Source organism: Miscanthus floridulus, chromosome 16 (assembly GCF_019320115.1).
Source record: "Miscanthus floridulus cultivar M001 chromosome 16, ASM1932011v1, whole genome shotgun sequence".
NCBI lineage: Eukaryota > Viridiplantae > Streptophyta > Magnoliopsida > Poales > Poaceae > Miscanthus > Miscanthus floridulus.
The window spans coordinates 117,334,889-117,404,621 of record NC_089595.1 but is presented as its reverse complement, the minus strand read 5'-3'; the positions used below and the strand labels follow the sequence as shown (position 1 = coordinate 117,404,621).

Sequence of the window (69,733 nt, the reverse complement as noted above, 5' to 3'; positions counted from 1 at the left end):
GTTAAGTGATGACCGAATGCGCTGCTGCGAAGTGACCGGACGTTGGACCTCAGCGTCCGGTCGTTTCCAGTAAGGTTCCATTCACGCAAAATCACGATCGGACGCGTCTGGTCATGCTCGACCGGACTCACCTAGCATTTGGTCACTCAATGCCTCCAATGTGCGCCACATGTCAGCGTATGTCAGCATTGACCAGATGCACCTTGCCAGCGTCCGATCACTCTTTGCGCCAACGTCTGGTCACAAGACCGAGATGCGTGCTCACTAATGCTACTAACCGGATGTAGGACCCTAGTGTCCGATCACTACGTCACCAGCGTCTGGTCACTCTGTGAACCCCTGTCTTTTCTATATAGGGCGCCGGTGGCACCGTCGAACTGTCCGCACTCTACGGGCAGACACTCTGCCGGTGAAATTTCTAACCCTTGCTCAAATGTGCCAACCACCAAGTGTATCACCTTGTGCACATGTGTTAGCATATTTTCACAAATACTTTCAAGGGTGTTAGCTCTCCACTAGATCCTAAATGCATATGCAATGAGTTAGAGCATCTAGTGGCACTTTGATAACTGCATTTAAATACGAGTTTCACCCCTTTTAATAGTACGGCTATCAATCCTAAATGTGATCACACTCACTAAGTGTCTCGATCACTTAAAACAAAATAGCTCCTACTATTTATACCTTTGCCTTGAGCCTTTTGTTTTTCTCTTTCTTCTTTTCCAAGTTCAAGCATTTGATCATCACCATGCTATCACCATCGTCATGATCTTTGCCATTGCTTCACCACTTGGAGTAGTGCTACCTATGTCATAATCACTTTGATAAACTAGGTTAGCACTTAGGGTTTTATCAATTAACCAAAACTAAACTAGAGCTTTCACCAGTGCAGGTCAGAAGGTTAGAGAGCACGAGTAGAGGCCTTCCTTGGGCATGAGGTTGGCGAGCAAGGGGCTCGCACTTCTAGAGTTCTAATCTCCTGGCTCCGATGAAAGTTCGCACAGTGCCCTGAGGAGGCAGATGAGGAGACAGTTGGGTACTACTGTAGGGCATGGATCCTACACCTATTTGTCTATGTTCTTTTCTCTGATGCCACGGGTGACACTACGTCGTGGATGTAGGTACAATACCTCAGTGACTAGGACTAGGCAGGTTAGTACAGCTGGGGCTCTGTAGTGTTGGGTTTTCTTTACCGGCAGCTTTGTGAGACGTGTCATTGGACTTTGTCCACAGCGTCACTTGGTGGATGCGTGTACCTACTACAGTTGTGGATGTGGGTTCATCTACCAGTTGGCCATCCTGAGGTTTTGGTTCGCCGTGAGTGGTTCCCAGGTCAACCTCCATGTCGACAGCCAACGTGGGCGTACCTTTAGGACCAGGTTAGGGTTCCGCACGTGAGGTTATAGCGGGCATACATTGAGTTCATGAACGAGTTAGACATGCTCACGGCGTCTAGTGTAAGTAAATTTTATTTTCCATACTGGTTTGAAATGGTTTAGTATAGCATCTAACATCTTGTATGGACATGTTCTAGGTGTCGTGGGAGCCGTACGATGGAGAGGGGGCACTTCCTTTTCAGTTGAGCAACCTGTGTGGGTGCGACGACGACTTCTATAGGATGAGATGCCCTCTAATCTATTTCTATACTGTCGAGTTCTACTTGCCAGATAGAGTTGCATGCCAATTTAGAGTAAGACTGCTTTGGCCAACGGCTCCATTCTTGACTGGCGTTGACTTATATAAGTAAGTGTTTTGCTATTTTAGTTGTCTCGTGATGGTCCATTTTTATTAATATGGTGGCATGTACATGGATTCAAGTAATGATGACATACATGCAGGTTGGATCGTCAGAAGAACAGAAAGATTTTTGACTAGGAGAAGCACCACCAGTACTATATTGAGCAATGAGAGCTGTTGCACGACAACATGGACGAGAACAACGAGCCACACATGAACCGTGAGTTCAGGCACTACCAAGCTTGGTACCAACGTGCGACACATTGTAGGCTGAGGCTACAATGGATAGAAGATGACTATGCCTACATCGAGTCCTCCGACGATGAAGACACGGCGTACGACCAATCTACTCGTGCAGGAAGGCAGGTGGAGGCAGGACCAATCTTGGACAGAGTGGTAAGTCAATTGCCTTATTTTTCTAAGTTAAGTTGCATACCAATACATTATGCGTTAGAGGTATCTATTTTAGTTAGTGGCACCTTCGAGCCGTAGCATGCTTATAATACGTTAGATTCTTGTACAAAAGAAAACAAAACATGTTGCTATCTGTTGACAAGTATTATTATTGAGAACTGTTGTAACTGTGGATGCTCCTGAAACAAGGAAAACTCTTGCGAATTTTTTTACGTAAATCATTAATTATACTACACTGCTAAAAAGGCACAAATATAGTACATAGATTAAATGTAAATTCATTAGAACATGTATAGTCCAATCATATCGTACAGACGCTTTGTAGATGAATCTTGGCTTTTCAGTAACAGTGAACGAATCTAGGCTTTTCAGATAATGAAAATAGACTTTTTAGTTACAAGGATGAGAAGTACGATGACAACAGCGATTTATCACTTCACTTACATAGTACACCTATAGGATCTAGGCTTTTCAGTAACAGTGGATGAATCTAGGCTTTTTAGACAATGGTCCTGTTCGCTTCTCTTATAATCTGTACTTTTCATCTTGTTTTTTCAGCCGAAACAATATTTTTCTCTCACAACAAATCAGTCGGAACAGTATTTCGGCTTGTTTTTTCAGCGAAGCGAACGAGGCCAATGAAAATAGACTTTTTAGTTACAAGGACGAGGAGTACAGTGACAGCAGCAATTTATCACTTCACTTACATAGTACACTTATAACATCTAGGCTTTTCAATGATTTGTCATGTCAACGATGAATAGACTTTTTAGAAAACGAATCTAGGTTTTTCAGTGTCCATTGAAATAGGCTCTTCAGTGAAACTAATTAGGCTTCTTGTGACCGGTTATAACACATTGAAATGGCAACTAAACTTGCCTCTACCTATACATACGCAATGCTGGATGCATTGCTACTTACTACCCAACTAGTATTTTCTTTCGTTGCAGTACCAATGTCTAAAGGGTCGTCCAGAGGGAGAGGAAAGTGGAAGGGAACTACCATTATGTGGGAGGGTTCTCTTGGTCCTGATTTCTTTAAGGAAGCTCTTTATGAGAGGTTTCTAGTTGAGAGCAAAAATGATTTCACCAAAGAGGCACCACTGAGAGGATACGGTGAATGGAAAGAAGAGTGGCCAAAATACATGCATGGTGAGGACTGCCTAGTGTAGATGTTCACTGAGGGAATAGATGGAGGTCGTCGTTTCTTCAAATGTCCGTGAACATGGGTAATTGCTATTATTATTTGTTTCTTCAATATGTTCCTCTTCTATACAACTTATATGACATACTTATTGTAGTCTTCCTTGGCCAAAGAAAACTATGGGTTCACTAGGTGGGTCGATCCTCGACCTATTTATCCGTATGCGGAGTATATCTACTACCTGCAGGACCATATCTTCGATTTAGAAAGGGAAGTTAACAGCGGTTACGAGGATGATGAATAGGATGACAACAACAATGGTGTCGATTCATAGGAGGCACTCTACAATGATCCATATTACACCTGCCCTAACCACAAGAACAAGGGGCCTCCGTCGTCACCCCCGCCACCACCAACACAAACAATGGGAGGCTACTGTAGAGAAGGTGCAACACAATTTGCTATGTGGCCACACTACTAGGACGACCCTATCTTATTCACATAGCATATCCATGTGTTTGTTGTTTGGTTTAATTACCTAAGGCATGTTAGGTTTAGTTAAAGGAACTCTATACCCTAGTTCGGTACATGTTCTCACATGCCATTTCATGTTTCATGTGTTTTGTGTGTTGAATTATATAATGCCCTACTTTGTTAGGTTTTGTTTGCAGCACGTGATCACATTTCACTACGTCCATAATATTATACTGAATATTATGACCACAAATAATGAAAACAACTACATAATAAAAAGTCTAATACTATGCTATATTAAACAACACAATAATACTAGAAGTATATGTCGACAGTAGATAATATTGTTCATGAATAAACCATAGAACTAAGTCATGGAGACTACTGAGTGCAACGAGGCTACTTTCTCTTCCTCAGGGCATCGAGATTCTTCTCCATCGCTGCTTTCGCTCGACGTATACTCTCAAGCTTCTTCTCTCTCTCTCTCCTCCCTGTACGCAGCAATACGCCTCCTTTCCTCCTCTTCCTTGTGCTTCTTTTTTGCAGCCTCCTCTCCGCGTCTCTTCTCCATCATCTCCTTGTCCACTGCCTCCCACCGCAACAGTTCTACATTCATTCCTTGTCTTTAGGCTTAATCTCAGTGTCGATCCACTGCTCAAAATCACAGAGCGGTGGAGGGGTCTGTAAAAAAATACAATTGTTACAAAAACAAAAAAATCATGCAAGATGTAATATGACACAAACATCAATTTCTCACCATCTTGTTAATACGGCGCTGACGAAGTGTAGGCTCAAACGTAAAATTAGAACGCATCCAATACCTATGCCTATACGTGTCCTCTTCATTGGACTTGGCTACCTTATAAGGATCGCCGCACAAGCACATGGGCACTGGAACACCACTAGGCAGAGGCAATGGGTCGAAGGCATTTCCGGTCATCCGGCCATAACTACAATTCAACCAATTTCGTTTTAAGAACCAAAAGCAATTAACATTAAACCCTAAACCTAGGATTTTCCATTTGATGCACAACAATGAACCCATAATATAACAACATGCGCTGAGGTTACCTTGGTTTGCTGGCTTTTCTACGCCTTGGTATCATACTGTTGTATAATACAAATATTAAAAATTGCATGAAACCCTAAGTAATGACGATTCTTAGGTTAAAAAATCCAACTAACATATACTGAATTGATGCAAAAAAAAACTAGGAAGGAAGCAAGGATACCTTACTCTCGAAGATCTATGGATCAAATCAAAGTTTTCAAGGTCCAGTATATCGATTCGTGAGGTAGGACGAAGTGGGGAGTGAAAAAATCCGAGAGGGAGGAGAAATAAGAGGAACAAGGTTCGGACAGGAAGGTTGAGGGCGGCTTAAACACCACCTTGGCGCCATAGATATTGGCGCCAAACTCGGCGCCAGAATCTACGGCGCCAAGCTCGATGCCAGAATCTACGGCGTCAAGCAGCCTGCCAAGTCACCGCCACGTCTGCGTCAAGCCTAAGACCTAGGCGCCAGAATCTATAGCGCGGAAACGTGTAAGCTCGGCGCCACCAACGATGGCGCCGAGCAAGAGTCCAGATTTTAAAATCATACCTCCAAGGATATATTTGTGATTTTTTTTAAAAATGCTAAAAATAAAAAAGTAACCCCCTGCATACACATATTGTGCTCGTACAGTCGTACGGCATATATATCAGCACTTTAGTCTTTATTAGGAATGCACTAATAATGCCACGATATAAATAGAGCACGTTCCATCAAGATCGATGGCGCACAAATCAGGTCAGGTGTCATCAAGTGTCAAACAAGACTTGGCACCTAAGGTAAGGCACTACTAGCCCCAGCTGCTAGCTGGAGGCCTCCCAGCAAATTGAAGACGGCTAGTAATGGAATTAATTTGTCAACTAAACTTTGTAACTATAAATATCACTTTAGCCTTGCATTGCCATTAGTCAAATTTAACTAAATTTGACCAAATTCCATGAGAAAAAAATATTTACATCTTCTGGGTCAAATAGATGCTCTAATTTGAAGTCATGGATGTCAGAGTATTTTGCTGTAAACTTAGATAAAATTAGACGAGCTTATTAACTTATGACAAAACTATTAAACTATACTATTTTTTGAAAAGAGAGTTGGTCATTAGCTTGCTCGTCAAATAAAACTGTGTTTTGCCCTGGACCTGAATTGCCCGAGTAAAGCAGACGTGATTTCGACGAGAGTTATAAACACAATCTTGAAAGAGAAAAATAGTACTAACAAAATAGTCTAGCCGAATTTGAAGGGAAAAAGGTTAGCAGAAGCCACGTGGAGTTGACACCTCTCAAGTCTCAAGCAAGAGCAAAGTGATTAGCGCGGGCCTGACGAGCCCACTAAATCCAATACACTTGATTCGCGTCGTCCCACGTGTACACACGTAACATTCTTTTATATATAATCATGATGTCGTTATAGACATGAAAGAAAACCAAACATAACCCCCTATCCCAGATAAATATAACCAACTTCTAAAATTATCCTAAGCCGAACTATCTTGGGCTAAAGTGCTAAATCAACTTTATAGTGAAGAATGTATAACACTATTTATGACACCAAATAAGTAGGTTATGAAAAAAATTATAATGTATCTAGTGACACTAATTTGATGGCATAAATACCGATGCTTTTATATAAATTTTATTAGATTTAAAATATTTTAACTTAGGGCAATTCTAAAAAAATATTTTACTTTGGGACAGAGAAAGTATATACAAGGGGTCACTTGGTATAGGTTAACTGACGAGTATTTGTGCACATGTACCCTGTTGGCAATATTAGCTATAAGTTATTATCTAGCTAACTATTAACTTAGTTTAATATTAGCTAACAATTAGCTAAACTATTAGCTGGATCCGTTTGAATCCAAATGAACTAACTATCGGCAGCTTACTATTAGCTGCTTGGAGCCAAATAGGGTCTAACAATTATCGCAATTAGCCATATATTTGCAAAGAAGGGTGGAGCATTGCAACGTGCCTTGCTGTTGTGTTCGTTAAGTGCCATCATGTCATGTGACACCTTAATGGCTTTAGTCACATATTGGAAAGAGGACACTTGTCGACTTCTCATAACGTGAGCTGTCCTGTTCATAAATAAATTCCAAAGAAACCCAAACAAGGATCGGAGGCAAATAGCCGGAGGTGAACAGGTCAGACGTGGGACCCGGGTGTCATCCTCCGTTACTACTACGCTATGCCTACGCAGTTTCGGGACCAGATGTCCAGATGCAACGGGACGCTGCAGGAGCGGGACCGGGCCGCGCCCATCGTCTGACTACTGAGCCCGACCCACGTCAGCCCGGGAGCTAGCTAGCCGTTGGGCCTTGCCGTCATTTTGACCATGAAGCACGTAGCTAGGGCCAGTTTAGTTCCAAAAATTTTGCAAAATTTTTCATAATTCCCGTCACATCGAATCTTTGGACGCATGCATAAAGCATTAAATATAAATAAAAAATAAAACTAATTACACAGTTTAGACGAAATCCACGAGACGAATCTTTTAAGCCTAATTAAACTATGATTGGACACTAATTGCCAAATAACAACGAAAATGCTACAGTGATCATTTTGCAAAATTTTTTGCATCTAAACAAGGCCTAGATTTGGGCTGTGGTGTCCGTTTGAGTTTGACCTCATGCGTTCTCGGCCATGCTCTGCTCTGCTCTCCTTGCGTGCACACCGCTACCCAACACGAGGGGCCGCGCTGTCTCCATGACCTGTGGGCCACGGCTGCCGTCCCGTGCCCGTCGCCCGGATCATGTCTTGTGTTGGAAGGTGTGTGCGCGTGAGCTGTGTACGTGTGTGCGATGCCCAAGCCTTTCCCCTAGCCTGTGTCCCACGCCTACACCTCCCGTAACGGGAATTATGCTCCGCGCACTAAGACCGCGGTAAAACGAGTAAACTCCATTGTTTACTCACCACAAAACGGATGTGCTACTATGATTTGTTCAGACCGACTAACTAACTCCTTTGGGGGTAATTCCATATATGCGAACACCATTCGAGGTGCAATTTTAACCTATAATAATTACCATTAACCTATATCAATCAGGGCATGTTTGCTTTTGCTCTCACATAACATTGCTTGGTGTTCGGACTTCGGAGTGTTCCCAGTTGTCTGATTTTGGAAGCCTGGAGCTGGAATCGGTGCATGGTGTGTGTGCTGTCTAGAGGCTTCGAAGCAAACAAAGTATTATTACAGGTAAGATCACACCCTACGTGGCATTGACTAGCTTTGGTTGTACAAATTAAAAAAAAAAACTTCCCCACCCACGTGGTAGTGCGGATGGTTCGTCCCCCGTTACATTGAGGCCCCGTTTAGTTCCAAAAATTTTTGACTTTTGGCTACTGCAGCACTTTCGTTTTTATTTGGCAAAAATTATCCAATTATGGACTAATTAGGCTTAAAAGATTCGTCTCACGATTTCTCGGCTAACTGTGCAATTAGTTTTTTTTCGTCTACATTTAGTACTCCATGCATGTGCCGTAAGATTTGATGTGACGGGTACTATGCAAAAAATTTTGGTTTTTGGCTTCAACTAAACGGGGCCTGAATCGTAATTTGTTTCCCTTTTCATGCATCGCTTCTTTTACTCTATGCATTTTAACCTTTTCACGTAGCTGTTGTATGAAAAGAGACAAACAAGGTAGATCAACCACCTGTGGATCATGTACCTATCGATACCGTTCGAGAAAAATCTCTAAGATATGTCTCCATTAAATTTTTGTCGTTTATGTATATGTGATCATATTAAACTGCCCGGTCTATGACCTTATATGTGTTAAATGTCTACATATACATCGTGTGTCTACATATATATCGTGCTTCCCTTGCACCGACACCCCTTGTTAGGGTGTTCCCGACAAGGGGTGACATCGCCAGCGGCCAGCCTGTGCCGGACAATGGATTTCACGCATGAAAGGTAAATAGTAATATTTTTTCTATAATAGGCGTCATGGACCCCCTCTTATATCTTATATATAAAAGCCTCGTTCGGCTTACCTTATATCCGGCTTGTTCATCTTCTTTTTTCAGCCGGAACAGTATTTTTCTCTCACAACATTTCAGCCAGAACAATATTTTTCAGCCACTTTCAGCCAAGTTTCAGCAAGCCGAACGGGACCAGTATAGCTGGTACTACCGTCAAATATAGGTCACCCAAGCGTGCAGGGTGCCTCCAGCAGATACGCCGTCTGGCCATCACGAGTCGTCCCCTGTCTTTTTACAGCTGTTTTTGTTCCGTTTCCTCATGCCTTTTTTTTTTTTCCAATAAGGGCCTATTTGTTTAGCAGGGAAACATCCCCTGGATCCATTCCTACTGGAAATACTTTACTAATCTATACTAGTTTTGGTTGAATTTCGCCCGACCGAACGAGCCCTAAGAGTGTTCAGCTGTCATTATATAATTATATATAAGCCGGCTTATAAGCTAGTGTTTTCCCTCCCCACGAATCAGTCGTACCCATCAGCACGGGGGCTTTACGAGCAGCGCCGAACATAGCCGAATCAGTCATCAGTGTAGTGTGCAAACTTTATTATTGTGTGCTTGCTTGCTTCCCTTGCACTGTCGGCCCTTTTCTCCACCTCCCCGATCCATCTATTCATCCATTACCCAGCAAGCAAGCATTGCCTCCCCTCTCCCCCGGAGCGGAGAGCCGGCCGGCCGGCCTCCCATGGCTACCTCCTCCCGCTCCGCACCGCGCTGACGTGACGCCGCCGAGGGACCGAGGAGCGAAGACCTCCAGCTGGAGGAAGAGGAATCGGAAGAGGAAGGAGCGGCCGCGCGCCCTTCGCCCCGTCTTGCGTCGTCGGGGGGCCCGGCCCTTCGCCGGCGACGACGAGCACCCACCACGTACGCCCGCCACCTCCCCCTCCCCTTCATGCCGCACTCCAAACCCTAATGTAAGCTATTTCTGTTCGGATCCGATCCGCTCCCCAGTTACCGTATATCATACTCGCGATTTTTTTTTTTTTTTTTTTTTTTTTTTTTTTTTTTTTTTTTTTTTGCAAATTCTTCTCCCGCCTCTGGTTCTCTATCTTAGTTACTATGATGACGGTACCGACGCGACGCTTCTTCTGTGTAGGTTGCTGAGGAGCAGAGATGTCGACGACTGGCGAAATCCTGCGGGCGGAGCTATCTTCCAGGACACCGCCGTTTGGCCTGAGGCTATGGATTGTGATTGGCATCTGCATCTGGGTGGCGATCCTGTTCATCCTAGGCTTCATGTGCTTCTGGTCCATATACCGGAGGAAGCCCAGCAAGTCGTCCTTCGACAGCACCAATACCATCCCAGTGTCCCAGATTCCGGACGTGTCCAAGGAGATTGCGGTGGACGAGGTGCGTGAGCACGCTGCTGTGCAGAGCTTCCATGTGCACGAGAGCCGCTCGCTGGCAGTGACAGTGCAGGAGAAGCACTGCGAGAAGGATTCCGGGAAAATGCTGGGCCACCTGGTCAGGAGCAAGTCGAGCGACGCGGATAATCTGAGCCAGTGCAGCTCGGCGTACCAGTGCGAGAGGGCTGCGAGCTCGTACTCTGGTGATGAAGGCAACTCGGGCAATGCTATTGCTAGGAGGCAGTACTCTCAGTATCCGACTGTCTCCGCGTCTCCGTTGGTTGGTCTCCCCGAGTTTTCGCATCTCGGATGGGGCCATTGGTTTACTCTCAGGGATTTGGAACGTGCGACGAATCGGTTCTCCAAGGAGAATGTCATTGGAGAAGGTGGATACGGGATAGTTTACCGGGGTCGACTCATTAATGGGAGTGATGTTGCAATTAAAAAGCTTCTTAATAACATGTAAGAAGCTCTGATGATTGTTTTTACCTTAACTTTCGTATAGAACCTGAAATGGTCTCAGCATTTTGATAGTGTTTGGTATGTCACTGTAGGGGTCAGGCAGAAAAGGAGTTCAGGGTTGAAGTTGAGGCAATTGGGCATGTCAGGCATAAGAATCTTGTCCGCCTTCTAGGATATTGTGTTGAGGGTATCCACAGGTGAAGCTATTTCCTGATCAAATGCGCTAATTGTTTGCAAGCTGTTGTCTCTGCTACCATATATATGTACTTCAATACAATGACTACTGATCCACATATAATTGCACCCTATGTTCATGATCAAATGTCGAAGCTCCAACCCTTACGAAATCTAGCGCTTGATCACACTTTGAGAATGCATCTGCCTTGGTGCATTGATTCAACTGTAACATTTCAGCCCTCGAGAATTTTATCCGATGATCATAGTAATCATTGTTATGATTTACCTAGCTTGCAACCAAGCCCTCAGTCAAGCATTCTCTCACTTTGCTTGACTGTTTTCTATTTGTTGAATACCATAATAAATAGTTTACAACTTATGACCAGCCTTTATTTTTAGAGGAATGACCAGCCTTTTTAGTACCCAGTAGAAGTGTACGTCTGTTATTGATCCATCACCTCGGACGTATTACTTCTATTATTCATCAGTTTGTGTTGCGCTTTGTTCTTTACATACCCGCTGATGCATTTATGCTGCGAAACTTGTATGGTAGCTGTTATAGTTTGGCACAACATGGTAACAGATGGTATTCTTTTACTGGACGGAAGCGTTTTACGGAATGGTTCACTGAAATCTCATAATGTCTCGTGCCCCATTCTTTCTTTGGATATATCATTGCTCGTGGTGCTTTGAGAGGAATACAATAGGTCTTTGGCATTCACAAGCCTTATAGGTCTAACCATGCATTACGGGCCTGTTTGGTTCCTGGTGTAGCCTGGGGGTGCTCTCCCACCCCCAGGCACGTCTATCTGGCCGACTGGCACTCAGAATTGAAGGCCTGGGAGCTTCCTACCCAGGCAAATATGCCAGTCCCCAAACCAAACGGGCCCTACATCTGTAAAACTAGGAGCGTGAAGTATGGTACTTAACAACAGTCCTTAATTAGAAGCCAAACAGCTATGATTTACTGGCCTGCCAACATCATCATATTATACCTCTAGAAGCTCTTGTTCGCCAACTTTTGCGTTAATGTCTGATATAATGCTAAGAACAACTGTGCCTAATGAGAATATGTCTTCATAACTTCAATTGACAACATAAGCAGGTTTTCTAAAGATAATTGATCATTTAAAACTTTACTGTTCTACTTGTACCTGCTACCGCATGTCACTTGGCACCCCAGATATGCATTTTTACTTTTTACCTTCGTGAATAAATGAATATGAATATCCCACCTCTCAGAAAAGTAAAATAGTGTACATTTATGTTAGTAATCTGAAAATTGCTGTAAACCACTACGGTATTTCTTTTTCCATTTGATCCCTGTTTTTTTGTTGCTGGCTGATAGTTAGTCTGGTCCTGATGTAGGATGTGTTGGTTGTGTGTGTTAGGAGTGGGTGTCCCCCCCCTCCTCTATGTAACATCTCTTTCTTAATGAAACACAGTTCCCCTGTTTGTTTGAGAAAAAACAAATCCGAATTGAAGAGAGCTGAGTCATGCTCCTTAAATTTGACTTTCTATCTCACTGCTGGCCCACTGATTCAATGAAACCTTGGCAATTATATATTTTTGTGAGGTGATGCTATTAGAGCCTTTTTGCTTTCTCCATCTAGGTTCAACCTGATTAAACATTTAAAGTGGACACCATTCAAATCTATCTGCTTCATACTTCCTATGGTTATTTAATCCATCTGAGCGTTCTCTTAATCATATCCTGTTATTCCAGGATGCTTGTGTATGAGTATGTGAATAATGGGAACTTAGAACAGTGGCTTCATGGTGCAATGCGTCAGCATGGTGTTCTTACTTGGGAGGCCCGGATGAAAGTCATTCTTGGAATTGCCAAGGCGTAAGAAATGACCCATTCATCATTTTGCATCTTTTATATGCATAGGTTTATTAATGTAAGATGTTTTCTGTAACTGAACCAAAAGTTGTACAGGCTTGCTTATTTACATGAAGCCATTGAACCAAAAGTTGTACACCGTGATATCAAATCGAGCAATATCTTAATTGATGAAGAATTCAATGGCAAGCTTTCTGATTTTGGACTGGCCAAGCTCTTGGGTGCTGGGAAGAGCCATATCACAACTCGAGTTATGGGAACATTCGGGTATGTTTTTTGCATGTTTTTCTTTATGGGAACATTCTCTGGAGTAGGATTTTTCTTCACTAACTGGAACTTATGGTATTCACATGCAGTAGGGAGTTTACATATTTAGAGCTTTGTTTTCTATTTTTTTAAAGAAGACTTAGCTCTGTACAGCTTTGTATGGAAACAGCCATTCGTCTTTTATTTCACTACTGTTTCAGGTATGTGGCTCCTGAGTATGCCAATACAGGTCTGTTAAATGAGAAGAGCGATGTCTATAGTTTTGGGGTGCTACTACTGGAAGCAGTGACTGGGAGGGATCCAGTTGACTATGGCCAGCCTGCTAATGAGGTGAGCATCTGCTATTGTCGCATGCATATGCTGAAACAAGAAGTCCATACTAGTTGCCATTTGTTTCACAGAAAACAGTATCTGCTTGCTAGGAGGACAATATGCTTCAGGTGTATGTATATCTTGGGTTTATGCCCTAGTAGACCTTATGGCAATAGTACTTTTAAATTTATGCTTGGAGCTGTGTCAGATCTGAATGTTGATCAGCTACAAGCCCTATAACATGGTGGCTGTGCAGGTTCATCTGGTGGAGTGGCTGAAAATGATGGTTGGCACTAGAAGAACCGAGGAGGTAGTGGATCCCGACATGGAGTTGAAACCAGCGATTCGTGCTCTGAAGCGCGCACTTCTAGTGGCACTGAGGTGTGTGGACCCAGATGCTAAGAAAAGGCCCACTATGGGTCAGGTTGTTCGGATGCTCGAGGCAGAAGATGTCCCGTCACGGGAGGTTTGTACATCTTGAGCTTTGGTCCATCGATACAACTACTCCATAATTCTTGCGCAGTAGTGCTAAATCTTGTGCTGTGGTCTGAAGGACCGCCGGAGTCGGAGGGGCCACAGCAACAATGCAGATAACGAGTCCAAAGCAAGCTCAAGCGAGTTCGAGATAACCAGTGATCGAAGAGAGTCAGGACCGTCATCGAGGTTCCAGCCCTAACTCCAAGTGAGAGCACACCAGATCTCCATGTTCAAGAACTTGGTTTCAGTTCAGTTCGCCGGGTTGTCTATTGCCTGCTCACTCATGTATTCAGCAGGCCGTTCGGAAGGTTGACCTATTTGTGAATCTGCGCGGGTTTTCACACCGGTGGGGCTTTGGATGGTGGGCATGGTGGATACTTGGGCGCTTTGAATGGTGGCGGTGGGCATAGTTGGTACTGATAGAGATAGGAAGGACATTGCATTTTGTACTGTAGGTATTACCTTTCCTTGGTGGTAGCCAGAGTAGAGGGCAGAGTTGGATCGATTCCCTGGGAGATTGAGACTTGTGGATCCTATTCGTGTTCTGTTTGTCCAGCAGCTTGTACAGAAACTTTATTCTCTGGTTCTTGGTTAGGACTCATCGTCGAGTAGAAAAGATGATCGGCTCTTTCCTCATGTGATGAGTGTGGCTTGAAGGTTGAAGCATTCAACCTTTTCGTATTCGTTTCCAGTGGAGATGATGTTCTTTTATGTGAATTTTCTGTAAAATTCAAGCGAAACGACTAGCATCCGGACGTCTGGCCCGAGGACGTGTCCAAACGTAGCTCAGGGCCATCCGATTCAAGGAACAGTGATCTCAGCGCATAACAGAAGAAATGAGCGCACCTACCCCTCCCCCATGTAACAGAACAGAAAGAGCATGTGCCCCGCGTGACTCGTGGTGTGCCCCGTGTGACTCGTGGTGGCCTGTCTCGACGCCATCCTAATATGCGTCATCAGCGTCGAGAAGAAGGGGAGGGGGTGGCGCCTACCTGCGCCTCTAGTTCAGATGCCTAGCCAGCGCCGAGAGAAGATGGAGACACCGAGGCGAGACAGCCGAAGGTGAGGAGGGAGCGAGATGCAACAGCAGATTCACTTTTAAAAACATTATTCAGATGCAACACTTACAACATAGACCTCAAGACAGACGAAACACTTAAAACATGCATATGAAACATTTGCAAACACACCTCAAAAACATTGTAAAACATACACAAACACCCAGATAAGACACTTGGAACATGTGTATGAAACATATGCAATATCCAAATAATCACACGTGCAACATACATCTTAAAAAAATAAATAAAACATTGAGAACAGAAGCTTGCAATATGCGTGTACAATCATTACAATGTGTAAGTTACTTTTGCAACGTCCTTATAAAACATTTACAACGTATATGCGTTTTTCATCGACGCAGCGCAAGCGGAGGACGGGCAGGCGGAGGGCAGCGCCGTCGCGGCCCCTCTAGAGGCGAGCAGAGGGGGCGGCAGGGATAGGCCACCAGCGAGCTTTGGCCAGGATGCTGTCTGCCGCTGTCGCAGGCGGGAGGAGAGGGACATGCCGCCACGCGGGCTGTGACCGGGCGAGCGCAGGGAGGAACGGACCGGCCGGGCGGGCGGGGGCAGGAAAAAGAGGCCGGCGGGGAGCTCTGGCCGTTGGCAGGTGCAGCATCAGGCAACGGGCGGAAGCACCGCCGGAGATGCGCGAGATGAAGGCGTCGCAGGGAGTGAAACGAGGGGACCAGGATTTTTTTTTTTTTACGTTGTTATCGTATCATTATCGAAATTCAAGCGGACGGAAGGACACTGGATTCTAGTACTAAGTGCTGACACTGGCAGAAATGAGAGCAGGTTTGCACCGGCAGAAATGAACGTCACCGGAACTCAATTCCGGCCGCGAATGGCGCACGGCGGCGTTGCGTTCGCCGCCGGCGCCTGCCATTTCCGTGGCCTGAGGCGCAGGCATGGGCCTGATTCTTTAACTTGTGGGCCGGCCAAGTAAAAAGACCACTTGGGTTGGTGCAGTACCACCATTCCGCCATTTGAGATCCCGGAAATATCTTCCACCGTCTCGTCACGTCTCCTCCTCACCCAGTCCAGTCCCATCTGGCCTTCCGCTTAAACCCCACCCCACCCATCACACCCAGCCGAGAAGCCCTCGCCAATCGGCACCCATGGCCACCGCCGCCGCCATCCACCTGCGCCCGCTCCGCTCCGTCGCCGTCTCCTCCGCGAGGCCCCGCTCGCTCCTCCACCTCCTCGCCCGCCCCCTCTCCTCTTCTCAATCGGGATCGTCCTACGCCTACCACCCTTTCCCTACCCCGGCCGCCGCCGCCCCCAACCACGTCCACCACCCTCCCCACCACCACCACCACCAGCAGTGGGTGCCGCCAAGGAACCCGCCTCCCCCCGGGGCCCCTCCACAGTGGTCCCCGCAGGGACATCCGCCTCCGCCGCCCCGCGGCTATGGGCCTCCACCGCCGCACCAGCATGTGCCGCCTCCGCCGCCACGCGGCTACGGGCCTCCACCGCCGCACCAGCATGTGCCGCCTCCGCCGCCACGCGGCTACGGACCTCCACCACCAGGACATCATATGCCGCCCCCGCCGCCGCGCGGACAAGAGCCTCCACCACCGGGACAGCATATGCCGCCGCCTCCGCCTCCGCCGCCACATGCCCATGGGCCTCCACCACCGGGCCAGCACGTCCCTCTGCCTCCGCCGCCACACGGCCACGGTCCCCCACCACCAGGCCAGCATGTGCCTCCGCCTCCGCCGCCGCACGGCTACGGGCCTCCACCACCGGGACAGCATATGCCGCCGCCGCCACACGGCCACGGGCCTCCACCACCGGGACAGCATGTGCCGCCGCCTCCTCCACGCGGCCATGGGTCTCCACCACCGCACCAGCAGGCGCCGCCGCCGCCCGAACCTACGGCGGGGCCTGGGGAGCTGATGGGACTGTGCCGGGAGGGGCGGGTGAAGGACGCCGTGGAGCTTCTGGCCAAGGGTGCGCGCGCCGACCCACCCGCGTTCTACGAGCTCGCGGCCGCCTGCTCCAACCCTAAGCTGCTGGAGGAGCTCAGGAAGGTGCACGACTTCTTCCTCCGCTCGCCCTTCCGTGGTGACCTCCGGGTCAACAACAAGCTGCTCGAGATGTACGCCAAGTGCGCAGCCATGCCCCATGCCCGCAGGACGTTCGACAATATGCCTGACCGCGACATGGACTCGTGGCACATCATGATCGACGGCTACTCGGTCAATGGGCTTGGGGACGAAGCGCTGCGGCTGTTCGAGCTGATGAAGGAGTGTATGGCACCCACCAGTCAGACCTACCTGCTTGTGCTCAATGCTTGTGCCAACTCGGAGGCCATCGAGGAGGCGCTCCTTTACTTTGATGCCATGTCCAGGGACCATGGCATTGAGCCTGGTGTGGAGCACTATGTTGGGATCATTGAGGTCTTGGGGAAGTCAGGGCATCTCAATGAGGCTCTGGAGTTCATTGAGAAGCTGCCTTTCGAGCCCAATGCCATGGTGTGGGAGTCGCTCTTGAACCTGGCCCGGATGAACGGAGACATTGATCTTGAGGACCGGGCAGAGGAGTTGTTGGTGTCGCTTGATCCGTCCAAGGCAAACCCTAAGAAGCTCCCAACCCCACCTCCGAAGAGGCGCCTGGGAATTAACATGCTTGATGGGAGGAACAAGCTAGTAGAGTACAGGCTGCCACCAAAGATTGAAAAGAAGGTGGTCAATGAGCAGAGGTACGTCCCAGACACAAGATATGTGCTCCATGACATTGATCAGGAGGCCAAGGAACAGGCATTGCTGTACCACAGTGAGAGGCTGGCAATTGCTTATGGTCTGATTAGCACCCCAGCAAGGACTCCACTTCGCATCATTAAGAACCTGAGGATATGTGGGGACTGCCATAATGCCATCAAGATCATGTCAAGGATCGTTGGTAGAGAGCTCATTGTGAGGGACAATAAGAGGTTCCACCATTTCAAGGATGGAAAGTGCTCCTGTGGAGATTATTGGTGATAATGGATTAAAGTCGTTCTTCTCATCAGTATTGCTGCCATCCTTTATATGGATATATATGCTGGCAGCCGTGGTTTCAATTGATAATAAGCAATATGAAGGTATCCAATGGTGGTGCTAGTAGTTTCTCATCCTTAAATATGCTTATTAAGATCCTTAGCTGCAGGCACTTGTATCATGCAAGGTTATCACTTCTTGATGCACTAATTAATCCTACTCTCCTCTGTATCAGTATCATGTGCTAGTTTGGAATATATAACTATATGGTTGTAAGAGCTGATTCTTCCTTGCTTTAATTTGGATGAATGAACTAAAATGAATCTTATATATATTTGTGCACATAAATTTTATTTTCTTGTTTGATTATGTGCAGTCTATGTTGTGATATGCTACTGGTCATTTTAATTAGCATTTTTTCTGCTGTCACCATTGCTTGCCCACTAAACCAGAGTATCTAGTATTTTGCTTCAGCTGAACAATTTCTAGAGATAGTGGGGGCAACCGAGGGCAACAGTTTTCAGGGTTTCACCCTTAACCCTTTCTTTTCTTTCCCCCACTACAGGTGTAGTAGGACATGTTTATGAAACAGTAACAACTTCAAGCTGGCAAGTTAGGCTTCATGAACTTAATGTTATCATTGCTCAATTAGTCTTGTTCTTGTATCTGAAAGTGTTCAGATTTGTTGGCATAATAAAGAATAAAAGATGCTGCTATTTGTCTTGCTGTTGATCAGCCTCTTCAAGCAATCATGGCATCAATATATGTTGACCTTTATACCGTGCTGCCATCCTGTATGGATATATGTCGAAAGCCAAGCTTTCAATGCATAAGAAATGTTAAGATATCTGATGCTGGTGTTAGTATTTCCTCATCCTTAAACTTAAATGCTTGGAAGCATCTGTATGTATGCATAAGGTCCTTAGCTGCTAGGACTTCTATCTGCGCAATATAATCACTTCTTGATGCACTACTTGATCCCTACAGTCGTCTGCATCTATGTTATGGTTTTGATGGAAATAATGTGCTAGTTTAAAATATAACCAGTTGGTTGTAAGAGGTTCAATTATCTCTCTTTTGGATATTTGAACTAGTAAGACTAGTTTTATAAATTTGCATAAAGCACATATTCTTTTATTGGTTGTGTGAAATCTACGTTGAGATCAGCATATGATGTCCAGTGGACTAGCATTTCCATTGCTTGCCCACTTGACCAGAGCATCTAGTCCTCTGGCCACCGCATCAGCTGAACAATTCCTAGGGGCAGTGGGGCAACTGCAACCATCAATTTTTAAGGCAGTGCTCTTTATTTTTGTCTCCCTCGTTAAAGGTTGCTCCACTTCTTGGTGCTTTACTTGATCCCTACAATCCTTCTCCGCATTGATATTATGGTTTTTGTGGAAATTCGTGTGCTGATTCAGAAACGAAAACATAATTTTATGGCTGTAACTGCAAGAGGCTTAATTATATCTCTCTTTAGATTGATGAACTAGGAAAATCAGTCCTATACATTTATGCAAAACACATTCAGTAGACTGGCCACCATTGTGAAATGTATCCTGGAATCAGACAAATCAACATATGCCCTTGTTTCAGTAGACTAGCAGTTTTATTGGCCACCATTGTTTGCCCACTTGACCAGAGGAACATCATGTCCGTTTCATCAGCAGAACAGTTCCCAGAGAGGGGCAACCAAGACAATCAGTTTTCAGTACAACTATTTTAGTTTCTTTTTTTTTCCTCAGTAAAACCAACACATCTACTGTTTGTTCTGAGATAAATTCATGAAACCATGAAAGTTGAAGCTGACAATCTAGAAGGTTTACCACTCATTAGCTAAGATTGTCACTGGTGAAGATGTCTTGTCTCGTATCTTGAAATGGTTCAGGTTGGTGTAACCGTTGGTCAGTATGTTGAAGGGGCACAGCATTCTTGTATTAGGGCTACTTAACTTGTTTTATGAGCACTCTTATGCTCTTTTTTATTGTTAGCTTACTTAAAGATTAGGGCTGCTTGTTTTATGAGGCATTCTTAGGTTGTTTTTATTGTTAGCTTTGTGACTTTGTCAGTTGTGTTGAACTGGAAGTGGCTAATTTATCTTATCTCAATGTCTCTACTCCTATTCAGTTCCTGTGAAGATTTGAGTTGAAAACAATTCTGCAAATGAGTATAGTTTTTTTTTGCATGTGTGATACTACTAACTACTAAGAACTTTAGGAGGAAACACTTCTATCCATTTCTATGGAAACAATTTTAGGATGTCTCAGCCCCTGAAGTACCTGAAAGCAGATACCGGTATCCAACTCTTGATTGTTTTTCATCATATTGTGTTTGCTGCAAATATAACACATGTACACAAAGGTCCTATATTGGTGAATGTCATTACTGCAGTCAAGATGTTTGTTTTCTCGTAGTGTTGCTTATTTGTTAGGCCATTCAGTCCTATATTGGTGAATGTCATTACTGCAGTCAAGATGTTTGTTTTCTCATAGTGTTGCTTATTTGTTAGGCCATCCAACCTGAAATGTGTCATGTGCCATCACAACATTGATTTACTCCATGGTACATGTGGAGTGGTGGAGGTAATAGCCCATGTTGCCTGATGTTAATTTGATTCACATACAACTTTACTGTTTTAGTAATCACTAACTTCCCTACTGCTTTTCTTGATTGCTAGGCTCTGTAATTTACTGGGAACTAACAACTGTCATTATATTATTAGTTATTACACTTATTAGGATGCGCAGCATCTTGTGCTTTTTGGTACATACAGGTATACAGCTTAGTGGCCTGTCAGCTTCAGTTAATGCTTAATCCCCAAAGGTGCATATAACCAAGTGGTGTTTACCTGGATCTGAGGACAGCTGATGCTTGTTTATCTGAAGTAGGCCTTTTGAGTCTTCATGTTCCGTTGAAGAACATGATTACATGCACTATCCTTTTGGCAAATTGATATGCAGTGTGTTTTGAACACTGCTTCTCCATATCAGGCTATCAGATAGTGTATTTGACAGCTGGTTTGCTTCTGACAGAAGGTATTGGCAGACCCACTTTTACAGAGTTTAATCGAGTTCGGAGGAAAAGGGTCATAGTTTATTTAACAAAGTTACCTGGTCCGCTGTCACTGATGCAGAATGATGGGCGCATACGAGACACTGATGATCCTAGAAAAGGGACAGCCTGTGTATCTATTCTGAAGACAGGGTAGAACCACATGATGAGGTCAGGTGGTGCTGGTAGGATTGTGGATCTAACGATGTCAAGGAGGTGCAGTGGCCTAACAGGAGATTTGATAGAGCGCTGTCGGATCGGATGAAGTGAACTGCCTGCTGCGGAGGTGGCCGCCGGAGAACATCCTGAGTTGAAAAGGGCTGCTGGCCACAGTTCACGATAAGTGTGTTTGGCCGCCCCCTGATCTTTTTTATTTCAATTTCAATTTCAATTCGCATGCAGTTAGCCTGGTAACATGAACAGTCCCTGATCGCATGATTGCTGTTACACTGGAATGCGTTGGTATGTACGAATGAATGTTCGTCGTTTGTGTTTGAGTTCTTGAGTCACCTCATCGTTTAGAGAAAATTGCCTTCGGTTGTGTAGAGTAAATTTACTCTACTATATGTATCTTATACTTTTGTGTGTAATATCAGAAGAATCTATCTCATCTATTGTTGACTAAAAACATATATCGCCCCTCATCTCAGAAAGGAATGGTTTTAAGTTTTTGTATAAAGCAATCTGGATGTGATGCTTTGGTGTCCTTGACTGAAAAGCTTACATCCTCGTTCTGTCGGACCGCTGGTAGTGTTAGCTGTTTGATTTTGCATCGCCAAATATAGCGGTGGTACTAGAAGTATTAAATTAGGTTTGGTTTGGGCTGCTAAACTTTAGTGCCTTTCTAAATGGTTTAGTCCTAATTAGTCACTTCAGAGTTGCTGGAGAAGATTAAAGTCCTTTTAGTCTTATTTAATCATAGTGTTAGTGTAAAAAGTGATTAAATAGGACTAGATTTAAAAGCTCCTAGCTAAACCAAACATCCCCTGGAATGGAGAGGCGTATGCTTGCAGTGCAGGCGCCACACGGGTGGGGTTTGTCATGCAGGGACTAAAGTTTAAGAGACGTATTCATCGGAATATCATATGCGGATGTCGTATGAGGTGTTCGGATACTAATAAAAACAATAAATTATAGAATCCGTCAGTAACCAGCGAGGACGAATTTATTAAGTCTAATTAATTTCTCATTAGCACATGGCTTACTAGTAGCATCACATTATCAAATCATAGACTAATTAGACTTAATAAATTCGTCTCGTAAATTAATCTTAATCTATGTACTTAGTTTAGTAATTAGTCTATATTTAATACTTTATATATAGTCCAAATATCATATAGGAAGCAATAAAGTTTAGGCTGCGGAACCAAACATCCCCTACATCTGCTGTGGACTGGACTGCACTTGTCAGGGCGTGAGCAGAAATGCTTAAATTGGCATTATTGCCCACAGCTCAGACGGGCTTGTATGTTTGCACAGTACTATAGACACAACCGACAATCATCATACAAACATACAAGGCTGTAGGCTGCAGCGTGGTTAAAGTGATGATGGCTACTGGCTAGCACTGTAGTAAGAAACAAAATTGCATTATGCGTTTAAGTGCTGTTCTTCTCAGAGAAACAAAATTTTCTTACTATGGCAGTGAATTTTGCTCTTGTCGATGTACTCTATTCAGGTGCCACGGTCTTGTTAACAGGTGTGCACGTGAACTTGTTCCTTACGAATGTTGGTTTCTGAACTAAGAGGTCTCGGGTCGATCTTATGTTAGGATTGAGTCCCTACTAAATTTTGTACAGTCCATGCCTGCCTCCTTGGTGGGTAATGACTTTACCTGATGAGCCTTTGCCAAAAAAAATAATCGATAATGCTCCAGCTAAGACGTCTGAACGGATGGATGCAACACCTCACTCACTCACTTCACACTTAGTCCCTCACTTCCTCCTTCCTTCCGCGCTCGCGCCCCGTGTCTACCTTGCCGCGCGGCCATGGCTGCCTCCCTGGCCGGCGGCGACGTGCTCCCCCACCTGAGCGTCATCCACCCTCACCCCCGCGGCCTCCTCCCCCACTCACTCCCCTACCTCGACGTCCTCCTCCCCCACCCTGGCATCCTCACCCACTGGGAGCGTCCAACGCGCAGATCCAGTGGCCCTCTCCTCCACCCCCCAACGAGATCCAAGCAAGCCGCTGACCCTCCCCTACCCCGACCGACGACGCCCACCCCAGATCAGGTAGTGTCTCCTCTCCCTCAGCCGACAGCGGGCATGGCAGGCCTGCAGGGTGCGCACCATCCAACAAAGCCCGCACCACTACAGTTGCCCACCAGGTAGGTCATGGCCGCACGACGATGTTGTGTTTTCAAATGTTTCTAGACGCTTTTCAGACATGTTGCAAGCCCATATTTTAAGTAGTTTAAGTTGTTTTAGATGTACTCCCTCCGTCCCTAAATAATTGTCGCCGTTGATGTGCGTGACACAAGTTTGACTTGATTTATAGAAAATACGTGCAACATTTGTATCTCAAAATAAATTTATTAAAAACTAGATTCAAAGATCTGTCCAATGATACTAATTATGTACCCGACAGATATTTAGGGACAGGGGGAGTATGTTTTAATTGTTTCATGCGGATATTACAAAAATAGATTGGGATATTGCATAATGTTGCAATGATTGTACACTTATGTTACAAGCGTCTATCCCCAATGTTTCATCTGTTTTTTATACACGTATGTTGCAATTGTTTTAGACGCATGTCTCAAGTGTTTTATTTGTCTTCTTTTGTATGTTGCAAGTGTTGCATCTGGATGTTTTAAAATTAGATCGGGATGTTGCACATGTTGCAATGGTGTTTCAATTGTATGTTCTAAATATTTTATCCATTTTAGACATATGTTGTAAATGTTTCATCTGGATTGCAAAAATAGATCGGGGTGTTGCATGGCGCGACCGGTGAATGTCGCTGCGCTGCTAGGGGCGCAACCGTAGGTCAACCCACGTGGGTTTCCCTCACGCGTGCGGGGGGCAAGGGTCCCTGCGATGAACGTAGGCGTGGGTGCAGCGGCGGGACGCGGGGCGTGGGGCAGACACGGGCGGCGCAGGTGTTAGAGCCACGTCCGGACGTGACGTCCAGACACCTAATTATTTTTTTCTCGATCACGCAAAAGGTTTGCACGTCTTTATATTAAGATAGAGAAAAAGTTTAATACAACACGCCTTAGCGGCGCCCTAGGGGTTAGCAGAATTATACAAGGACGCTTCGAACGACCCTAGTGAATTGAAATCTATGGTGTTACACTGGGAACTAATCAACCCAAAAGAGGCGCCGGCTAGGAGACCTATGCCCATGTAGCAAAGCGGTAGTGGCGCCGCTTGCTCGCGCCCACATCATCGTCCGGTAGGAACAACTCACTAAGTGCCTCCATATGACCGGGGTCACCGCCGTAGATTTCTTCATACGCCTTCATGGCCGACGTGGATGGAGTCGACACCCCGCTGGTGAGTCTCGGTGCTTCAAGACAAGGTGCTCGCCTCGCTTGGGCACCGGGATGTGGGACAAGCTCTGCGCCGCTATCCGTCTATTCCTCTTGGGGAGCGCGGGCAGTGGACGTCTATCGGGGGTCGAATCATCTCCGGGCAGCTCCAGGAGCGGCGGCTGTCTCGCCTTCGTGACTCGCTCGATGAAACTCTTGAGGCGACTGTCGGCGGAGTCCGTCTAAGGGGATGGAGTGTTGTTGACGATGTTTGTGGCAGCCACTACCGTCATGCCTTCCGAGGTGGTAGCCCCGACTAGCGCTGGGTCAAGGCATGCCTCGGCATGCACGACGCTGGGCTGCCCCCGGGCGACAGCCTGACCTGTGGTGGCTCCTCCTGAGAGACACCCACCGAAGCAGTCGAGCACGCTCCTGCTGGGGGGCTCGCCACGAGCGAGGCGACGAACTCCTCCAACATTGGGTCGATCCACGTGGGAGGCCCCGAGCACGCCCATAGCTCCAACGCCAGTGGATCTTGCTCGGAAGAGGGGAAGCAGCATGCAGCAGCAGCGGCAGCGGCGTTGCCGTCGTAGTTGGCCGACGTGCCCAAGCTGACGTCCATTGCTGGCTCACTTCGGTGTCGCCACTGTGTTCCGCTAGCACCCCTGTGAGACCTCGCCCGAGCCGCGGCGGGGCGCGTGAAGGGGGGAGTCGGGTTGCCACCACGAGCGGGGTGCCGCGGTCGGCCACGATCCTTCGCTGCCAATGCCGCCGCATGCCTAGGCCGTTTGCTGTCCCTGGTGAGGTTGCAGAAGTCGTGGCAGCGTAGGTAACGCTGCGGCAACCGGCAGGTCGCTACCCGGTGCGACTAGGAGAGGCAGTTGAAGCATCTACCGTGAAGCTCTGTGGGTACCTTCCGGGTCTGCCGAGCTTGCTTGGCGTCGCGACAAGGCTCAATCGAGGTGGTCGCAGGTCGAGCTTCCTACCGAGGGAGGATCTCCCACCACTCATCGGCGTTGGGGGCGGAGACCCGCTTGTGGCAGCCGAGGCACTGGTGTGCCAGGATGCGACTCTCCACTGGCCAAGCAGGAATACCACACACCAGCTGTGGGCGCGTCCGACTATGTTTCCCCCGCCTTCGCCCACGACCCTAGCGGCCCACCACCTCTCCGCCTCGGCCTGACATTAGAGTTTGGGCGTGTGGCAGGGACACAGCGACCAGTTTTGGCGGACGACGGGCGGCGTCCAGGTAGCTGGCGGGGTGGTCGTCGTTGGACTCCTCGCCGTCGGCGTCCGCCCACCGGCGGCTCATCGTGCGCCCTCCCGCGGGGCCACCCGGGAAGAACGGAGCAGCGTCCTAAGAGAGGAAAGGTGAGCTGGGGACGTCAGCAGCACAGGCAGCCTCCCGACTGCGGCGCGGAGACGCAGGTGGTGACGACGGAGACCGTGCGTCCCGCTCCTCAGCAATGCAACCCATGCGAGGGAGGGCGGACGAGCTTGGAGCGGCCTCCTAGACCACCGGCGGACGCGGATCCAGCCGCCTGGGCCCACCCGCATGGGATCCGCCCTCCTCCGTGGGCTGTGGCGGCGGGCGCGCCCCTGCGCCAGCACCGGCGAGTTGGGCGGTCGCAGCGTGGCGGCCAGCGCCGCCGGCGCCTCCGGTGAAGTCAGGGAGGAGCCGCAAGCAATAGGAGTACGTATAATAATAGTGATTAGTAGTAGTAGTAGTACTGAGTCCGGCCCGTCATCAATAATGGGGCGGAGGGTATGTCTGCTGCCAAAGCAGCGTAGCGTAGCCATAAACGAATGATAATGAATAGAAACGTACGGTGTGTCATGTGCGGCAGCGAGCCGCGAGGGAGCATGCACGTTGCACAGAGTGAGTGTGGTGGAGAGATCACGGTCACGGGTTACACCAGCCCACCAATGCGCCGCGGGACGTACACAGGCCGGCATGCACAGCACATACTTGTGAAATACGCAAATCCCGCGATGTCGGTGAAGGAGAGTGAGTACGCAGAGTGAGTACGCAGGCAGACGCTCCTCCATGCATCTCGGCATGGACGGAGACCTGGACCACACGGGGCTGTTGTGTTGGCTACCTGCACCTGTGAGAGGGGAGGAGCACGAGGAGGAGGCGGCGGCGGCACAGGGAACGCTTTTACCCAACCTGACCACGCACGAGGTAACGCTGCCCACTATTAGCCTCACCTGTTCCCTCCATTTTTTCTACACACTGGCTGGCTATCGAGCTCTCTCGCCTCCACTGGCTGGCTGCTCTACTAGTCGTGCATCTCCCAAGGGAAGTGTGGGCATTGTGGCAGGACACACAGACACCCGCCACACAACCCGCTTGTCCTCTTCCTTCCGCGTCGGCCGAGGCCACGCACATGGCGCTGCTGCCTCTGCCTCTGCCTCTGCCTCTGCCACCCCTCCTCCTCCTCCTCCTGGGAATGCTCGCCTCCCGGGCGCCGGCGCAGCAGCCGGCCACGCTGCACGAGCGCGATGCGGCGGCGCTGCGTGACCTCCGCGCCAGCCTGCGCGACCTCCGGGGCTCCCGCTTCTTCGACACCTGGGACGACGCCCGGAGCCCCTGCGCGTACGCCGGCGTCGTCTGCGCGCCCGACGACGCCGACGGAGACGGCGGCGGCGGCGACTCCTCCGACACGCCTACCGTCCTCCGCGTGTCGGTGCTGACCCTCGGCACGGGGCTCGCCGACTCCCCGGGACTAACTGGCACACTCCCGGACTCCCTCTCCACGCTCGCCGCGCTGACGGACCTGGTCCTGTACCCGGGCCGCGTGTCCGGTCCCATCCCATCGGCCCTCGGCGCGGGGCTCCGCCGCCTCCGGCTGCTCTCGCTGGCGGGGAACCAGCTGACGGGCGCCGTGCCGGCCTCCCTGGCGGGGCTGCCCGACCTCCACACGCTCGACCTCGGCGGGAACCGCCTCGACGGCGCCGTGCCGCCAGGGCTGCTCCTTCCCGACTCGCCCAGCCTCAAGGTGCTCATCCTCGCCAACAACGGCGGCATCTCCGGGGAGATTCCCGACGGGTTCGCGAGCTCCGGGCTGTTCCACGTCGACCTCGCGAGGAACGCGCTCGCTGGGGGGCTGCCGCCGCTGCCGGCCACGCTACGGTACTTCTCCGTCGCCGGTAACGCAATGCAGGGCACCCTCGACGGGGCCTTTGGTTCTGGTGGCGGTGGTGGTGACGACGGCTCTGCCAGTCCACCACCCCTACCCGCCGACCTGGCGTTCCTGGACCTGTCCATGAACAACTTCTCGGGCCGCATCCCGGCGTCGGTGTTCGGTCTCCCGGGGCTGTCGTCGCTGCTCCTGTCGCGGAACAACTTCACGGGGGCGCTGTCCGTGCCGCCGCCGTCCCCGCAGCAGGAGTGGGCGGTGGTGGACGTGAGCCACAACGGCATCTCCGGCGAGGTCCCGGAGGCGCTGGCGGCGGCGGGGAGCCTGTACGTGAACAACAACCGGCTGTCCGGGGAGGTCCCCGCGGCGGTGGCGCGCAGCGTGCTGGCGGGGCGGATGACCACGCTGTACGCGCAGCACAACTTCCTGACGGGGTTCCCGGTCCCGCCTGCCGCGCCGCTCCCGGACTCCGCCGCGCTCTGCCTCTCCTACAACTGCATGGAGCTGCCGTCGGCCTCCGCCGCCGACGGGTGCCCCACCATCGGTGGCCCCCTCGAGGCCAGGCCCGCCGAGCAGTGCCGGAGCACCACCACCAGCGGAGGAGGAGCAGGCGGCGACGGCTGACGAGCTGAGATGTGTGACACGGACGGGGGTGGCAGGACAGGTGGGGGCGCGCGCGCGCGCACGCTCGTCGGCACGGCACGGCACCCCGGCACGTCCTCGTCTTGTCTTGGGGACGGACACGGACACGGACACCAGGCTGGCAGCTGGCTGGGGCCGTGACCTCTCGCGTCGCTCCTTTGTCCACTTGTTTTAGCTGTAACCGTAGAGAGGTGTTTTGGTGGTGTGATGATTGGGATTTTGGATTTTGGGTTTGGGTTTGGGTTTGGGTTTGGGTTTCAAGTTTCAACGCAACAGAATCCAGCGCGGACGGATTTGTCGTCCCGCGCCCGCGCCAGCGGTCACAGGGCAACGCAACGGAACGCTTCTTGTGTGCTACTGCTACTCCCTCCATCCTTGACAGTCTTATTACAAACTACATTTTTAACCATTTATATTATAGTACTGTTATACTTATAAATTTATGATAAATGTATAGTACATTTAGTTACATATCTAACTGTTTGTATTTATAGTAATTAAAAATTGCTAACTAAATCATCGGTCAAAAATTTTAAAGTTTGGATTTTGAAATAATAAAAAGAGAGAGAGAATGCCAGAGTATTTATTTAGGAGTATTATTAATTTATTAATACTCAGCATGCTCAACTGGGTTCTGGGTTGCCACCAACAGAGATATATACTCCTGTAAGCAATACTGTACTATGCTTCGTTCTTGTTGTGGAATACATGTGCACTAATGAGTGTCTGAATACATATACAATGCTGTCATCTTGTTTCGTTGACACTTGACAGACAGCCAAGCTCCCTTATCCTTTCCCATGGCACCTGTAGCCATTTTCGGCAATGCAACTTCTTTCTCCAGAGTCTTATTCATTGCCAAATCGGTTATCGGCGTAAATAAATAGCATCAACCATTAAGGGCCGCCAATATGAGCTACTCCTATTTCCCAACCCCCTGTGTTTAGGAGTACTGAATCTAAACTGTCTGGATCTATTTCTGAATTCTACGCCTCTGAGTGTAACATGTTCAGGTTTATTAATTCAGTTATATCATGTTCAGTTTGATCGATGCCTGTCTGATGAAGGTTTGTTCAGATGTTTGATCATGTTCAGTCTGACCTACGCAGTTTACATGTGTTAATTAGTACTTGGCAGCTCACTAGGTCGTTTATATTTACAACTACAATTAAAGGTTGCTCCACTTCTTGATGTATTACTACATCCCTCAACAAATAACCCTTCTCTCAGTTCATTCAGATGGCTGTAAGAGGCTTATTTATACTAATTATATCTCTCTTTGTATTTCCTGGATGAGCTAGTACAATCAGTCCTATACATACGTCTGTGCAAAACACATTGTTTTGCTTATGATCAGGATCAGCATATATATGCCATTGGACATTGGTCCAGGGGATAGGACTGGCGTTTTTATTGGCCACTATTGCTTTGCCCACTTGAGCAGAGCGCACCACGTTCGCTGCATCAGCGGAACAGTTCTCACTTGACAGAGACAGTGGTACCGGGCAACTAATTACAACCGGTTTTAATTCAATACGGACTGACTCTTCTAAGATAAATCTATCAACTGTCTGCAACAAGATGAAGCCGGCAAGCCAGAAGAAGGTTTGTGCCTAACGAGTTAAGCCTGTCATTGCTGAAAATATCTTGTGTCTGAGAACGGTTCAAGTTTGTGCAACCATTGTCAGTCTCTTCAGGTAGGCATGGATGGCATTCGAGGCTTCCTAGAAACTGCTGTGCAATCCAAAATACACTAGCGGTGTACACATTCAGTATCTGTTTTAACTGTTGTGCTTGCTACCGAGTTGTTTATACGGCGCATGTACAGACAGGCCGTTCCGTTTGAAGCAGAACTGCAGAAGCAGTATCTAGTAGCAGGCAGAAAAAAGAGGCCAGCCAAACGGGGCGATTACTACGGTGCTCCAGTGCATTTTTGTCTGTGGGCTCAAATTTTTCTTCTTTCGTGGGCCGCGCCTAGCTTCTGAATTATTTCTTTCCTGGACTGAGTGAGGGATTGCTCGTTTTCCTTTTCTTTTTGTTTGCGGCCCATGACAGCCCATATTTCAGAACGGGCCGGTTCATTTAGTTTGGTTTATTTTCTTTCCTTCTTCCCTATAATTTAATTTCGTTGCCTGAAATTTATTTCAAGGAATCAACTTTGATTATAAAAGTATCGATTACACATGGAGATGGCAATCCTACCCTTCTCTGCGTTCATATTGTGGTTTCTGTGGGAAATCATGTGCTAGTTCATCAAAGTATAAATATGGCTGTAAGAGGCTTAATCACATCTCTCTTTGGATTAATGAACTACTAGTAGCAAATTTAGTCCCATAAATCTGTGCAAAACACATAGTACTTTTCTTTTATGTTTGATAAGTTTTTAAGTTGACAATGTTTAGAGTATCAAATAATCTAACAGATTTTGAGAATCAAACTTTCAAAAGTTCCAAACAATCTTGTATGGAGATATGCCCGTTACCAAAGTCGTAGTGCTTGACAAGATTTAGAATTATATGGTTGAAATTTATTTCATTGGAGATTCGTTTAGCGGCCAAACTATTCAATATGATATTATTAAATGTTTTTTTTTTGGCCTCTCATCTTAAGTACAGCTGTAGAATCTGTTCGGATACAAACACGATATTATTAAATGTTAATAAAAAAGATAGCATCCTGTATCCGTTCACAGGTAAGTGTGTAGTGCAGTGCTAGAAAGTTATCAAGCGGTTTGAAATCTCAATCTTATATTATTAATTTTTTTACCACTAGGCTTCATGGTTAGGAGTAGTTGGCATTTTTTTTGGGAAAGATCCGGTTCCCCGGGAGAAGGTAGCAGTACAACCTGGTTTACATGCGTGATTAGTAGCGCTACCGTGGCCTAGGCTTCGTAGGTGTGGATTGCTGTCTTTTTACTCGTTAGAAGGAGAAGGCCTAGCAACTTTTAGTGGTTTGAGAGCTGTTCCCCCTGGCAAGGACTAGTAGGTGTAACAAACATCCTTGATCTCCTCAAAGATTGCTTGCTCTGTTTTCCTAGTGTCTCAAAAAAATGATCGCGAGCTTCTACTCCCTGTTCATTTAATCGTTTCTGTGGCTTATAAGTCGGCTAATGCTGTTTTGTCGTGAGAGAAAAACACTATATTATAGCTGATAAGCGTGGCTGATACGATCAAACGAACATGGTATGCACCAAAGATGTCAAGATCGCCAGAGAGTGCACCACCTTATTTTCTCTGCCTATCAAACTAGAGAACCAGTTCTCAACTCCTCAAGGTCGTAGTCCTCAGCTCACTTTGTAGGAAGTAGTAGTTGGCAATGGAATACCAAACGAGGCTATTCGTTACTTCATAGAAATATGAATATAAACAAATGATAGTTCATGTTGGATTACCATGTCGACAGAAGTGTTTTTGTGTGTGTGTGTGTGAAATTTGCACTGCAGGCTTTCAGTTCCAACTAGAAGCACATCTAAAATTCCCGGTGTTTAGTTTTTCCACTAGTGAAAACCCACAGGCCGAAATGTTTATGATTGAAAATGCAGAATTTAAAAGTTACTCTCAGGTCTCCCTTATACGGTTTGATGGGAGGGATCCAAGTGGGTTTTATCTTCTACTTCCTCCATTTCAAATTATATATCTACTAGACATAATGTGTATAAATACATAGCAAAATCGATATATTTAGAAGGCTTCTGCTCCGGTACTCCTCTTCTAAAAATTTGCACAGATATCAAAGCAGCATAGCTGATTTTTTTCCTGAATGTTTTCACCTGGATTCCGCATGGGCCCAACCCGTCCAAGCCTAGCCCGTGCGGCCGTGCCTAGCCCATACCCAAGCCGAACTCATTGTGCCCCCGACCCCCCTTCGTTCAGATTATGCTCGTTGCTTTCCCTCGTGCCGTTGTGTGCTAGCAGGCGACGAACGCTCCAGTCCAGGTCGATCTGATCATCTCCTGTGAGATCTTAGTTTTGCAGTGTCTATGGCACAACCATCGCCCTGGCTGGCATCCTCGTACACATCTAACATGGGCAGCAGGCAGCAGGCAGCAGGCAGCGGTGGACTTCCATCAGGATGAGGCGCAGATCTCTGAACGACGTCGCTTGTCGTTGTCGAGGAGGGGCGTGGACATGGAGGCACAACCTCCTTAGTCCTCTGCGCTGCCCGTACGTCGAGGACATGGATCCCGCGAACCTCCTCATCCCAAATCGAATGGCACCGCTGCCGGCTGCCAGCACACGAGACACACGACGAAACGGATCGGCGGGGTGCGCCATGTGCGGTGCAAGGCCACGCGCGCAGACCGGTGTGGCACCGTCGAGGTCGAGGTCGAGCTATGCAGGGCCGTTGTCGTCACCTGCTGCCGCGTCGTCAACGCCGCAGGGTGCGGCAGCGTCGAGGTGGCGCGGGCCATGATCAATTTGGCGTTCTGAGATGCTGTTGGCCTGAATAGAGAATGGTTCAAGGTCATATGCAATGATTACGTCAATCCTGCAGCATTGAGGGCTTGAGGCGACGACCTGAGCTGGGAGACGGCGACGCACGGAGCAGCGTTCGTGGAATTTGGGTGAGAGATTGGTTCTCTAGGCGCTTCTAAAATTTATGTCACATCAAATGTTTAGAGGTTAATAAGGAGTATTAAATATAAATTAATTACAAAACTAATTATATAGATGGAGTCTAATTTTCGAGACGAATTTTTTAAGTCTAATTAATTTATCATTAGCATATGTTTACTGTAGCACCATGTTGTCAAATCATGGACTAGTTAGGCTTAAAAGATTCGTCTCGTAAATTAGTCGCAAGTTGTGCAATTAGTTTTATAATTAGTCTATATTTAATACTCCATGCATGTGTCTAAACATTCGATGTGACAGGAATTTTATGAGGAGGGGAAGGAACCAAACAGCCCCTATATATGCATCAGCGGAACAATTCCCGGTGATAATGGGGCAAACAAGACAGCCAGTTTTCAGTGCAACAATTTTAGGGTCTTTTCAGTACAACCAATATGTCTACTCTACACATTGTTCTAAGATACATTTAAGAACAGTTTTTTTTTTCTTCAAAAACAACTATTCTTTCAAAAAAAAATCTATGAACAGTAGGAGATGAACCCAGCATGCCAGAAGGTTTCGTTAAGCTCGCCACTGCTGAAAACGTCTCGTATCTGAAAATGGTTCGAGTTTGAGCAACCACTGTCAGTCTCCTGAAGACCTCAAGTAGGCATGGCATTCTGGTATTAGGGCCAGTTAGACTTGTTTCGTATGAAAGGCTGCACCTATGTTGAAATTATCGGGGAATTGCTGCGCTTGCTTGCTATTGCTAGTGAGTTGTTCATACGGTGCATGCACGTACAGGCCGGCGGTGACTGCAGCTCGTTTGAAGCTCATTTGAAGCAGTAGCAGGCAATCTGACAAGTATCAGGTAGTTCGTCGCATGATTTATTGATGACAAGAACTTTCTACAAAAATAAAATAACAGAAACACTACTAGTCTTTTTTTGTCTGGGACAGTGATTGTCAGGCCGTAAATGATCGTGGATTATTTACTGCTGGCTGATTTGGTGTGAGAGAAAAATATTGTTTTAGCTTATAATCCACGATCGTATCCGAGCAAACGAACCTGATGTGTGTTGTGTTGATCAGGGTAGTCAGTCGTACGTAGGATTTGGAGTTAATGATTTTAAAGAATTTGATTGAAGCTAAAGGTCGGGGCGGGATGTCATTTCGAACACAAGAGAAGAGCCAAGAGGGATGCATGTAAAGCGCCATGATTTGATTTGATTAAAAGCAAGCATCGAAGGAAGGAAGGAAAAAAAGGACTTTAATTCGTACTAGTACTGTACCCGAAGCAAATTGAATTCAAAGCTGAAGCTGCTGCCGCCGCCACCTCGAAGTAAGCGCCGGCTCGGGCTCGCCATGCCGATGGAAGAAGAGAAACGCATGCAGGCAGCCTCGAATTCAGGGCCTCCTTTTTTTTTCTTCCTTTCTTTCGGAGTTCGTTCTTCAGTTGAGAGTTTGAGGCGGAACGGAACGGAATGGAATGGAACGCAGCGCGACGCACGGACGGCGACCGAAGCGAAGACGAGACGGGAGAGCGAGACCGTATTTTTTTTTATTTGGTCTTTTTTCGAAGAAAATTTACGTTTGGCCCTGTGGGAGACTTAAACTTATCTTTAGATCCTGGGTTGGCGTCATGAGTCCTGGCGCCGAGATAACACGTCTCGGCGCCACAGATCTTGACGCCGAGGTGCCTGGCTGTGCACTACAGGAAATCCTAGGTGACGTTGACGTGGCCGGTACCTCGGCGCCGCAGATCTTGACGCCGAACTCGGCGCCATGTATTCTGACGCCGAGCATGCATTTAAAGCGTGCGGCAGTACCGCATGTCTCCATCCACCGAGGACTTCGCCTCGTCGACCGGTGCGGCACTGCGTCCCACGGACTCACGGAGCAAGCGGAGGAAGGAGAAGGGGAAGCGAGCGAATCGATTCGAATCCATCTCTATCACGTAGTAGTAGCGGCGTATTGTAGGCTATGCTAGCTACTCCTGGCTGCTAGCACGTCATAGTACGATCTGGCAACTCAATCGCCATCAGTCATGTCCGTGAGGCAGCGCAGCCTGCCGTGCGAACGGCACGTCACTCGCTGTTCGGCGGATGCGGCTGCGGTTGCACTGCCTCCGGCTCTGGCCGGTTGCCCCTACACCACAGCTCCAGCGATATCGACGACTGGCCGTCTAACACCGAAGGGACGGGACGAGTCGAGGGGGGCAGGGGCATCATACGCCTACCGGCTACCGCTTTGCTCTCCCTGCGCGGGGCGACATCACTTCTTTACATTGCATTTTTCTTTGATTTATTTATTTATTTATCTATATATTTATATAAAATGTTAAAATAACTCAATTCTCATAGTTATTATCTTAATCAAATATTGTGAGGTCCGACTAAATTTATAGTATTCTTTACTAAGATTTATGATACCAATTTTTAGAAAGTGATCGATACCTTTTCATTGAATCAAAAGATCGTTACATAAGTCCGGATAAAGTCCGGGACTTCATAAAACTAAGATCAGACTGAATCAATGAAAATGTATTCTTTACTAAGGGCCGAATAGTAAAAAATACGGGGAGCGAGAGGCGACGGCGACGGCGTAGAACAGCAGGCAGCGACGGGCCAACGGTCGGCAACCGCCCGCTCTGTCATTTCCTAGAGTAGTTTCCTGTCGTCCCTGCTGTACAAGAGGAAGACGCCGGACTCTACTCGCCGGAGGGGCCTCCGGAGAAAAGAAAATTGATTTTTAGTGACCTCCACCTCCAGCAGCAGGAGAGAGAGAGAGAGAAGGGCAAAAAGGTCGGCTCCAGTTGATTGACACTGACACTAGCTGAGCTAGTTCAAATGTTTGGTTGCAAAAACGAATAAGGTTGATCTGCGTTTCAGTTTTTTTTTTTTACAATGTATGTATGTACTAGTAGAGTATCAATCAAGTACATGTAACCGTGTTTCATTCTTTTCTAATATAACTTCACTCTTTAACATGATTCACAATTCATTATTGCTAGGAGAATCGAAGGGACTGCATTGGGCATTTGCATTGCATGCAAGAGATTAGAGGTGGATCATACTGGTATCGTGCAGCTAGGCATGCAGGGGGGGCACTACTGGTCTGCTCTGAATTGATGATGGTCCTGTGCATGCCGAGTGTGCCCGATCGATAACTGAAAAGCTATCACATGCACGCAACAGTGCGCGGCCGTAGAAAGCAGTCAGTAGTGACTGATCGATGAACGTACTGGTCGTTGGTGTTGGCCCTCTAGCTAGTTAGGTTTTACTGTAGTGTTTTTGTTTACCCATCGCTTGCAAAAGCAGCTCAGACCTAGCAGTGCCCACTTGATACACTGTGTGAGTTTCATTGCCACCTAAGACTATTTGCTAGTCAACTGAACGCTAGAACTTATAGTGTTTTTTTTACTTACGATGACGTTTCTTTGGCACGGTTTATGCCGGCTTCGGCTTTATCTATTTTGCGCAAATCGAGGCACTGTAGCGTGAAGTCGTTTTGTAAGCCGGGGTTAAAATGAACTAGAAGCCGGGAAAAGCTAGTTTTTCTGGCTTCACCGGTGAAGCCGTTTTAGATGAGCCGTGCCAAAAGGGCTATAGTTTGGTGAAAGTTTAGTACTGTGTTGTTTTTAGGTACATGGACTAGTAGCTACTCATCCATGCTAGCTTGTCTTTGTCAACTAAAGAACCAGATTCAGATTCGAGCTAGCGGCCCTGTTTGTTTCGCTGAAATTTGGTTGTGGATGATGTTTATGCTGATTTGTTGTGGGAGGAAAAATGTTGGTTCGCTCGCTGAAAAGTGATGCTGAAGTAGTGTTGAAGAACAGGATGAGCATCTACTAAAAGTTAGTCTATCTACATACTCCAACCGTTTGAATAGTCTAGAGCTACGCTTATTTAGTGCCTGTTGTGCGGGGCCTCCTCTGAAGAGCTCATCCTCTATACACATAAACGACTTCGTCTCCTCTTTCGTACACCAAAATCAAAGCGGCTTCTCTTCTTATGGTGTTTGGTGTGGCTGTTCTGAGAGGCGAAGCTACAATCAAATAGACCCTAGTGCACTGTCTAAGTAGCATATACAATAGTATTACCACAATATAGGTAAAAATAAGGCAATTTAGTGGTAGAAAACCATTTTTTTTGTTGTGGTGCCATGGCGAACGTGGCGTCTCCCACGGTCTTCTACTAAAGTTGCTGCCGGCGTCCATGGCCTATCTGGTTCTTCACCTCTATTAAACTTACGGCTGGAGCCAGAGCTGTGCAAAAGAGGCAGAGTCTATTTTGCATGGTTTTACTTGAGTGCTAAACTTTAGTGCCTGTCAAGCACGATCTCCTACGTATCGGAGGAGCCGGAGTTCGAGCCACAAATTGCAGCTCCTCCTCCGTAAAAAAAACGATATCCTCTTTCGTATACAACCAAAAAAAAACACGTCTCTTGCTTTGGTGTTTGTTACGGCTCTTTCTAGAGGCGAAGCTACAAACGAGACCTTAGTGCACTGTCTGTTTAATAGCATATACAATAGTAATACCATAACATACAGTGACAATGAGACTATTAAGTGGTAAAGAACTAGGCCATGTTTAGTTCCACCAAAATCCAAACTTTGGCACTATAAAAAAGAAGATTTTCCGTCACATCAAACTTGCGGTACATGCATGGAGTACTAAATGTTGACGAAATAAAAAACTAATTGTACAGTTTGGTTGTACTTTGCGCGACGAACGTTTTGAGCCTAATTAGTCAACGATTGGACAATTATTACCAAATATAAACGAAATGATACATTGCACTACAGTGATCTCTCTTTCCGGCGGCGCCAACTTCGGCCGGCAACGAAACGCGGCCCTATTTTTCTTGTGGTGTCATGGCACCAGGGACCATGAACGTGGGGCCGCCCATGGCTTCAATTCTCTGGCTCTTCTACTAATTAAAGTTGTTGCCTTTGTCTATGGCTTCCCTGGCTCTTCTACTAAGGCCTTGTTTGGCATGACTCCAACTCTGGGTGGAGCTGCTCCACTCCAGAACTCCAGGTGGAGCCAGCTCTGGGTGGAGTTGGAGCTGTCTGATGGAGGTGTTTGGCTGGGAGGGTGTCCCCAACTCCAGAAAAGAGGAGTTTGATGGTAGATTGCCATTCTTGCTCTGGTTCGACTTGAACTACTTCTCACAAATATGAAATGAAAGTACATGCAGTGAAGTCCAAAATAATAATAAATTTCATGTCATTTGGCTAGAACCGAAATTACGAAATAAGTTCATAGTTCGAAAATAAGGTCGTTACAATAATCATTGCACTAGTTCCATGCTAGGGCGATGGATGTAGCCATACTATCACAAAAGGTGTCCATAGTCACAAAGCTTGATTCCGAAGTTGATCCATCAGAGGCATGTTGAGACATAGCATGCTTGTTGTACCTTTCCAGAATAGTAGGCATGTAGGTAGGATCTCTATCAAAATAAGCAAAGTCCACATCAACACTAGCATATTCCTGTATGAAATTGTGTAGGACCATGGTAGCGGCAACAATCTTCTTTTGTGTGACCATTGAATAACCGGTCATCTTGTAAATGATTTGCCATTTCATTTTTAATACTCCAAATGAGCGCTCAATAACATTACGAACAGATGAGTGTATACGGTTGAACTTCTCTTTTGGAGTATTTGGTTCCATACCTCGATGCCACTCGGGTAAGTGGTATCTTTCACCCTTGTATGGAGCCAGGTACCCCGGACGATTAGGATAGCCAGCATCTACAACATAGTACTTGCCTACATATATGTAAAACAAGATAAGTTTATGCATACAAATATGAACAAGAACATAAGGAAAAATATTTACCTTGAGGAGGATGTGGGAAGACATCTACATCTGCTTCCAATGCATGGTACAATACACTTGTGTCATGCAAAGAACCTGGTTGACCCGCAGCCACATAGGTGAAGCGCATATCAAAAATCACAAACGGCAAGCACTTCGCCTTCTTGCCACTTCTTTCAACCGGCCTTGCCAATCTCTTGCCCCTTGCAGGTGGAGGAGAAATACCATTCTCCTCCTCTTGTGTTTCAGCAACAAAATCATCTTGTGACTCATCTTGTGTGCCATCAACATTTTCTGTTGCTTCAACATTCACAACATGAGGAGACCAATGATCAATACCAACAGTAGTGATGTCAGTAAAACACTTGGCTAATTCATCTTCATTCTCAAGGCCCTTCTTTTTAAACTTTCCACAACCCGGAATGTCCTGAAATAAGCAAAACAACACATATTGTTATAAGTATTACCAACAGAATTGACATATGCAAAAACAAATATATCTAAATTTTTGAACCAACTTACATCTCTAGCTTTTTTCCACCATTCATCATCCATAGCAATAGTCTTCTTTATAGGGTCCCAACCAGTCCCTGTTTGCCTCAGCATTAGTTTCTTCCATGCCTTAAAATCTTCCTTCAACTTGTCCTATTGGTTCTTGATCTGACTCTTGGTAGCCACAATTCCAGTCCTATCTTTGAACCCTTTCTCATCCTCAGCATAACCAAGTGCATTCGAGTGTGTGTTTGGTCAATTTCCTTTTCCAACTTGTTTGGCAAACAACATACAGAGCACCCGAGTGTTCTTCGAGTTTGAATCAATTTCAGGCATCTATCCAACTCACAAATTTCATATTAGAAGCCATTAATCTACTTCACTGAAATGGTACTGTCCATATTTGTAGTACAGACAACAAATTTTGGATTGAAAAATATCTACTGTGAATCTAGGATTGCAGCATAGCACAACAGTTCACTCCCACAAATCCAGCCTTTAATCATACTGTGAATCAATTTTTGAATCAAAACTGAAGAAAAATACCTTGCTCTGCGGCCGGCGGGGGATGTCGGTGCTGGTGACGGGCGCTTCCTGGGGCGGCCTCCACTGGGAGCGGTAGATCCGCGTGTCCCCCGCTCCGAGGAGGCCGCCGGGTCTGCGGTCGGGGCGGGGATGTCGGTGCCGGTGACTGCCGCGGCCGGCTTCGTCGGCACGCACTGCTCGCTCGCGCTCGGATTGACGGCGGCGGGGCTCGGATTGACGGCGGCTAGGAGGGGCTAGGGCGGACGGGAGGGGCTCCGGCGTCCGGCGGCATGGGTGGACGGCGGCCGCCGGTGTGGGTGGCGGCGACCGAAACCCTAGCGTTGGAGGAAACAGGCGCGGGACGGAGAAAAACAGGGGCAGGGAGAGTCTCGGAGGAAAAGAACGAACCGTTTTTTGGTGTAACCAGTGGCATCAGTGAGTAATTACTCATCAACTTCACGAGAAGGTTCAAAAGATGTGGTTCTGGAGTTGCAAAAGAGGTGCTCCAAAACTCTACCCCTATTTGCACTACAGCTCAATGGAGTTGGCAGCTCCAAGGAGTTTTGGAGCAAGGATGTTTGGCTGGAATTTTTTGCTGAAGTTGCTGAAGTTCTGGAGTGAAGCCATGCCGAACAGATCCTAAAACCGGTGCCGGTGCCGGAGCCGGAGCCGGAGCTGGATTCAACGCCACCATGCAAACTAGACTGTCTTGGTGTCAAATAGAGTATCCGTCGGCTGATTCACCTGCTCAATTAACCTGCTTGTAATAATGGATGAATCATGGGCGTCGGGTGTCGATCGCAAGTACATACAGGGTAAACAACGTGGGCAGGCCAAAGATGCCAGGAAGGTAGTAGTGGAGTGGTCCTCATCCTGAGTCTGAGGCCCTGTTTGGTTGGGCTTTTGGCTTTGGCTTTTGGCCCCAAAAGCCAAAAGCCCAACCAAAGGGGCTGATTTTGGAGGCTGCTTTTTCAGAAGCAGCTGCTTTTTCGTAGTACATTTTTGAAAGCTGGTTTGACCCTGTTTTTGGCTTTTGGCTTTCTGCTTTTCAAAATTGGTGGAATAAAAAGCTCTTCCATAGTTGTTTCAAGAGAGATAAAGATAGAAGGTATATTTTATACTTGTTTAACCAAACAGCTTTCAGTTTTTCTACAGCTCACAGCCCACAGCAGCTTTCCCACAGCTCACAGCCCACAGCAGCTTTTTTTCACAGCCACAGCTCAACCAAACAGGGCCTGAGTCGTTTAGTGCTGCGTAACAGGCAGTCACAGCTGACAAACCCAAGTGAAAAGGGAAGAGGGCCAACAGGACAGGGCAAGCACAGTGAACACACTGATGAAGGAGATCAACCCTGGGACTGGGACTTGTTGGTCGCTTGGACAGAGATGAGCTGCTCTTGCCTGCTGCCTTGTCCCGATCTCCGGGTGCGTGCGTGCATCGCATTGCCATTGCAAATGCATGCAGAGTCAGTTCAGGTGACAACTCCTCCCAGCCCCCACTCTCGTTCAGCTGGACCACGACAAGTCAGCAACTTCTCCGAGCCCACCCTAGAACGAACGGCCGGACGGGAGCTGAGCTGCCCCTGGCCGTTGCTGGGTGGTGGGTCATCGGTAGTAATAGCAACGACAGTTATGAGCCGCTGGTAACGATGGCTGATAAATCGGCTTAGAGCTCCTCCGCTCCGCGTCCACGAGGCACGAGGTGGGTCTCCTCCGAACTCCGTTTCCGTTCCATCTTCTTCTGTTGGGAGCGGGTGTTTGCTTTGCTCGCCATTTTTCGTTTCCGCCCGCCGTGCGAGCGCGTACAGCTACACTACAAGCCTGGGATCTGACGTGTCCGGACTCCGGACGGTGGTGTTTGCCTTCCCCTGTTCTGTTCCCCACCACCACCTTCCCCCACGTCGCTCGGCTACAGCGCCACGACGACCTCGCCGTCCGGCCCCCTTGCACTGCTTGCCGCGCCAGCAGGCCAGCCAGCGCCCCCCCCCCCCCCCCCCCCCCCCCCCTCCTCCCTCCCAATCCGCAGCGGGCCGCCGCCCGCAGCAACCACTCGGACGGGCCCCGCCAGGCGCCAGGTTGCTCCGCCTCCATCCATTCCGAGTAGTACGACTAGTTCCCAACCCGTCGCCTCCTCCTCCTTTTCAATTTTCAAGATTTTTTCACCACCGGTTGTTTTCTTTTCGTCGCGTCCTGTCTCCTGTGTTGTGTGTGATTTTCCTCTCGGACGCTAGCGCCGCCAAGGGCCACCACCGCTCCTGCACTGCACTGTACTCTCTCAGCCGCCCTCTCCTCTGCGCTCCACCAGCAACCGGGCTGGCATTCAAGTCCAGTCCACACACAGAGGACAGCCAAGAGCGGCCGGTGTGTGCGGGGCGAAGGAGCTGTGTGGTGTGCCATTGCCTTTGTCTCCTTTCTCATTCTCGTCTCACTCACCGGGAGATGCTCTGAACCGGCTGGCAGGAGCGAGATCGCCGTCCCTGCCGCTACGAGCGCGATGACGGACGCCGCCGCGGGCTCCGGCCTGCAGCTGCAGCCGTCGGAGAGGCCCGCCAGGGGAGCGGGAGCGGGTGCGGTCGTCGTGGTGGCTGTGCGCGCCGCCGCAAGGGAGATCTCCAAGACGGCCGCCGTCTGGGCGCTCACGCACGTCGTCCAGCACGGCGACAGCATCCTGCTGCTCGTCCTCATCCCGCCGCGGACCTCAGGTATGTGTATGCATTGCATATTCACCCCCTGTTCTTCAGTTTTTCATTCCTACTGCAACAATTGCTCTGTACCGGCCTGTCTTTCAAGCACTGCAGTGCAAGTGTTTGTTACATTTACTCACACACAAGCAGTACCACAGTGCCATTAACCTGTCTGTCAGTATGGTCTGGATGTATGTACAAATAATTGTAATAATTACTCTATGGTTTGCATACACATGTACAGCAGCTAAACTTTCAAATGTTCTGTCCTTTTCTAGTGTTCTCTCCTTCTCCCTTCTACTTTTTTTTTGGAACGAATTCTCTCTTTTATTAGGCAGGAAGTTCTGGGGCTTTCCGTTCTTCGCTGGGAACTGCGCAAGTGGTCACAAGGCAGTGCTGAACCAGAGGTCGGATGTTGCTGAGCTGTGCTCTCAGATGATTCGAAAACTTCGCGATGTATATGATCCCAACAACAAGGTCTGGATAGCATCCTGTCGCCCACTTTTGTCGATTCAGAATCTCAACCGGCTGGATTTCTTACTTGGTTTGGTCACCGTTTGTGTTTGTTTAGACAAATGTGAAGGTTAAGATCCTCTCTGGATCACCTCCTGGTGCCGTGGCCACTGAATCCAAGCGGGCTCAAGCAGGCTGGGTTGTGCTGGACAAGTAATGTCACACATTAACTCTCTTCAGTGTTTCATATGCCGTCCTGCTGTTTTTGTCTCTTCTCTTGCAATGCATATACATCCCTTTCCTTAAGCACAGCTGTTTGGCATCTTGTTCAGGGAGCTGAAGCATGAGGAGAAGCGCTGCATGGAGGAGCTGCAGTGCAATATTGTGGTTATGAAGCGCTCTCGGCCCAAAGTTCTACGGCTGAACCTGGTGGGATCGCATGAAAAGGAGTCCAAACCAGCTCCTCCGGCATCACCTGAGCCAAGTACGTCAGTTGGTAACACCGTGAGCAATACCAAAGAGCAGCGGAGTCCGATTCGAGTGCCATCTGTGACACCTAACAGCAGCCCAGAGTCAGAAGCGCCTTTTGACACAACTGATGTTGGAACGTCTTCTGTCTCAAGCTCCGACCCTGCCGCTTCTCCATTTTGTGCTTCGGATACGAATAGCTCTTTGACGAAAGAGGCAGCCAAGGATAACATCCAGCATTCTGATGTCAATATATCTGACTCTGAGAGTGAGGCTTCAACTCCTCCGCCAGCCTCGTCCCTTCAGCCATGGATGGCTAACATTTTACAGGGGCCTGCTTCTGCTAGACTACCAGGAAATCGCCCTAGAAGGACACCTACTGCAGATTCTTTGCTCGAGAAGATTGCCAAACTGGATCTCTTGACTGAAATCAACGCAATCAGAAGCAGGTCTGACTTGAACTTCAGAGGCAATGTGAGAGATGCTGTCTCACTGTCCAGGAGTGCACCTCCGGGACCACCGCCTTTGTGTTCTATATGTCAGCATAAGACGCCTGTATTTGGAAAACCACCTCGGTGGTTCAGCTACGCCGAACTGGAGCTTGCAACTGGCGGCTTCTCCCGAGCAAATTTCTTGGCTGAAGGTGGGTTTGGGTCTGTTCACAGAGGTGTCCTTCCGGACGGCCAAGCAATTGCTGTCAAGCAGCACAAACTTGCTAGCTCCCAAGGCGACATCGAGTTTTGCTCGGAGGTGGAGGTTCTGAGTTGTGCGCAGCATCGGAATGTTGTAATGCTGATTGGTTTTTGTGTTGAAGATAAGAGACGTTTACTAGTATATGAGTACATCTGCAATGGCTCACTAGATTCGCATCTTTACGGTAAGCATTTTGCATTCCAAAAACTTGGTGTATCAACTTAACAGGAAAAATAATCTCTTTCTGCTGTCATATTCTTCCTTGGATTTCTAATGATGACCACACCGTGCCAAAAGGGACTAAAATATTTCTTCTGAGTACAATATTTCTGAAGTCTGAACTATTTGTTGTGCCCCTCTAGATCGTAACAAAGAAACTCTGGAGTGGGCTGCCAGACAAAAGATTGCAGTAGGAGCTGCCAGAGGTCTGCGATACCTCCACGAAGAATGTAGGGTGGGTTGTATAATCCACCGTGACATGAGACCAAACAACATCCTTGTCACACACGATTTTGAACCACTGGTATGGCCCCTCTCGTTGTCATGCTTATTTATTACCCTGAAATTTACTTCTACTATTATGTGAAAATTGGGTTGCTATGAAATCTTACCAGTTGACTAGATCATGCTGTGTCTGAACAGCCATGCTTTAAGCTGAACCGTAAAATGAGCATCAGGTTGTCTTGGTCTGCCACAACACGTTGATTTATTGTTTTCGTTTTCCACAGTAGTCACTATCATGGTCAATCAATCTTAGTTATCATATACACATACTATAAGTTGTGTCAGATTGAATGATTTTGTTCCCATTGGCATTGCCAGTTAATCTTTGTTTCCCACTTATCCTAGTATGAGATTGTGAACTTTACTTTTGATATCATGACAGGTTGGAGATTTTGGCTTGGCTAGGTGGCAACCTGATGGGGACCTGGGTGTTGAAACAAGAGTCATTGGCACATTTGGGTAAGTTTTCAGATGTACAACTTTGCACTCCTAGGTCAGTTATGACATGTGAAATTCTGCAAATCTGAGCCTCTGTTTTATTACTATGCACAGTTATCTGGCACCCGAATATGCTCAGAGTGGGCAAATAACTGAGAAGGCAGATGTCTACTCGTTCGGGGTTGTATTAGTGGAACTTGTAACTGGACGCAAGGCTGTTGACATTAACAGGCCGAAGGGTCAGCAATTCTTAACTGAATGGGTGAGTTTAGCAGTTCACCTACATTATGCTTTTTTTTTCTATCAAATGAATAATGTTGAACTGAGTATAACTGAGTGGGTGAGTTTAGCTGTTGAACTAGTTTTGTCTGTGGAGTTGGTGACTCATATCTTTGTCATATCAGCAAATGAATAATGTTTTTCTAGCAATCAAATCAACTAGCTCGGAACTCTGATTGATATTTCTCTCATTCGTCATTATCAATGCATCCAAAATGGAAGCAAACAAATGAAGTTTTCTGTTTTAGTAAGAATCAATGCTGCGCCCACCTTATGTTCCCCATTCATTTATATTTCCGTCGTCTGTAACAGGCTCGGCCTCTGCTGGAAGAGTATGCGATCGACGATCTGATTGACCCTCGCCTGGGGCGGCACTTCTGCGAGAACGAGGTCTACTGCATGTTGCACGCAGCAAACCTGTGCATAAGGCGCGACCCTCATCTGAGGCCACGCATGTCCCATGTTAGTCATTCTCCGCTATCATCACCGACTTAGTAGGGATCTTGATACTGGCCGGCAGCCTATCATGCTCACGCCTTGTCTCTTTTGGAATGTTTCTGAAGGTTCTGCGCATACTAGAGGGCGGCGACATGGTGGTGGATTCAGGCAGCGATGCGGGGAGCAGGAGCTGGCGTCTGCAGAACGAGCGGTGCCAAGAGCAGAGCAGCCCAGCTCAACGTGATGCGCAGTCACAGACCGCGGGAAGCCCATGGAGTCGAGATCGGCAGAACTTGTCTCACAGATACTAGCATTCGTAATCCCTGTGCAGGATCGCCGCCGTGGAATCTGTATCGTTCCTAGCTTAGCTAGTCCTTTCTGAGTAGCGGCCTCTTCTTCCTCTTCCTTGTTCTTTCTCCATGGCGCCTTTTTTTTTGTGTTATTATAAGTCGTGTGTATAGTGGTGGAGATTGTAGTGGTAGTGGTAGGCTCACATTACATTACATATTATATTACATATTGTCATGAGCTATGGATAAGCCCGTTCGGCTGTTACGGTTGTCCATGGGTTAGAGTTAGTTGGAGCTATTTGGGGCTCAAATAGCTCTAAAGTATCCAAACATGAGGGTTAGATTGGGGTTATTTGCATCTAACCCACCCAAAAAACTATCCACCACATCTGATGCTTATTGAGGCTATTTGAGGTGGGGCCCACTGGAAAAGCGTTTTTTTTTCGCCCGCACGCCGCACGGGATCTCGCATTCTCGCTCCCGTTCCCCACCCGCACTCGTCTCCCTCCCATTCCCCACACGCGCGCCGCCGCAGATCTCGCCACACGCGCTGCCGCGTCTCCCCAGCCGCGCCGCCGCCTCCCATCGATGGACGGAGACGGCTTCGACGCGTGGGGCTCGCAACCGTCGGCGAGCGGCCCTGGCCACGCTCCCGCTGGCCTCGCGGATCTCGACCTCAACTCGCAAGCGCCAACGGCGGAGGTGTTCCCGGGGCTTGGGCTCTACGGAGCCATCCTCCAAGGCAACGCCGACGAGCTCCTCCCTGGCCGCGTCAGGGGCTCTGTCCTCCCTCCCTATCGCCCACCACGAGCTGGAGCAGGAGACGCGTGGGCGACTCCGACCTCACCCTACGCCCGACAACTCCACTTTGGCGGGTCGTCGGCGGCGGCAGCCGGTCACGGAGGAGGAAACAGTGGCGTATTCCCCGGCGGGTCATCGTCGGGGGCAGGCGGCGTTCGTCAGCGCACGAAACCATCCGGCGCAGTACCCGGCCGGCAGCGCACCAACACGGCGTTACGTGGCGGCGGCGGCCAGCGCACGAACACGGCGATCCGTGGCGGCAGCGGCCAGCGCGTACCGCATCCCCGAGCACCGAGGGCACCGAGGAGTGCCGTCCGTGGGCAAGCATCCGGCTCCAGCGCTCCCTTCGACATCGATGAAGAATTGGAGGATGATGTGGAGGAGTTAGCGAGCTCCGGCGGTCCCCCGGTGAGCCATGCCAATTGAGCCCAATGGAATGATGCAAATAATGCTTGCTTATTAGAATTGTGCATAGAGCAACGTAGAGCAGGAACGTATAATGGTGCACAAATGAGTAGTGAAGGGTACGAAGCTGTTGTCCACGGCTTACTTGCTCGAAGGGGGTTGCTGTATACCCGTCTACAGGTGAAGAACCAAATAGGCGTACTCAAAAGCACCCACTCATTCTGGCGCTACTTGCAAACGCACACAGGGTTAGGGAGGAAACCAGATGGAACAATTGATGCAGAGTCTGAGTTCTGGACAACACACACAGAGGTAAAGCTATGCATGAGTCTGAGTTTCCTAGCAAATTGTGTAGTGTGCTCACCTTAACTAGTTTTTGATCACCTTGTGATGTAAACCTATGATGCAGAAAAAACAATACCTAAAGAGGCTGCAGTGGGGTCCTCCAGGAAATGAGGAGTTGCTTGATGAACTATTCAGAGGGTTCACTGTCGATGGAAGCACAACCTTTGTGCCTGGAGATGATTATGGTTAGAATCAGGAGCAAGATGTAGGGGCAGAAGAGGAAGAGGAGTTTCAAACAACACCTACAAGTAGAAGCAGCCAGAGGAGTCAGAGGGGAAAGAGGTCATTAAGCAGCAATTCAAGCTCTTTGACCAGTCCAGTGAAGAAGAGCAAGAGCCCAATGGTGAAGATTGTGAAGGACATAGCCAGTACCTTCAAAGACTCTATCAAAGTCAACACTACTCAAATACAGAAACGTGCAAGTAACAAGGCAGCATGTTCTGTCGAGAGGTGTCAGGAGCTGGCATTTGAGTGTGGCGTTGAGGAAACCATTGACTCTGTCTATGCTATGTCCAAGATGTTCGAAACAAAGTACCAAAGGCAGTTCTTCTGTGGCAAATTAACTCCTCAGCTTAGGTTGGGTTACTTCAAGAAATGGTGCAGGGACAACAATCTGAGCTTAGGAGGTGTTGAGTAGTTCAAGAAATGTGTGTGTTAAGATGTTGATCTTTTATCTATGTGTTGAACTATTATCTGTGTGTGAGGTGTTGAACTATTATGTCTGTTGAACCTATCATCTGTGTGTGAGGTCTTCAACTATTATCTGTGTGATGTGTTGACTTAATGCTATGTGTTGAACCTATTTATCTAAGGGCTGTATTAATTTGTTGAATTAATTTCATTTGCTTACACTGCTTCAAGTTTTAGGCTATGTGTTGACAATTTGTTACATGTGTTGAAGCAGGAAGAAGATCAGGGCCCCATGATTGAGGAAGAAGAAGATGATGGAGGCAGCACAAGTGAGGATGAGATTATATCCATGTGCTGCAATAATTTGGTGGAGGCCCAGAATTTAATCTTGTAGTTGGTTCCTATCTTGGGTATGTACTCTGATAACTACTTTGTCAAACTACCTAGGAGGGTCACTGGAGACTCTGGTTTGGATTGGGTGCAGGAGACACTAGCTCGAGATACCCAATGCTACAATATGTTTAGGGTTGAGAGACCTTTATTTAACAGGTTACATAATACTTTGGTCCATTCATATGGGTTGAAGTCCAGTACAACAATGACATCTGTAGAGGCTCTTGCTATGTTTTTATGGGTTGTTGGTTCACCACAGTCAGTTAGACAGGCTGAGAATCGTTTTAGGAGGTCTATGGAGACAGTAAGCAGAACATTTAACAGAGTTTTGACATGCCTCCTTAGTTTAGCACATGACATAATTGTACCCAAGGACCCAACATTTTTAGAGGTGCACCCAAACTTAGAGAATCCTGCATTCTGGCCACACTTCAACGACTGCATAGGAGCTATAGATGGGACACATGTGAAGGTTGTGGTGGATAAGAGTAAGAGGGTTCCATACTTGAACATGCACAATGAAACCAGTCAGAATGTACTTGCTGTTTGTGATTTCGACATGAGATTTACCTTTGTGTTGTCGGGATGGCCTGGTTCAGCACATGACATGAGAGTTTTCAAAGATGCCATAACTACTCATCATCACAAATTTCCACATCCACCACCAGGTATGCTACTTGAACTGTCTTGCAACAATTTTTATCCAATTACACTTGTTCATCTAAGTCTCATTGTGTGCCTTTCAAAATATGTAGGGAAGTATTATGTGGTTGATGCGGGGTACCCAAACCGGTCGGGCTACCTTTCACCATACAGATGTACAAGGTACCATGTGGAGCAATGGCAAAACGGCCCGCCGCCACAAGGTATGAAAGAAACCTTCAACCATGCACTTGCCAAAGTTAGGAATGTCATAGAGCGATCTTTTGGAGTGTTGAAGATGAAATTTAGGATTTTGTTGAATATGCCAAGATTTCCAGAGGACAAGCAAACTAGAATTATTGTTGCTTGTATGGCTCTTCATAATTTTATTCGAGAGAGAAGAATTACGGATAGGGAATTTGATGCCTGTGATGCAGATGAAAATTATAACCCAATGCCTAGTTCTTCTGCATCAGCATGGCCAGAGGATGAACCTTTTGTTGAAGATATCAACATGAATGCCTTCCGTGATGAGTTAGCTGATACTTTGTTTAATAGAGTGTAATTTTTGTAGCTTGATTGAGGACATGTTTGAGTTAGACATCTTATTTGTATGGACAAATTAAAATTTATCGTGTTATGGATGCATGATTTGTAAAGATGATTTGTTTGTGTCATTTGTGAGCGGCCACACCAAATCCGGCTGGGAAGGAGCCAAATGAATGAGAAAGTACATTTATTGTCAATTTAACCCTTGCATCCAAACATCTCTTTGGCTGGAGGAGGTGCTGGAGCAGGTCCAGCAGGCGGTTGAGATGCTGCACGATGCCGACGCTGATCTCGGCTTCTCTCTCTCGGTGAGACTAAATCTGTCCTTAGTTGCTTTGTTGGAAGCTGTTGTCCACCTTTGGTATCTATTGTCGGTAGAAAGTATTTGATGCTGATTTATCGTTCAGTTGACTTTGGTGACTACCTTTGTTATCTGCTCTGGCAGTGATGTTATTAGTTAGTTTAGTGCTGGGTCCTGAAATAGTGGTACATAATCATATATCTGAATGTTCCTGATTGTTGTAATAAATCTTTCCAAGATGTTGCAAGAACAGTATGTTATTAGTTTAGGTGAAGTCATGTCTGTAGTATGCCAGTATCCTTAATATGTATTTCCAGCTTCCTATCTGGAATGTGGTCTGAACAGTCTCATGGTCATGGCCCTTACAGAAATCTCTTTGGAGTGACAAAGTAGAGAGAGAATTTTCCACATGTTTTATTATGTTCTGAAGCTGCCCTACAATTAAAACAACTTGCTTTTACCTAGCAGATGTGTGACCTTCTTAAATCTAAGGTTGGATCGCTCGAGTTCCTTCAAAAGCTCAGTGGTATTCAGAAGTCAGTAGATCAGAATGGTGCAGGTAAGCCTCTGTTGGATGAATATATTACTACTATAAAAAGTACATAAGAGATGATAAAATGACTGGCTCAAATTACCTTTGTAGTGGATATGAACTCAGATATGTTCCTTTCACTCTTTTTTTTTTGCGCATATTCACTCTATTTTTCTTGAAATAGTAACCACTGTACTTTGAAAACTTCTCTGTTCTTTGGCACGGTGGAATCTGATACATCATGGGATATAATAAAGTCGGTGGATTTGTGGGAAGATGGTGACTTAGATGATGGATATGTTCTTGTTAAGCAGGTGGATGTGGTTGATGGGATTACTTCCTTTATGGCTGCATACTTGTTATCACTTAAAGGGACCAAGGTAGCAATTTTCTTCACCTGATGGGATCATCATACTGAGCGAGGAGTTTTATGTCTCTGCATCTTGTACAATAGATGCTTTATATATTTAAAATGTGAATTTCATGTTTGTGCAGGACATGTCTCCAGATCAACTTCAGAAAGGTTTACTTTTTCTTCTCTTAATTCAGACGAACGGTGACATAGGTTTTTATTGGATATTCTGATGTTAAACTTTTTGACTGTTCATGTTCCAGCGCTTAGGAAGACGTTTTCAGCTGAAAAGAAGAAAAGTAAAATCCGGAAGGCATGGGATGGAACTAAAGTCATTTATAATGTTGCTTCATTGGGCGTTACTGCTGTTGGGTAAGTTATTATTGCACTAACCTTGGACAGTAATATTTTCGTAAAGCATTATTCTTCCCACAAAATAATCACCAAGTTGAATAGGGCACACAACAGCCGGCCACACCAAATCCAGCTGGGAAGGAGCCAAATGATTAGGAAAGTACTTTATTGTCAATCTAACCCTTGTATCCAAGCACCTCTTTAGCTAGAGTTAGTTTAGGGCTACTCATGAGTTAGAGTATCCAAACAGGGCCCGTGTACTAGTTTGTTTCGGCTGATTTTGGCTGGTTCAATAGTGTTCTGTGAGAGAGAATAAGCTTAAAAAAAAGCTGAGCCGAACACGCCCTGTTTGTGGATCACCACGTGTCTAGAAGGTCTAAGGACAACATGGGCAATGAATGATGGGTCATGCGAGATGATTGTTAACATTATTACAGTGGTAGGCTCGCATTACATTACGTTACATATTGTCATGGGCCATCTCGGAAGATTGAGCCATGTCGGAAGATTGTTCACCTGTTCTTGCAGACCTTGCGGCCACTTTGGTTGGTGGTCTGGGATTGCTGCCTGAGCCAGGCAACATGTAGCCCCAGGCCACAAAAAATGGACATCAAGGTCTGATGCAAACAGACTCTGCATACATCATTCTGTTTGGTCCGTGTCTGCCATGCGCCACTTGGCCCAAGCAGCTATATCAGACGTCCAATTTGGGGCTGGGTGGCCGCTGCCTGGCCGTGGCTCCTAGGCTAGGGTCACAACCAAACAAGCCTCGGTGCGTGCAAGCATTTTGGCTCAACGATAATGTTATGAAATATGAATGATATAACAGTAATGCTACATATAAAATATTTATATGGTCAGCTTAATAATTTATTTTTCCTGATTAACCATAGTCAACACCGTGTCAAAATTTCATCATGCACTTTCTTTAACGGTGATGCTACGAAGCGGACGTTTGTCCGTCTAGCCGGACCGCTCCGCGCGCCCTGTCCGTGCCGCTTGCTCCGCGTGGTCTGCTCCGCGCGCCCCACACCCCGCACGCCCCGCGTTGTTGCTCGCTCCTGCCCACGCAGATTCGCCTCGGCCGTCACGCGCCCCGCTTGCTGCAACCGTCTCGCAGGGCCACGTCCACCACGCAAGTTTGCCGCGCCGCCCGCCTTTGTTGTACTGAAAGCGTATATATGTTGTAAACATATGTGTCAATGTTTCAAATGTTCCACATGTATGTTGCAAATGTTTTTATATGGTTGTTGTAAAAATAGATCTAGATATTGCATATGTTGTAATGGCTATACACGTATGTTGCAAGTGTCTATTCAAATGTTTTATCTACTTCAGACGTATGTTGCAAGTGTTTTATCTGGATGTTGCATATGTCACAGTGGCTATATACATATGTTGCAAGCGTGTGTTTCAAATGTTTCATCTTCTTCAGACATATGTCTAGGAAGTGCTTTCATGTTGCAAGTGTTTCATGAGCAGGCGTAGGTGGTCCCCGTGTGCGCGATACGGATGTTGCAAAAGTAGATCTAGATGCCGCATATGTTGCAATGATTATACATATATGTTGCAAGTATCTATTCAAAATGTTTCATCTACTTCAGATGTACATTGCAAGTGCTTTTATCTAGATGCTACAATGGCTATACATATATGTTGCAAGCATATGTTTCAAATGTTTCATCTTCTTCAGACGTATGTTACAGAAAGTGCTTTCATGTTGCAAGTGTTTCATGAGCGGGCGCAGGCGGTCCCCGTGTGTACATGTGTTTCATTTCCATACAAGGCCCATATATAGTTGGATGTTGCAACGTTAGTTAGGCAACAAAATAAAATGTAATCTACATAGCCAACCTCTAACAAGAGAGGTCGATGACGCCATTCGTCAGTGAGAATGGCATAAGGTTACTGTGCTCTCATTGTTTTTTTGTTGTTTGCAAATTTTCTTGACATCAACACAACGAATAAACATGATCCAAGCACCGACTTTAGTCTCGACTATGCGCATTAGCAGAGCAGGCAACAGCAGGAGCGTGTAGCAGGCGCGGGCTGGCGGTCTGGCACAACAGCATGCACTAGCGTTCGGATGTGCGCGTCTGTCTGGACATCCGGACGCTAGCCTGGCCCATGATATAATGGATTTTTCATTTTGTACAAGAACACAATTGCTTTTTTGAAAGGAAATCAATTTCCATTAATCAGACGAAGCTGAATCATCAACAATTGCAAAATGTATATCTGCCGGTATGGGAGCGAAAATTTGATCCTCATTCGGATCAACAACATTGCCTAGCATAGCCAATTCTTGAGCTACCCTTTTGCAAGAGCGAGGGCGCTGCTGAGCTCGGCATAAAGTGAAGTTAAAGGCCAGAAGACTACATAGCTCCTCGGCAAGGTTGGTCACTCTGGACTCAAAGGCATTGGAGAAGACCACTTGCAGAACCTCAACAGCATTCGTCTCAATAAAAATGTACTCATGCTGCCATCGCGGCTTGGACAACTTGGATGCAGGCGATTAGCTCGCCATGTAGCGAGTTCACACCAGAACCTCCGCTCTTTCTCAATGTGCTATAACAACGTCACCATCCGCATCTCTCAGAACACAACCCTAGCCGCCATTACCCGAAGCAGGATCATAGACCACATCACAGTTAACCTTGATGTGGCCTTGCTCTAATTTCTCCCATTTGCATACCCTTCTATCCCGGTCCTTGCGATGTCTTTCTTGCTTCCTCCATTCCGACATGCGCACTTGGATACTATGAGAAAGCCACACCAAGTCTCTCCCTTATTCACCTTCTCTAATTCTATTCCTTTTTTATCAACAAAACCAAAGCTGCTCTTCCTTCATCGCCATTACTGCCTCCAAAGCCTCCCTTGCGGACGATTTCATCAACAATAAATAACTCTCCCAGCTTATTCCCAGGTAACTCCACACCTTCTCCATCGTTTTGCATATGAAGAAAAGATGTGCCCCATCCTCATCATTGAAACGATGACACACCACACATCTAGTGTTGAGCTCCATACCCCTCCTTTTGAGATTCATCAGGAGTGGGTGAATATTATGCCAAAACCTCCACAAAAATGCTTCATTTTGTTCGCTCATTGGGTGTTCTGGATCTTCTTTCATAATGACTCATATTGGACAATCAATTCGCTCAAAGACGAAAGCCCTGCCTGGCACCCCTGAGTGGAAGCTTGAAGATGTGTCCTGCTTACCTACAATCACCTCGCCTACGTCAACTACTTTGCTTACTTCGACTACATCAAATGTCTTCAGCGAAGGCTCAATTCTAAAAAGAAGGCATCAAGGGCTCAAGACCATATGAAGGAGCAAGCTGCCAAAGACAGGGTCGCAGAGATTTGAGCGAGATTGCAGAAGACTAGACAAAGACAAAGTCATCTCCAAACTATCTTTATATAGAGGAGAGTCGTGTGACGGGTCTGAGTTGTATTTGGGCCACTCATTTGAATTCAGCTATTGAGTCTTGTATTCCTGATCAAAACTAAATACCTAAGGGGCTACTGTTGGGAGTGTATTATATGTTGGGGATTCCATTAGAGTGTCCACACCCAATTACATAGCCAAGGAGCTTGTGAGGTAGTGTTTAGAGCTCATTTATAGTCCCCAGAGGCTTTTTAAAATACAAGCCCCACATGGAGAAATAATGAAATCCTCCTCTATAAAAGGGGAGGGGGAATGTGAGAAGGGTCTCAGCTGCTCACTCATACGGATTTTCTTCCCTTTCTTCGGTCCTCTCTATGTTTGGTTGCAAAACCAGCAGCAGGTTTGCTTTTTCCTAGACCATACACAAAATCTTGTACTAGCCGTTTAGCCTTTATAAGTACATAACCCATGTCCAAGAATCCATTTTTTACTATCATTGATGGTGTAGAGGCTAGAAGCTCTCTCTATGTAGTTTGCATCAATAACATCGTACCAAACAAAATATCTAATATGATCTTCAATGTGTTTGAAGTACTTTTTTTTACTTCTTCATCAGAATTCAATGTAATTCCTTGCATTAACATATGTTACATATGAAAAAGAGGATAACGAAAATGAAATTTAACTTAATAGAATAACATAAGAACAAAAAAGTATCTTAAAATATTCTATTATATTCCTCTTGTCTAATTTCAAGGCTCGAAGTCAGATAATAATTTAAAAATCTAAATGACCTGATCTCCTTTGTTTCAACATTTGTGACTTCGTAAATAAAATTATATTTTAGAATTTATTACAAAAGATTGCTAGCAAATTAAAATAAAAGAAAATAATCTTATAGAGGTATGTTCTGAAATCTTCTAGAAACAATGGCATACTCGATTTCCCCCCTCTGTAGTAGAGAGTCAATACATGATAGTGCTACATAGTTTTTCAATGAGACATGAAGTGGTGTCTCATTTTGATTAGTTCTTATGTTTATATCAGCTCGAGTACCAGCAAAACCTTGCATTCACTAAATCCTTGCGTTCACTAGTTCAGCGTCATTCATCCTAGCAGTGATGTGGAAAGGGCTCTGGTCCAAATCATCCTTACAGGAAAAAAATCAATACCATGTCTAAGCAATGGTTCTACTATGGTTTTACCTGGTCTACCCTCTGGCAAACACAAATATCACACTATTAGAATAAAACATGTCCAATTGATAAAGAAAAATGTATCATCATTCATCATATGTAGTATATGACAACCACGTAAGATACACACAGGCTTATGATCAAATGTAGGTATTATTTATTTATTAAATACAACATAAGCAAAGTAAATGATTACCTTTTTTATGCCATTGTTTAAAACAAACTACGAAGCACAAAGCTCCTCCATCGCCAAGGTTAGCTCCTGCCTCAAGCAATTTCTATACGGCACATAAAAAAACTAATGAATACCTACGTAACTCATACAAACATAATTTAAAAATAGTTTGATGTATCTCTAAATCCACTAATCAGCCCTTTTCTCTTTAAGGGACGTCACTAGCTCCATCAGAATCATCTTCTCCTAAAAGCCCTCAACACATCCATAGTCTTCGCCACCATCTGCAGAAGGAATTTCATTTTCATTTGTGGGCAACTCATGTATCCTGGAAAGCGCAAAAATATTGAGCATGCGGGTTCGTCCGCGAACTCGTGAATAGGTCATTTTTTTGCGGGATTGGTGAAGCCGTTGCCGTAGGAGTGATAGCAGTGGACGAGCGTGCAGAAGTGGAAGAAATTGGTGTCATCGAGGAACGTGATCGTCCTGCCATGGTGACTACCCGCTTCATGGGTAGCTCACCACATGGTCGTGAACTACATCGCCGTGCATCCAACCACTCTATTGACGTCGACACGGGCCTACACGCCGACGACATGAATAGCGAGCACCCAATGACGATGACCATGGCGTCCTGGTACCCTTTGTTGCAGCCCCCTTCGAAATGCCTGCTCGTGGTGTGAGGCGCAAAGTTGAAGCAAACGACGATGACGGTGATGACACGGGCGTTGATGCATGTGGCGCAGAGCACACCCACCATCTCGCCGAGCTCCTTAGAAAGCCACCTCAACTCCACGACGGGCGTGAGGCTAAGGTTCGCATAGCACGCCCAGCCGAGAGCGCCGACTCCTAATCCGGGCTCGATAGTCTCTGTGGCGATGACCTTGCATAGGCAGCTGGTCCGATCCGAAAGCAAGAGCTCGACGCGGCGCTTGAACCCATGCATGAATCCCTCATTGACGAAGAAGGTTTTGATGTCAGAGTTCCACTGGATCTCATTCGCACGGGAGACTGCGTTGGCATTGAACCCAGGGTGGAAGTGCAACTCCTGGCCCTTGCTGGCACAACGCGATCGGGTGGAAGGTGAGGCCACACGGTCGGCAAGCTTGGGGATCTCCTTCGTTGCAGAGAGGTATGAAGGCATTGAAAGCCGGAAGGAGATGGCCATGGTGCATGAAGGCGGCGCTACAGTGGCGGCTAGGGTCGAAGCCGGATCACCTACTTCGACAAGCACGATGCGAAGATCGAAGGCTTTTTATACCAATTGTTAGAAGTAGAGCACTGAATGAGAAGAACGTAACAACTTCAGATAGTGTGGGGGCTTCGCTTGGCCTCCTACAATCGCTAGAGAATAGCGCGGAGGAGGCCGAGGGTGCCCCATAGGAAATGAAGAGCGAAGGTTAGACTGAGCAGGGCTAAACGGAATGGCAATAAATTAGGGAGTAAATGGCCATTGACCCATCCATTATGATGAAATTACAACTCGCCCTCAACCAGCCGAGCATCACTCTACGTGGGTACGAGGGCGTTACGGACGTTTCATGCCTCCATCCCAACTACTCCTCTAACGCCGTTTAGAGCATTGCTTATGGGGACCGCGGTTCTCATCTTCCTCCACAAATAATCAAACTTACCCTTGCCGAGGGCGTTCGTGAGGCGGCCCCACCGGTATCCTCAGTCGAGGGTCCACCTGACACGACAGGGCATATCTGCACTCGAAGACGAAGCCGGGCCAGGCACTACTTATACCCTCTATTACACGGCCGTCAACAGCCCACCGTAATCGTCCCAGGATCCAGCTATCAAGTCACTACTACCTTCTTGCCACGCCTCCTCTGATGCTGGATACACAACAGTAGCAGTCCTCGATCCTCTAACAACATGTTCTTGCAAGCCTTATTGCATGCATCATTCACTTGAGAGCCACTGTCCAAGGCCCAGTATGTGAACGGCAAGCGAGCACTTTAGCTTCGAGCTCAAAGTTTTCTTTCTTTCTTGCTTGCTTTCCTTTTTTGTGCGGGTAACGGTTTTTGTCAGTTGAGGCCTTGCATTGAGCGAACGGGAATATATACAAGTGCCAGTGCGCTGTATATTATAGTTTTGTTCGTACTGTATTCAACTTCACAAAGGCCTTATTTAAATTCAGGGCGTAAAGTTTTAGGGTGTCACGTCGGGTATCACATGCGGGTGTTGCATAGGCCCCGTTCGGCTTGTTGAAACTTGGCTGAATTGACTGAAAAACACTGTTCTGGCTGAATTGTTGTAAGATAAAAACATTGTTCCGGCTGAAAAAACAAGCTGAATAGTACGGATTATAAGGTAAGCCGAACGGGGCCATAGGGTGTTCGGATACTAATAAATAAATAAATTACAGAATCTGTCAGTAAACCGCGAGATGAATTTATTAAGCCTAATTAATTTGCCATTAGCATATGTGTACTGTAGCACCATATTGTCAAATTATGGACTAATTATGCTTAAAAGATTCGTCTCATAAATTAGTCGTAAACTATATAATTAATTATTTTTTTAGTCTATATTTAATACGTGTATGTGTGGAACATTCGCCGTGGGACATGATATAAACTTTTGTGGACCAACTAAACAAGATCAAGATATACAAATGGTATGACCTCTGACAAGCGTGTTACAGGTACAATGCGACACACGACAAGGCGAGGCACCACGCAACGCACGTCGCTCAAGATGCATGCATGCGTCATGCGTGCGTGCACACAATGTACAGTCAGGAACAACCACGAGCGCAACAGGAGCTAGGAGCGGTGAGGGATCGGAGACCGGCGACGTCGACCTCGGTCGCCTTGGACCTAGCCCGTGACATCGATGCCACCGTCGGCCTCCACCACCTCGACCGCTTCCCCCGCCTACTCCTCCTCAGCTCCGACGACGACCTCGCCGGCGGCACGCCGGAGCACGCGCTGGAGCACGGCGAGCAGCTGCTGCGGCGCGACGAGCTGCGGGAAGTGGCCGACGGAATCGATGACCACCACCTCCACCTCCGCCGCCTTCTCCATCCTGCGCCGCATGTACTCCGCCACGGCGGGGGGCGCCGCGAAGTCGGCCGCCACCTGGACGACGGTGCACGGCGCGGCCACGGCGTCCAGGGCCCCGCGCTGGTCGCCCAGGAAGATCATCTGGGCCACCTCCAGCGCCACGCCAGGGTGCATGGACAGGAAGCTCTGCTCCAGCGCCGAGGACGCGGACGGGTCGCCGGCGGCGGCGTTGGGGACGAAACCCTTCACCCAGGCGCCGAAGTCCGCCGACATGGCGCCCAGCATGCCGTCGATGCTCGCCCTGTCGAAGCCGCCCACGTACCCCTCCGACGGCGAGTCCATGTACCTGATCGACGACAACAACATCACTGGCTAGAATTAATTAATTCATAAAATGTGTGGCTGATCCTTATTTTTTTGAACTGTAAAATGCTCATCCGGTCCAATGCATCGGTTGGGTGGTCAGATTTCACGTTATTGTCATGCACGTACGCTTTCAAGAGATTAATTTCCGTTTCTTTTTCTTGTGTTTTATGTCTATATATACAGCTGAAATGTTCATCCCAACCTATAGCTGTTTTTCTTTGAGTATGTCTTCTTAATTTATTAACCGCTTCTCTAATTAATGTGGTACATTCTAATCCTTGAGAATAGGCGTGGAGCCTTCTTTTGTCGACCAAATACGAAGACAACTATAAATTTGACTTAGGATAACTCGAAACCTCCTATATTAAGCTAACAAACTGTCTAGAGGCAACAAAGCACTACTTTTTTTTTTTATATAGGGCATCCATCATCCCTAAGACACAAATTTAATGCACAAATTTTGGTGTTGGAACTTTCTAGGATGCTCCAATGATATTTAGTGCCTATGTGGTATGGCTCGTCTCATAGACGCTCTATCAGAGGTGCCGGAGCTAGAGAGAGAAGCCACAAATTATAGCTTCGACTCACACAAAAAAACGGCTCCACCAGCTCCTCTTTCATGCACCCAAAAATTAAAATGGTTTCTCCTTCTGAGGTGTTTGGTCTGGCTCCTTTGCCGAAGCTCTTGTTGGAGACGGAGCCGGAGTCGTGCCAAACAAACCCTTAGCTTTCCTCGTCTCCTGCCTTCCTGTTTTACACTAGTTTTCTCCTATTCCCTCTATCCCCAAATAAATGGACATCTCACATTTTGATGAGTCAACCAATCTTAAGTGACCAAATATATACAAAAAAAAACTAATATTCGTGACACCAAATAAACATAATTAGATTAATCATGCCATATATTTTTATAGTGAACATATTTGATATACAAATATCAATATGATTCTATAAATTTAGTTAAACTTGAAATTAGTTGACTTCTCAAGATGCGAGATGTGCATTTATTTTGGGATGAACATTTTTTCCCAAAACAAACTACACGTGTGTATGCATGTACGGACTATGGAGGGAGTAATCTTTCTTTTCTTTTCTTTTTTTGAAAATACAAGTGGGCATATCTATAAGTATAAGAATAAGAATAAGAAAGAAAATGTATGTATTGGTTGCGTCAGTGAAGGCAACTAGTCCTTTGGTTTCTAGAGGCTTGTCAGTCACTGCGATGACCATGACTTGTGCATGGCCGACTGCCTGCCTATCTATATGTTGAGGTGGACAGACGTTGACAGGCCATAATGATAGGTTTGTACATAATTAAGGCCAAAAGGTTGGAATGACGGATACAAGGAAGAACCGAAATTAGCCTGTTATTAGCAGGGCCCCTTTGATGCAGCTCCGGGCGGCTTGGGCTCGCCCTCTCATTCCCTGTAGCATCACTGTTTGACACTGTAGCAAGAAGTCATTTCGCTTCCCGATAAAAAAAATGAACTACAAAGAGGAGGAGCCACGATTTGCAGCTTCAACGGCTCTATGCTACAGTGGAGGAGCCGGAGCTGCAAGGAGCTGTGCCAAACAGCCCCTCAGGTACAAATACGGTCGTAGCGATAAGATGCCCAGGGTAGTGTCAATGCTAGAAACTACATATAGTTTCTATATCTATTATTTTCTATAAACACTACATATACAAAACATGGTTTCAATGGATAGTTTCTACAGAATAATTTTTTATCCAATTACATGCATTCTCTCTTCATTTTGTACCAATCACATCCCTTCATGTCTTGGTTCTCGTGTAGACATGATTTCTAATTTAGACCCGGTTTCTATGATTTTTGCTCTCTCTCTTCAATAACCACCTTGTCACATCAGCAAAACGCTTAGGTGACAGTACAATTAATGTCCATAGAAACCATGATGATTTCTACATTGGGAGTGCCCTCATGGTGTCCGTCTATGCAGATGTTTATGATCCAGTATGGAAATCAGAGGTCACCGGCCGAGAGTTCCACTTCCTTGTTAATTAAACACACTTTTGCTACCCATGTCAAGTCAAGCATCATACTATAACTTTTGCCATATAATAAAAAATCAAAGATTTTTTTTTTTAAAAAAAGATCATTTATATTATCCATCTTCTATCTACAAATATTTTCAGACTGTTCGTCGGAACAGCACCCCAGGCCCATGCATCCACACTCGCAGAAAGGTATTACAGGCAGGCAGGAGCACGGCAAGAGCGGAAGAGATCGATCATGGCATGCATGCAGCAGGGGTAGCTAGCTCACCTGGGGGACGCGCAGAGGAGGACGAGGTGGGCGAAGAGGTCGGGCCTCCGGACGGAGGCGATGCAGGCGGCCATGGCGGACATGGAGTGGCCCACCACCACCGCGCCCCGCACCCCCTTGTCGTCCATGAGCGCGATTAGGTCGTCGGCGAACCTGCCGAACGTGTACCTCGCCGCCTCCGCCTCCGCCTCCTGTTCGTCAGCGCCTCCGCCGGTGAAGTCCCAGTCGAAGAGGATGACCCTGTGGTGCTGGGAGAGGGCCGGCAGGAGCTTGTCCCACAGCGTCTGGTTGGCGCCGTAGCCGTGCGCCAGCACCACCGTGGTGTCGCCGCCGCCGACCTCCTTCACGTTCGCGTACCACCGCATTGCTTGCCGGGGAAAAGGACAGGAGACTACTGTGCTAGCTTTCGCGTGCGCCGCGGTCTCTCGCTCTGCCTACACACCGTAGCGGTGTATACCTATTTATAGGAGGAGCGCATCATCACTGGCCACTGCCCGCCAGGGTTCAGAATTTCGATGGCTTTCGATCCTACCAGGACAAATACATATGCATATAGAGAGAGATATGATTTTGGTTTTCATTTAGATGAGATATATTAGGATTTTTAAATTTTATAGTTAAAATTCCAAAATTTTTTTTTTGAAAATTCAGGACGTGTGCCAATACAACAAAACGCTGCTTGTTTTTTTTAAAGTGGGTTCAAGACTAGAAACGTCATCGATTGCTTGGATGAACATAGCTCTTTTCTCCCCTGATATGCTTATTTGACGGAGTCTAGTGCGTAATCATTTTCTTCTGGTCTTGGTTCTACAGGTTTTTTGGGCGTGCAGTGCTATTACTCTATCCATCAAAGATTGCACACGGCATATTTTGTTGAGCTTTGCTACGGTACTTCAAAGTAGTTGTTGACTAATTGTCGATCTAGATTATTATAATTATTATATAGTAATAGAAGAATTATTTATTTATTTATTTATTTTGAAAATAGGAAGATTGGACAAAATATCTTGCAATTAGATCTATAGGCTACATTGCTGTTAGCGTATGACTTTTGTGGTACAGAATTAGTGTTGTTATTACCAGGTCTGTGGTGAAAGAAAACTTATTTATATTTACAAATTACAATAAATTGGCATAATTAAAGACGGCATATTGATAGAGTAATAATAAGTACAAAAAAAATTTGGAAAGCATGCTGTAGCACGGCATTGTTTGAAAAGCAAAGCATCCATCCAATCCCAGTCCAAAGTCCAAACGGCATTGGCGAGTGTCAGCCTGGGCATTCGGTTTTAACCAAGATTTTGGTTCGGTTTAATTGGTTTATAGAAAGTTCGGTTTTCAGAAAGTGACACCCTATCGGTTCTTCAAAGCAGCAAAAATCGACAACTTCGGTTTCGGTTTTTTAGTTCGGTTTTTTGTTTTAACCGAAAAAACTGATGAAAACAGAGGCAAGCGCTCGAACCTCCATCAGTCCATCTCCATGGTCGCATGACCGTCCTGCTCGCGCACCGCGCCGCTCCCGCCACTACTACAGAATGCTTAACTGCAGCGGGCAATTTTGGTTTCCCGCGGCGGGCAAACGCGTCCGCCGGGGTGAGAAGGTCACGGTAAATCGTGAATCCACCGCGGCGGGCGCCAGTGCCCGCTGCAGTAAACCTATTAGCAACGGCGGGCACTTTAGAACGTCCGCCACGGTAAAGCTGAGGAAAAAAACAAAAAAAACCCAAAGCCCATCGGCGAGCCCAGATCCCGAGCCCGCCAGCGAGTCCAATCCCAGCCCGCAACCCTAGTGCCGCCGGGATCTTCGCATCGTCGCCGTCGTCGTCCCTGGATCCGATTGCCTCCACCTCTTCACGCCGGATCCAGTCGGCCCCGCATCGGAGAGCCACGGCCCCGCTGCCGCCGGAGATGGGCAAGACCGGCCTCTACCTCCCAGATCCACCTCCCTGTATGGAAAGAGAGAGGAAGGAAAGAGGGAGTGAGGGAGAGGAGCTAGGAGAGATGGAGAAAGAGAGTGAGGTAGAGGATACGGCGGTGCCATTACCTCGATCTTGCCCGCGCCTCCAGATCCGCCGTCGCCGGAGGTGGAGGCGGCCCGCTGTCGTCGGATCTGGGCCGTGGATCCGCTTCGACACCGGAGAAGAAGGGGAAGGAGGCAGCCAGCCCACGCGCACCGCGCCACCTCCGTCCGCTCGCCGCCGTGGCTCCACGCGACCTGCGCCGCCGCCCCGGGCGCCAACGTCGCCCACGCCGTCCCGCGTGCCGCTGTGGCCCCGCACGACGCCGTGGCCCTGCTCGACCCATTGTGGCCCCGCGCGACCCGCCGTGGCCACCGCGCCCTGCCGACGGAAGGAGAGGAAGGACGACAGGGAGGGAGGGGGTGCGATGGAAGGAGAGGGAGGGAGGTGCACGCGAGGACGACGGAGAGGGTGCGACCGAAGGAGAGGGACAGAGGTGTGGACTTGTTCGGACTTGTTCGGTCTGAGGCAGAAACCTAAAGACTACGTATTTATATGTGAAGACGGCTATCGGGCTTCGTTGGGCCTTTTGGGCCACGGCCTTAACCGAGGCGGGTCTCATAGGACGCCCGCCATGGTAAATCCATTTACCATGGCGGACGTCCTAAGACGTCCGCCTCGGAAAATAGGGTATGTTTCAAGGCGGACGTCTTAGGATGTCCGCCACGGTAAATCGATTTACCGCGGCGGGCAAAAATGCTCGCCACGGTAAATAAAAAATGCCCGCCGCGGTAAATCGTGGGATTTACCGCAGCGGGCAAAAATAGGAGCCCGCCACGGAGTGTAAAAGTGGAACGCTGCGCAAAATCGTTTTTGTAGTAGTGCGCTCGCCCCTGCTCGCGCCGGCACCACCGTCGCGCCATGGAGCAGCCGCACGGTGCAGCCACCAAGCATGTCGTGCCCGCGCCCGCGCCGTGGAGCAACCGCGCGGCGCAGCCACCAAGCATGCCGCGCCCACACCCGCGCCGTGGAGCAGCCGCAGGGCGCAGCCACCAAGCATGCCGCGCCCGCGCCCGCGCCGTGGAGCAGCCGCGTGGCGCAGCCACCGAGCATGCCGCGCTCGCGCCCGCGCTACCGCAGCTCGCAGCAGTCGCGTCACCGCGCCTCGCCTCGCCCGCTGCCGCTTCCCCATCCTGCCAGGCTGCCTTCCAGTCGCGCCGCCGCCGTCGCTAGGTTTTAGGGTTCGGATAGGCAGCTCCGCGGCCTCCAGAAGCGCGAGGCCCGCAGGCTCGGCCGTCGACGCCGCATCTGGCGCAGGGGGAGGAGGAGGGCCCGGGGCTAGGGTTTGAGTGGAGAAGGGGAGGAGGCGGGGACCTGGGCGCGGGGGCTGGGGAGGCAAAGGGTGGAGCGGCGGGAGTGGGGGCGGAGAAGCCTCAGGTCTGCCCAGAGGCCAGAGCAGTGCGTTGTGGGCCTTGGTGGGCTCTGGGTTGAAGCGTAGAATTACGGAGAAGCAGGCCTGCATAGCGGAGATTGCTCCTAACTTCGGTTCGGCGGTTGTTCGGTTCCATTCGACTCAAAAACCGACACCGTAGCCGAAGACCTAAATTCCCAGGATCCAAAACCGAAGCCGAACCGAAAAACCGAAAAACCCGACACTTCAGTTCGGTTCGGTGCGGTTCAGTTCGGTGTTCGGTTTTCGGCTAAAATGTGCCCAGGCTGAGGCGAGTGGACCCAGGCCCGAGATTCCGTTGCAGTCCCCAGAAAAGTGCTGCACTGTCGTGTAGCACCAACGGCCAACGCCCAACGGCAGTAGGTGCCATGTCACACCATCCCGTCCGCTAGCTGCTTGCCTTTTTATTTTTTCTATCTGTAAATAATGTAATTGATTGATCCATTCGGAGTCATCATTCATCAACAACAGCTAGCTGATGGGCATCTTGACTAAATGATGACGCATAAATATATTGCATAGTTTAATTTGTGTGTCAACTTAACCATGTAAGGCCGCCAATAGCTTCAAATTATGGTGGAAACGTATGTCACACCAATATAAGTCTACAAAAGAATGCATTCAGGGATCTATGCCGGTCAAATTAGCTCAAGTTTGAACAAATTTATTATGTCTTCAAATAAATTTATTATATGAAAATATACAGTATTATGCAACTAATCTAATGGTACTTATTTTGTATCATGAATGTTAGTACTTTTTTTATATAAATTCAGTCAATGTTCAAACTGTTTGACTCCTCAAAAAACGAGAATTATATTTTTTTTGGACGGAGGGAATACATTGTATTTTGCTATAGATTTCTACCGAGAGATATGAACACCAGATGGACATTCATGACTGCTCTCCTATATCTTGTCTTGCTTCGTCTTGTATTCTTACTATACATGACTTTTGAGATATGTAATAGTCCATTGTTTCTAAAAATAATATAAAACAAATTGAGCCTAGCTCAACTATAGTCTATAGGTTACTCGTAGTGAAGTCTTCGACTTGTTGTGGGTTCTTGTATTTTATGTAGTCTTTCCGAGGTGTTCAATTAAATAGGGTGAGTTTTTGTGCATATATACAAACATCCACGTCTGTACTGTGCTATATTTGGAAATTTTAAAAAGGGTTATGATACACACTTTAATTTGGCAAAACAAAAAAAGGAAAAAAAAGATAAGATGGATTCAGATCGTGCATGCAGTGAAGGCCAGTAGTGGTCAGCACAAGACATAACGTAGGCTGCAGGTGTAGCACTCGGTTTTAAGAACAAAATCAGATACATACTATATATGAGTTTAGAAAATCAAATCTCACATATAGCTACAAATAAAGGTAATATCGAAAGACAGTGCTCAATATATAACGTACTTAGTATAAATGATATAACCTTAGACAGCAAACAGCGGAAAGACAACTCCGATCTTCGGGTGAAGACTCAAATTCCACAGGGACAACTGACTGGTTAATCACAAGCCTAATTCCTTCAAACTCTAGCAATCTGGTACCCATCTATGATTTTTATCCAAATAATTGAAAAATAAAATAAGCGTAAGTACATGTCATACTCAACAAATATAACATGGGGTTCATGAGGCTCAAAAGGCTGACACTGGTTTGACTGTGATTAACTTTTATTGAGTCACTGTGAGTCGTGATTTACCCTTTCACCCGAGGTCGTGAGCCTCTTAACCCACTACCAAGGAAGGTCGGCAGGGTTCACTATGAAGCCTTTCAAAGGTTCGTCTAACAAGTTAGGGCCATTAGATTCACTCGGCAAACAGATGTAGGAACCCCCTTCCCGATGGCACAATGACACGCAGCCTATACACAAGGGGACAGAGGCTGTCCTATAGCCGATTCGTCAAGCCATTCTTACGTCAATAAAGTTAACCTCTAACAAGCTAGAAAAGGTCCTCATACTGAGCTAAAGCCAGAGCCATGTAGCCCTCATAGTTGTACTGTAAGTCCCGGATAATCACTTACAGATAAGTCCTTAGTTAGAGGAATCTAGAGCACTATAAAATAGCCCAATGCTCTAGCCCCCTTGTTCCATGTTGCTAAAAAGCATCTTTTAATATTTATTGCATATTCCATTAGTCACGTTACAAGACCATGGTTGTAGTTGAGCCCTAGCATCATACTATCTAATGCAATAACCCAAAGGTGTCAAGAAACAAGGTACACGATACTAGAAAATCCTTAGTGGTAATCAAGGTAGACACATGCAGCATGAATTAAATGATTAAAGGTGTATAGAACAACAAGAAAGATCTCATGCTATACTTGCCTTAAACTCGTATCTTTCTTCTAGTCCAAGCCTTCAAAGATCTGCTTCATGATTCACCACATATAGCTCACCAACTGGACGGGGTCATAAAGCACCACACAAGCATCCATGCAATCATAAACGAAGCAAATAAAAGAACTAAATCAGAACAGTACGCCAACCATAGTAAACAACAAATAAAAAGGTTCTAAAAATGTTCTACACGTTGCTATGATCATACAGACGCGAAAAACACTCTAATAAGAGCTACAGTTTGAAAGAAACGGCTACCGAAAGATCTACTTATAAGAGAAAATATAAACCTATAAGGTTCATGTGTTTTAACTATATAAAAACTTATATAAATTAAATTAAGTCAAATTTAGATTTGAATTATAAAACAAATCATATCTTATTTATAAAATCCAGTTGCATATTATTTATTCAAATTAGAGTTTAAACCATAAAATTTCAGAAATAGTGACATGATAAACATTGTTACTAACGCGTAGATCTCGTTGTAATGAATCTAGCGCAACTTAAACAGGTCAAATCAGAGCTAAAACGTAGAAGATATGAATTAAACAAGATTTTCTTTAATAAAATAATAGATTAAATCTAACCTCAAATTTTATAAGTTGAAAACATATCTAACAATAGTATGAACATGTATATTATGGAATTACGAACCTAACGCAAGTTGAACGGGTCAAATTAGAGTTAAAATAGAGAAAATAAGATCAATGACATTTTTATAAATACTTGAAAATCAATTTCGTATTTAAATTAAAAGAAAACTAAAATAAAAGGTTAACCGGACCGGCCTCATTTTAATAAAAACTGAGGGGCTAAAACAGAAGATCTAATGGCATATGTTGAAATACTTTCAATAGAGGGTGGACCGAGGGTTGTTTACACGAAACTGCAGGGGCTCTTTAGCAAAACGCCAGCCGAAAGGGTATCTTCTAATCTGGGCCATTGATCACGCAGCGAGCGGCTGAGAAAGAAGGGAGGGAGATGGGGATCGCCGGCATAGTGCCACAGCGACGGTGCCATTGACAGAATGGCTTGGACCTCGCTAGAGTTCGTGAATACGACGAATCCGGCCTCGGTTGCTTCAACTGATAACACGGGTAGGTAGATCTTGAGCTGGCGAACACGGTGGTGGTATTGGTTGAAATCGAGACAAGACGAAGACGACGGTGTGCGTGATTTTGCGGCTCAGGTTCATCGGCGAAGCTCCGACGTGCGCAAAGACGAGACCGAGAGCGAGAGGGGGGCATAGCGCAGTACCATCTGATTTCTTACCTCCACGCGAAGGCTAGAGAGTGGCTCGAGGTGACGGCGAGGCACAACAGCGACTAGATGCACTTGGCGGTGACAGCCTAAGGTTGCGGCGTGCGGCAAAGCTAGAGCGAGGCGGCGTAGCGGCTCGGTTAGGGCTAGGCGAGGGAGGCAAGGGGCAGGGGGCTCGCTATTTAAGGCCAGGCAGCGTAGGTACCAAGAGGGGGCATGGACGGGGCAGACACGGCCATTGCACGAGTCCGGGTAGGACACGACGAAGGTGGGAGACGGATCTGGCAGGCGGCCCCACCTGTCGACGTAAGAGAGAGGGGGGCGTGCTGTCAGAGAGGGTGAGAGAAGGAGTGAGCGGCGCGCTGGCTGAGCTGGGCTGCAGGCTTGGGCTGAGGCCGAGTGAGATGAAGAGAAGGAGAGGGAGAGCGATAGGCCGACTTGTCAGCGGGGAAGGGAAGGGAACCGGGCCGAGAGAGGGCTGGCCCATGTGGTAGAGTGAGGGGAAGGAGCATGCCAAGCAGGCCTTCGGGCCAGGAATGAGAGGAGATTTTCCTTTTTTTTTCTAAAACCTTTCTATTTTCTTTTCTTAATTCAAACCAAATTTAAAACATGAACCAAATCGAATTTCGATGTGGTTTCAAGTATACTTTTCAACTCAAATAAAAATGAGCAATTTTGGTAAGTTTTCAAAAATAAATTTTATAACTTTTAAATGCTTTTATTTTCTAATTTTCTTTTCTTTTATTTCAAAGCCATTTTCCAACTTATTTTCAAAATACAATTTAAACCATTTTCAAAAGAATTTGAATTCATTTTGAGTTCTAGTCAAAACCACTCAACCAAATAAATCAATTGCTCCGGCATGTATGCACATCTATGTTTCTATCTTAAGATAAATTTTAATCTAATGAAAATTTATCATTTTCCCATATTGTCATGAGCATAAAAATACAAAATTAAATTATTTTAGCTCTATTTCAAGAGAAGCAAATTTTAGGGTGTTATAGCTGGTCATGCAAAGGAGAGCCACAAAAAACTGAAAAATTGATGGAACAAATAAATGCTAAGACTGAGACTGGGCACAATGCAACCAACATACGTACTCCTTACATTGTTTGAGTGATCTGATGCATTTTCAACAAAGTCCGGCCATCCGTATCTATCATGCACGTCACAGATACGTTGCCAAACCGTTGTCTGCCATAATATCGTTTACATCCATGCCTCCAAAACTCAACTTTTCGATGCATTATTTATTAATATATAATATACAAATAATTGGTGCCGGCCGGCCTTTT

At 47.0% G+C, this 69,733-nt stretch overlaps 6 protein-coding genes and 2 pseudogenes across 10 annotated transcripts; 7 read left to right on the top strand and 1 right to left on the bottom strand.

Annotated features, from left to right (window-relative positions):
- The first annotated feature begins 9,323 nt into the window (after positions 1-9,323).
- On the top strand, positions 9,324-18,063 carry LOC136511367 (uncharacterized). Its single transcript, XM_066505450.1, has 10 exons — positions 9,324-9,716; positions 9,899-10,610; positions 10,703-10,807; positions 12,514-12,636; positions 12,730-12,900; positions 13,101-13,230; positions 13,469-13,678; positions 13,766-13,881; positions 15,546-15,656; positions 15,742-18,063. Exons 2-10 carry the CDS (start codon positions 9,916-9,918, stop codon positions 17,732-17,734), a joined length of 3,654 nt encoding a protein of 1,217 aa, XP_066361547.1. The 5' UTR covers positions 9,324-9,716; positions 9,899-9,915; the 3' UTR covers positions 17,735-18,063.
- An 8,445-nt stretch (positions 18,064-26,508) lies between these two features.
- LOC136514002 (DNA damage-repair/toleration protein DRT100-like) lies at positions 26,509-28,300 on the top strand. The gene has a single exon (XM_066507982.1). The coding sequence runs from the start codon at positions 26,645-26,647 to the stop codon at positions 28,019-28,021; it is 1,377 nt and encodes a 458-aa protein (XP_066364079.1). The 5' UTR covers positions 26,509-26,644; the 3' UTR covers positions 28,022-28,300.
- Positions 28,301-41,088: 12,788 nt separating this feature from the next.
- On the top strand, positions 41,089-45,925 carry LOC136512893 (inactive protein kinase SELMODRAFT_444075-like). Of its 5 annotated transcripts, none has more exons than XM_066506905.1 (10): positions 41,089-41,138; positions 41,897-42,138; positions 42,455-42,597; positions 42,692-42,786; positions 42,906-43,918; positions 44,097-44,257; positions 44,621-44,697; positions 44,791-44,938; positions 45,268-45,417; positions 45,519-45,925. In XM_066506905.1, exons 2-10 carry the CDS (start codon positions 41,931-41,933, stop codon positions 45,702-45,704), a joined length of 2,181 nt encoding a protein of 726 aa, XP_066363002.1. In that variant the 5' UTR covers positions 41,089-41,138; positions 41,897-41,930; the 3' UTR covers positions 45,705-45,925. The 5 variants fall into 5 exon arrangements, with proteins under 5 accessions (XP_066363002.1, XP_066363003.1, XP_066363000.1 ...); XM_066506906.1 differs by lacking the exon at positions 41,089-41,138 and adding an exon at positions 41,521-41,539; XM_066506903.1 differs by lacking the exon at positions 41,089-41,138 and adding an exon at positions 41,582-41,797.
- A 346-nt stretch (positions 45,926-46,271) lies between these two features.
- LOC136511366 (uncharacterized) lies at positions 46,272-47,871 on the top strand (annotated as a pseudogene).
- A 285-nt stretch (positions 47,872-48,156) lies between these two features.
- Positions 48,157-49,464, top strand: LOC136511364 (protein ALP1-like; annotated as a pseudogene).
- Positions 49,465-50,217: 753 nt separating this feature from the next.
- Positions 50,218-51,009, top strand: LOC136512895 (uncharacterized). The gene is made up of 4 exons (XM_066506907.1): positions 50,218-50,318; positions 50,520-50,661; positions 50,777-50,804; positions 50,897-51,009. Exons 1-4 carry the CDS (start codon positions 50,218-50,220, stop codon positions 51,007-51,009), a joined length of 384 nt encoding a protein of 127 aa, XP_066363004.1.
- A 7,348-nt stretch (positions 51,010-58,357) lies between these two features.
- Positions 58,358-61,823, bottom strand: LOC136514451 (strigolactone esterase D14-like). Its single transcript, XM_066508404.1, has 2 exons — positions 61,415-61,823; positions 58,358-59,109 (listed from the first exon to the last, which is right to left on the bottom strand). The coding sequence occupies exons 1-2, from the start codon at positions 61,777-61,779 to the stop codon at positions 58,635-58,637; spliced, it is 840 nt and encodes a 279-aa protein (XP_066364501.1). The 5' UTR covers positions 61,780-61,823; the 3' UTR covers positions 58,358-58,634.
- Positions 61,824-63,322: 1,499 nt separating this feature from the next.
- On the top strand, positions 63,323-64,612 carry LOC136511363 (lysine-rich arabinogalactan protein 19-like). The gene is made up of 2 exons (XM_066505449.1): positions 63,323-63,819; positions 64,252-64,612. Exons 1-2 carry the CDS (start codon positions 63,323-63,325, stop codon positions 64,610-64,612), a joined length of 858 nt encoding a protein of 285 aa, XP_066361546.1.
- The last annotated feature ends 5,121 nt before the right edge of the window (positions 64,613-69,733 follow it).

What these genes read in the sequence shown, in the direction of transcription:
- LOC136511367 (XM_066505450.1), top strand. Translation starts at nt 9,916, where the DNA reads ATGTCGACGACTGGCGAAATCCTGCGGGCGGAGCTATCTTCCAGGACA. An exon ending in AAAAAGCTTCTTAATAACAT is followed by an intron (nt 10,611 to 10,702) that starts GTAAGAAGCTCT and finishes ATGTCACTGTAG; the next exon opens with GGGTCAGGCAGAAAAGGAGT. An exon ending in TGTGTTGAGGGTATCCACAG is followed by an intron (nt 10,808 to 12,513) that starts GTGAAGCTATTT and finishes CTGTTATTCCAG; the next exon opens with GATGCTTGTGTATGAGTATG.
- LOC136514002 (XM_066507982.1), top strand. Translation starts at nt 26,645, where the DNA reads ATGGCGCTGCTGCCTCTGCCTCTGCCTCTGCCTCTGCCACCCCTCCTC.
- LOC136512893 (XM_066506905.1), top strand. Translation starts at nt 41,931, where the DNA reads ATGACGGACGCCGCCGCGGGCTCCGGCCTGCAGCTGCAGCCGTCGGAG. An exon ending in ACTAGATTCGCATCTTTACG is followed by an intron (nt 43,919 to 44,096) that starts GTAAGCATTTTG and finishes GTGCCCCTCTAG; the next exon opens with ATCGTAACAAAGAAACTCTG. An exon ending in AGAGTCATTGGCACATTTGG is followed by an intron (nt 44,698 to 44,790) that starts GTAAGTTTTCAG and finishes TACTATGCACAG; the next exon opens with TTATCTGGCACCCGAATATG.
- LOC136512895 (XM_066506907.1), top strand. Translation starts at nt 50,218, where the DNA reads ATGTGTGACCTTCTTAAATCTAAGGTTGGATCGCTCGAGTTCCTTCAA. An exon ending in AATGGTGCAGGTAAGCCTCT is followed by an intron (nt 50,319 to 50,519) that starts GTTGGATGAATA and finishes GGAATCTGATAC; the next exon opens with ATCATGGGATATAATAAAGT. An exon ending in TATCACTTAAAGGGACCAAG is followed by an intron (nt 50,662 to 50,776) that starts GTAGCAATTTTC and finishes ATGTTTGTGCAG; the next exon opens with GACATGTCTCCAGATCAACT.
- LOC136514451 (XM_066508404.1), bottom strand. Translation starts at nt 61,779, where the DNA reads ATGCGGTGGTACGCGAACGTGAAGGAGGTCGGCGGCGGCGACACCACG. An exon ending in CTCCTCTGCGCGTCCCCCAG is followed by an intron (nt 59,110 to 61,414) that starts GTGAGCTAGCTA and finishes GTCGTCGATCAG; the next exon opens with GTACATGGACTCGCCGTCGG.
- LOC136511363 (XM_066505449.1), top strand. Translation starts at nt 63,323, where the DNA reads ATGGGCAAGACCGGCCTCTACCTCCCAGATCCACCTCCCTGTATGGAA. An exon ending in ATGGAAGGAGAGGGAGGGAG is followed by an intron (nt 63,820 to 64,251) that starts GTGCACGCGAGG and finishes TCGTTTTTGTAG; the next exon opens with TAGTGCGCTCGCCCCTGCTC.